The 52,619-nt window shown below is 42.2% G+C and overlaps 4 protein-coding genes across 8 annotated transcripts; 1 reads left to right on the top strand and 3 right to left on the bottom strand.

Moving 5' to 3' along the window:
- Positions 1-536: 536 nt before the first annotated feature.
- lhfpl5a (LHFPL tetraspan subfamily member 5a) lies at positions 537-2,884 on the top strand. Its single transcript, XM_030090816.1, has 3 exons — positions 537-939; positions 2,341-2,577; positions 2,664-2,884. Exons 1-3 carry the CDS (start codon positions 537-539, stop codon positions 2,672-2,674), a joined length of 651 nt encoding a protein of 216 aa, XP_029946676.1. The 3' UTR covers positions 2,675-2,884.
- A 1,324-nt stretch (positions 2,885-4,208) lies between these two features.
- Positions 4,209-26,060, bottom strand: srpk1b (SRSF protein kinase 1b). 4 transcript variants are annotated; one of them, XM_030092668.1, is made up of 16 exons: positions 26,055-26,060; positions 21,506-21,604; positions 12,075-12,202; positions 11,013-11,121; positions 9,727-9,814; positions 9,555-9,642; positions 8,655-8,761; positions 8,338-8,503; positions 7,724-7,749; positions 7,409-7,634; positions 6,896-7,303; positions 6,192-6,286; positions 5,620-5,727; positions 5,227-5,296; positions 4,885-4,977; positions 4,209-4,575 (listed from the first exon to the last, which is right to left on the bottom strand). In XM_030092668.1, exons 2-16 carry the CDS (start codon positions 21,574-21,576, stop codon positions 4,391-4,393), a joined length of 1,968 nt encoding a protein of 655 aa, XP_029948528.1. In that variant the 5' UTR covers positions 21,577-21,604; positions 26,055-26,060; the 3' UTR covers positions 4,209-4,390. The 4 variants fall into 4 exon arrangements, with proteins under 4 accessions (XP_029948528.1, XP_029948525.1, XP_029948526.1 ...); XM_030092665.1 differs by having other exon boundaries at positions 9,555-9,814; XM_030092666.1 differs by lacking the exons at positions 21,506-21,604; positions 26,055-26,060 and adding exons at positions 23,698-23,752; positions 24,358-24,397 and having other exon boundaries at positions 9,555-9,814.
- Positions 26,061-26,515: 455 nt separating this feature from the next.
- mapk14b (mitogen-activated protein kinase 14b) lies at positions 26,516-46,328 on the bottom strand. 2 transcript variants are annotated; one of them, XM_030092671.1, is made up of 12 exons: positions 45,861-46,328; positions 39,244-39,373; positions 36,554-36,612; positions 35,339-35,450; positions 34,644-34,673; positions 34,322-34,369; positions 34,079-34,193; positions 33,048-33,119; positions 31,256-31,335; positions 30,125-30,203; positions 28,789-28,962; positions 26,516-28,677 (listed from the first exon to the last, which is right to left on the bottom strand). In XM_030092671.1, exons 1-12 carry the CDS (start codon positions 45,977-45,979, stop codon positions 28,610-28,612), a joined length of 1,086 nt encoding a protein of 361 aa, XP_029948531.1. In that variant the 5' UTR covers positions 45,980-46,328; the 3' UTR covers positions 26,516-28,609. The 2 variants fall into 2 exon arrangements, with proteins under 2 accessions (XP_029948531.1, XP_029948529.1); XM_030092669.1 differs by lacking the exon at positions 31,256-31,335 and adding an exon at positions 30,680-30,759 and having other exon boundaries at positions 45,861-46,326.
- Positions 46,329-48,039: 1,711 nt separating this feature from the next.
- tmem167b (transmembrane protein 167B) lies at positions 48,040-51,960 on the bottom strand. The gene is made up of 3 exons (XM_030092674.1): positions 51,796-51,960; positions 50,544-50,675; positions 48,040-49,719 (listed from the first exon to the last, which is right to left on the bottom strand). Exons 1-3 carry the CDS (start codon positions 51,803-51,805, stop codon positions 49,637-49,639), a joined length of 225 nt encoding a protein of 74 aa, XP_029948534.1. The 5' UTR covers positions 51,806-51,960; the 3' UTR covers positions 48,040-49,636.
- Between the last annotated feature and the right edge of the window lie 659 nt (positions 51,961-52,619).

Genomic DNA, 52,619 nt, shown 5'->3' with positions numbered 1-52,619 from the left:
CACACCTACAAGCATATGGAATCAGCTCAGTGATCAGTCAGGAGAGGACTGAATACTTTCAGCACAGTAAATAAAGATCTGATCCAAAGATCTGAGAACCTCCTCCTCCTTCACTGAAATTTAGTAAAGAACAGGCAGTAATCGGATTGAGTGACTGTTGCTCAGCTTTCACTGCCACTCTGGTCCCCGGATCATTTAACCATGAATGATTCATGAAGTGTCGACCACAGTCTGGTCCAGAGAGGAAACCCTGCTCACACAGAGGAGACAAGGAGCCATCTACACATCACACACTTCCAGCTCCCCCCCAAAAAAAACCCCTAAACTCCAAACAGTGTCCTCTGGCTGGGTCCTCCACCTGTGGAGCAGGTTCATTGGAGCTCTTCCACACAGGTGTGTCTCACTGGATTGCATCCGCTCATGAGGATATTAACGGGATTGATACTTCTTTCGACGTGTTCGGAGATCTTCTCCCCATTCCATCCCTGTTTGACCATACTTGAGGAGATATTGGCGCGCCTCCCCCTCCTCTCGCCATGCTCCCCGCGCAGGAAGCTGCCAGGATCTACCACACCAACTACGTGCGTAACGCGCGTGCCGTGGGCGTGCTGTGGACCGTCTTCACCATCACCTTCGCCGTGATCACCGTGGTGGTCTTCATCCAGCCCTACTGGATCGGGGACAGCGTCAACACGCCGCAGGCCGGGTACTTCGGCCTCTTCCACTACTGCATCGGGAACGCGCTCACCTCGGAGCTCACGTGCAAAGGGAGCGCGCTGGACTTCGGCTCCATCCCGTCCGGCGCCTTCAAGACGGCCATGTTCTTCGTGGGGATCTCCATGCTGCTGGTGGTGGGCAGCATCGTGTGCTTCAGCCTCTTCTTCTTCTGCAACGCGGGCAGCGTCTACAAGATATGCGCCTGGATGCAGCTGGCCTCCAGTGAGCCGCAGCGCCACGTGCTTTGTGTCTGTAGTTCGAATACCGTAATTAGATCCACTAAAGTCAGAGAAGTTCTACAAGTGGTGTAATACTGTGGAGCTACCACCATGGTATTGAAAAGGTCCTCACATGTACAGTATAATGTGAACATGGTAAACCCAATTTATCCCTCAGCTCCTAATTGTCCACTCAAAACACAATTTATTGAATCCCTTGGGGGGGGGGGTGTCCGATCAGTCTGAGAAATATTCGAAGGACCAAATCTACAATGGAATTTACAGCTCTAAATTCGAAGATATTCCTCTGGCGGACACTCAGACAGAAGTGAAACATGATTCTGTGTTTGAAACGTGAAGCAGCATGTGAACAGATGCAAGTGAAAGGGCCAGCCTGTGAAGAAAGCACTAATGAGATGAACCTGGAGGTGTGTTGTTACACTTCCTCCTCCTCAGACCTCTTACACCTGCTGCTGGCACATGCATGCTCATTTAAGGTATTATTGTCTAATTTAAGAGGTGAACCATAGTGAAAGCCTTTTCTATAAATAATGCTAATGGGTTCAAACTTGGCCTCAACTGAGGTATTGAGCAAGTGTAATCTAATTTGAAGATGGATTGTTTGCAGAAACGGCCTACCTGAAAGCACTTTAGTTATTTTTGATATATTGTAGTCTAAATTTCACTAAATTAGAGGGCTACTTTGAGATGAATTGAGATGAAGAAGGTTTCAGAGGTGGGACGACACAGGGCCAGCTGTCTGTCTGCAGGCAGTGAGAGAACAAGTTCTACTCTCTGCAGATGAGATAGGGCGAGTTGCTTGGCAACTCCAGGTGTGTGTGTGTGTGTGTGTGTGTGTGTGTGTGTGTGTGTGTGTGTGTGTGTGTTTAATTTCTCTGGTGGCTTCCTTGTTATTTGAGAACTAGAAATAGAAGATATTGATATTGGAATATTGCTCCTCACCGGCAATTTTTTTCTCTCTGTTTTATCATCCAAAAGCAAAATATGATTAAAACATCCACGTTTTCTCACCGGAATATGTTCAATATGTAGTTTGTAATATTTTCTGAAATAATAAACTAAAAATAATAGCAGCGCCACAGTACAGGAGTGTATTGAATTAAACATGCCGATAAGACAGTTCTACAGTACTTTGTACCTCAGTGAGTCACATTATCACTATTCAACAAAATAGTTCTGTTTTTAGGCAACAATTAACTGTTTAAACCAGGAGGGAGCAACAGTGGCTTATTACTGCCACCCAGTGCATTAAATTGACGTTACTTCGACCTCAGTTAACATCTAAGAATTTTATTTGTCTGCCCAGCTGCGGATCAGGTCTCTGTTTGACATAAAAAGCACGAGTCCATAACGGATCGTCACCCTGAGCCTCCCTGTCTCTCAGGTACCTGCATGGTGATCGGCTGCATGATCTATCCTGACGGCTGGGACTCGGACGAGGTGAAGCGCATGTGTGGCCAGCGGACTGACAAATACACCCTGGGCAACTGCACGGTGCGCTGGGCCTACATCCTGGCCATCATCAGCATCATGGACTCGCTCATCCTCTCCTTCGTGGCCTTCAGCCTGGGCAGCCGGCAGGACAAGCTGCTGCCCGAGGACTTCCAGGTGGAGGAGAAAGGTACCAGGATGAAGGGATGGTGAGAAGTAGAACAGACGATACTGAAAAATCTGCCCCTCAGTCATGTTTTTGCTCTCTTTCAACAGATAATGCCTGAATTACTGGAGAATGTCAGAGTGAGACTCTTCACAATGGGTGTGGCTGACTGGAGAGGATTGAAGCTGAAAACAACTTCCAAGATTGTCTCTGGCAGTCGAGAGAGAAAAGATCACCTCGTCCTCAAAACAGAGGCTTTGCTGACCACAGCTCAACACTATCAGCAGTGAAAACTTTTTTACATAAACACTCATTGTAATTCTCAGTAAAATCTTCCTAATAGCTCATGAGATGGTGCTTTATTTTCTCAATCTTTTGACCGTCATTCAGATGGTTTGTTCGAATTCATTTCTTCAACATGTCTTTGAAGCAGCATTGTTGAGTGGAAGTGGTATCAGGCATTTCACTCATTTAAAAAAAACTCAAGGGTCAAGCCTCCATAATATAAACACAGTTTGTAATATAAGTGACCTGGAATTTTGTATTTTTATCCAAACTAATACTTTCACACAAATCTAACTCCTTGGTGAGATGTACAGCTGGTTTTCCTGAAAGATGAGCAGGAGCTTCAATGACTTGGCAGGCACAGATTTTGAAAAAGGTTTTTTATTGCCTAAAGAAGAAGAACCCAATGAAGAGGGGACACATGGACAGAAGTGACTTTGTAGAAAAACAAGCGACAAGGCTTCAACATGACTCAAAGCATTTTTACAATATTAGTACAATCCATCATCCTCAAACCAACACCTGAATGCACTTGAAACAATTAGCTTTCATTTTTCTGGAACTCCAGTGACCATAAGTCAAACCAAATCAAGTGGAAAAGGGGAATTTGTCAAAACACCAGACTGGAGGATGGGAAACGGCACAAAGTTCTTGCTGCAGAGGGAGCGATTAAAAGCAGACTGTTTGATGCACGGTGCTGCAGACCCGATGTGGCTCCACACCAGATGTTTGCCAACTTGTACAAGCCTCCCCACAAAAAAAGAGGAAAAAAAAAACAGTTCATATTCGTCCAAAACAAACCAAGCCAAACCCTCATAACATTGTTTGGCTTTAGGATTTTTGGTGAATCGCTTCTTGTTGCAGTTACAACAGGCGATGAAAACCTTTTTAACCTGCATACAAATATAGAAAAAGGGGTTTTACAAGGAGGGGGTGATGCAGCATGCCAGTGCTTCGAGGGTTAAAAGCCACTATTTCATTCTATTTAGCAATATGCACTTATTTATTCTGAGCACTTTGCACGGGATTTGAAGCCAAAGGGTGATAAAGCTGGAACAGCTAACAGGACGACTGGGACTGATTTGGCTCGTCAGTGACAGCAGTGTGCAGCTTTAATGGTGATCTTTAGGTTTCTTATGGCATCCTTCCTTCTAAATTTGTACAAAAGTTTTATTTTTTTCCACCTTTGGAATCTAAAAGTTTATCATCTAGCAATGAAATATAGAGAATTGTGTGCAGTTTTTGTCAGAAAAATTGGTAAGTTCTAAGCAGTCAGTACAAAAAAAAAAACAAAAAAAAACAGCCATCAATACAGGAAGAGAACGTGAAGCTCCTTCTACAGCATGTGTGATCCGGCAGCAGCTTGTCTCTTTCTCGTGTGGGGGTCGGTCTGTGGGAGCCACGTCATGAGGGAGCAGGCACGATGCGGTCGCAGGCTGTTGCAGACATGAATTTATACTTTTTTTTTTTTTTTTAAATCCCAAAACCTTAAGAATCTAATCAGTCCTTTTCATGATGCTGGGGGGGGGCAACAGTGTGCAACGCGTGGCCTCTAGGACGTGAGCCACGGGTGCGACAGGCACTGGGCCGCGGTGGCTCTCCTCTCAGGCACCAGGTCCAGCATGGGCAGCAGGAAGCTGCTGAAGGTGTGAGCCTCCTCTTTGGACCACTCGTACTTCTCCACCAGGACGTCGAACAAGCCCCACGGCTTCAGCTTGGTGATGTGCCGCAGGTCGCCTGAAAACAGAAAACACATTCAGGTTATATCTCATGACAGAGCTGTGACGCACTGGATTTATATGACGTTACGCTGCAGGGGTGTTTCTGGTGGGCTTAAATCCACTGCACCGTGTCTGAACTTGAAATAGCTGCACTGAATTCAATTTGCATGTCTTGTCCTCAGACCGAGCAGATGGCTGCTCCCTTGAGCCGTCAGGTGTTCGGCCCAGAATAGCAACTTCTGCACCAAATACCTGGATGTGTTTTAAGGAGAAAAGGCAAGTCGAGCTGCAGCAGGCGGCTGGTGGCGGGCGTTCGTGTGTTTACCTTTCTTGGTGAAAAATTCCTTGGAGTATTTGCCTGCCAAGATCAGCTTCCGAGGAACTTTTCCCAGCAGCTCGATGATTAGTGCTATGTGATCTACGGGGAGGCAGAGAAATGCAAACACAGATGGAGGAGCAGTACGAGCTTCAGTATAATGACAACTCAGGAAATGGGGAATAAAAACAATTCACGGGAATAAATTAAAATCAGATCGTCAGTGGGACGGCAACCAGTAGGCGTCTGATACAACTTCAAATCCCTGATATCAAATCCACAGGCGAGAGGGAATGGAATAAACGTGAAACTGAGCTAGTTCTGTAACTTCATGACAAGGGTGACGCTGACCTTCGTCTCTGGAGTAGTCTTCTCCAGAATGGGGTTCAAACAAATAATCTCCAGTTGCAAGCTCGAAGGCCTGAGGAAACACACACACACACACAAATGGGGGGGGAAAAAAAAAAAAAAAAAAGGAAAATCAACAAACGATAACTGTTATGTCAGTTATTTCCACAGTGAAGGCAGATAAATGAAAAAGTAAATTTGAAGGACGATAAATACGGACCCTTCGTCCAGAGGACAGATAATACATGGCAGACTTTCATGACTTTTCATAACATTTCTATTTAAAATATTTCTTTATCATATTAAAAAGCTTCACCTGCTTCTGGTATAAAGTATAAATAATTAAGTATAATTAAGTGCATGTGGTCTCTCGTAGGTGTGCTGTGTGTGTTTTACCATGCAGGCTGTGCTCCAGATGTCTGCTGGTGTGCTGTAGCCCGCTCCGACGATCACCTCAAGGGAGCGATACTGCCGCGTCTGGATGTCGTCTGTGAAATGTTTATGCTGAAAACACAGGGCAGTGTAAGGGACAAATTCCTGCCAAAATATCCACATTAGATCCACGCACGTGCATCGTACTTTCTCTGCAGTATCACGCCCTGCGAGGAGAAAGTCTGCGGTGAGCGTGCACAGAATGTGAAGGAGGACACTGCTGTCTCTGCTCAGGAGCCGCTGGTCTTTCTGGGAGTGAGCCAATCCTCACTGTATCATCACATTTGGTTGTTCTAAGCTCTTTTGATTGGCTGTTACCTGTGGAATTAATGGCTGTGGATCTAATTAAGAGAACTTCTCTTCTCTTTTCAGGGCATCATATCAGGCAATCGGGGAAATAAAAACAATATATTTTGTGCGTGGCTGATTGAGCTATTCTCGCCTCATATTTGTGGCCGTGGATCTCATTTGGCAGAGGTTTACAGTCATTTAATTTCCCCTGAAGCAATTAAAAAAACAACAAGGTGAGAACTCACCACCCAGCAGGCATTGCCGAGGTCAGCAATCTTAACCTGCAGCTTGTCGGCGTTGAACGGCTCCAGTGGGTTGATCAATAAACTGCCTGATGGTTCTGTTCAAGAGCGGGAAAAAAAGAGACATCTGAGGATCTGAAGCTAAAAACGTCTTCAACCTGATTGTTACTGATGGGCAGGACTTGAAACATTATGAATTAGTTTAACCATCATGACCTCTGTTCCGCTGTTCAGCCCGCACACAAGCAGCACTTGAATACCCTGTACTGTACTGTATATCCTTCCAGTGTCATTGACGCATGTGCTGCATTAACATTCACGCGATGTACAGCTCGACATGCAGGAGGCCAAATGTCTGCCTTTGCTGCATGAGCAGAAAATAAATAACCTGTTCAATAGCATGGCCAGATAATTGCTCTCCATCTACTTGTGTCACTTTCATACAGTGATATTCTTGGAAAATGTCGGCAAACAAACCCCAAAACACTATGAATGAAACCAGGTACTGGAGTGCTATTGTGAACTCAGGGCTACAAGACAAATAAAAATCTCCAAGCCACTGCAGCAAAAAAGAAAAATCCTGAGAAATTAGAGATCAATCTGTTGAGTGTCTTTTTAGATCTAAATCAGAACTATTCACTTGGCATAAATTTCATACGCTAAACTCAATCATAAGGGAATCAAGGCGGGTTTCTTCCTCGACTAACCACTCTGGCTGTCCTCTCCACCGTCCTCTGGCCTGATGTCCCCTCGAGTGTCCTCGTCGTCCCTCTTCCCCTCCTCTTTGTCTCCGTCCTGCAGCTCCACGGTGACACAGTCTGGGCCGAGGGAGTCGGCGGGCTGCTGCGAGCCGGCGTCCGCCTCCTCGTGCGAGCCGTTGCAGGTCTGCTGCTCCTCTTGGTTGCGTAACGTGTCGGCGGGCTCCGGTCGGTTGGCGTTCTGTTGGTCCTCTTGTTCCTCTGTGGACTGCTTGGTCACTTGCTCCTCGGGACTGGTCTCGCTCTCTGGCGTTGAGATGCGGCCGTTACAGTTGACCTCCATCTTGTTCTCCTCGGTGGTTTCCTCTCGCTCCACACCGAGGTCTGCAGACTGGGGCTGCTCGTCAGGAGTCAGGTCTAAAGCAGAAAGAGACCAAAGGCGTTTGTCCTCCTTTAAACTTGCGCATCTGCTCATCTTAGCTGTCAAACACCACATATTTACCTAAATTTAACCAGACTCACCTGTGTTTGCAGTATTAGCAATATCTTGCAAAGTGGCAGACGTGGGGAGGGTGGCTGAGGAACTCGTCTCCTCTGTTGTCTCCGTCGTCTCCTCCTCGTCCTCCTCTTCTCCGCCGTCGGGCGCTGCTCCTTCCTCCATCTCCTGGATCCTCTTCTCCAGCAGCTCAGCCTGCTTCTTTTGCTTCTTTTTCATCTTCTTCTTCTTGTTTTTTGACATTTTGCCCATCTAGGAATACAAAAACAGGAGGATTTTTAAGATTTGATGCTACCGGAGGCTGATTTCTTTTTTTTAAGCTTCTCTTAAAAACAACTTACTGGTTTGGGTGCCGGAGCTGTGCTCACTGTGGAAAACAGGAAAATGGGATGATTATATTGTGGAACGACACATGGCACATCCACCGCCTCTCTATAATTAGGATTGTGATTGGGTGGCAGAGTTGATTCACACAGCGTTGCGCCAAGAGTGTCTCTGCAGCAGCGGCAGCCGCTCAGTGGGAGTCACACACTCCACTAAACAAGCCAGTGATAACTGTAACCCACCCAGTGGTGAGTCATAGCATCAGAAAGCTAAGCGGCGCTCTTTTAATAGAAACATCTGCATGGTTTAAATCCAAAGTTCAAAGTTTCTCAAAACTGCCATTACACCACAGAGCAGGGATTGGTTTTAGAATAAACTCTTGTGAGCGAAAATGACTGTATCTTGGATAAAACTCATCTTAAACGCATTACCTGTTTCATTAGTGACTCATGCTGCTTTTATTGATGACTCAGAATAAAAGTGAACCGCTGAATAAATAAAAGTTAGTCGTATCACTGTGATGCATCGGAGACTTGCTGCTGAATCTAAACCTTGTGGTTGTCAGCAACACTTCTGTCAAGCCGCAGAACTTGTTTACGTGGGAGCAGAGAAAAGAGAGAAAGGTTGTGACCTGCAGAACCCGAGGGAGGCGCCGCGCCCGTCTTCTGCCACTGCGTGGCTTCGGCGGCCATCTTCTTTATGTACGGCTCGTTGACGGTGAGCAGGATGTTTTCTGGTTTGATGTCCGTGTGGATGATCTTACACTTGGTGTGGAGGTAGTCTAAACCCTGCAGGACCTGGAGGGGGCAACCGGAAAGACGTTCAACGAGATGCAGCGAGCCTGCGCTGGAATATGACGACTCTAGCTTCTGTCTCTGGAGGACAGAGGCGATTACATTTACTGCTTTGTGTTTAACTGACAATGATGCTTCTGCTTTCGTGCCGTACCTGCCGGATGATACTTTTTACACATGGTTGGGGAAGACCTTGATAATTCGACTTAATGATCCATTTCAGCAGGTGGTAGCCCAGTACCTCAAACACCATACACACATCTGAGGAGGGGGTTAAGGACCTACAACTTTCTCCAGCAAAAGTAGCTCAAAAAACTACAAAAAAAAAGGCCAAATTCTGCATATGATTCCAGCAGATTGTATTGCTGGACAGCTGACATTAGCAGTAGTTTGACAGACACTTCTGTCAATCTGAATGAATGGAGGAGGTTTGGGCAGACCGCCTGATCACACAGCTGCGGAGCGGACGGCGTGGGCGAAGGAAGGGACGGAGCGAGTGTCACTTTGTGTCTCGAAATGCGACACAAAGCACAACGGCGCGCTGGACGTCGGAGGAACATCTGCGAGCCACAAGCAGGCTTGTTTAAATGTGAGAGGTGTAATGACCCGGCCGCATTATCGAGCGTGCCACTCACTCAAACTGTCACTGCCGTCTGCAGTCAAACTCTTCATCGACGCTGAAGTCTGGCTGAAATGTGCTTATCTTTAGACGTGACCTTCAAGCACGATAAGACACGGACGAGCTGTATAAATATCCCGCACCGAGCGTCTCACCCTCGGCATTCTGAACCGGCCTGCCGTGGTTGTGAGGCTCAGAGTGGAATCGTTCTGATCGAGCAATGGAACGGAGACGGCGGAAGTGGGGAAGCGAAAACGAAGGCGTGCAAAGCAATTAAGACGCTGTTGTGTCACTGCTGCTTTTCTTCAGGAAAATGGAGCAGCAGTAAAACGTACACAAAGCAACCTGTCAGCACAGTCGCAATACTAGTGAGACTGCAACGCTTTAACACTTATTGTGACTTTTTTTAAATATCTCTTTCTCTGCAGAGGATACGCGTCCCGTTCGTGCCGGAGATTTTGAAGTCGTCGAGCAACTGCACCACCCTCTCTCTGCTGGGGTCACTGGGGTCCGTGTTCCTCACCTGGAAAACACACAGCAGAGGAGAGATGTGAGGAGTGCAGCTGACCAGACAACAAGCCTGAGCGACAACAGATATGAGCCTTACAGATTTGAGCAGCTTTATCTCATCCAGAGCCGTCTCGGTGTAATGCTCAGCACTTTTCACAACCTTCATGGCCACAAAGCGCTTCTCCCTGGAAGTGAGAAGCAGATCCATGGGACATTCATTGGAACGGGACAGACAGAGCTTTGCTATGATGATCATATCACTCATGACGGAGCCCCAAAACGTGTCTGACTAGAACAAAAAGGCAGTAACCCTAAATCTGACTCACATAGTGCCAGTAGATAAATTCTAAAGAGACCCATCTTGACGTCATAAAATAGCAGTTACCGAAATAATGATCTTAGTGATGTCTAGTTATAGCAGGAACAGAACAGAAGATGTACAAAGTAATGCAATCAAATTATATTTTGGGTAACTGATTACTTTTTATTCAAGCATGTAAGTTATCCTTAACATTTAAGAATAATATCTTAAAAGGACATCCACTATTTCAGACAATATTCAGACCTTTGATTAGTTTTGTATCAAACAGATTCAATATTTTGACCGAGGAATAGATAATGCCATTCCATGAGGTCTGAAAGGAGGACAGATTTCCATCATTCTTGCAGTTGGTCCACATCAGCCATCGAGCAGAACAGACTGCAGGAGGTGACTTGACGCTGTGAGCTTTTTGCAGTGTCATATCTCACTGGCACAGATAATAAATCATAATCAAATGCAGAGCCCAGATCAGTTTGCAGTGATTTTTCACAGTCACGACTGAGGAAAGCCTCATAAACTGCAGCTGCTCCCTGTGAACTCAAGCTCGTGCCTCGAGGAAGCTGATATAACCAGCGATCATCTGTCACCTTTAAGCTTGAAATAAACTTTGCTGCACGTTGTACTCCCTTACTTTTTTGGGTTTGAAATGTTCTGTTCAGATAGAGATCATCTGGTTTACACATGACCGATCGAGGGTCTGGGTCCGGGGTTTGCCCAAATAAACATGAAGAGGGGGATGCTTTTTAGTACCTCTGCATAACAACACCTGCTACCAATACAATATTGGATAATCTTAAAAACATCTCAATCAAAGATCACTACTTGTGCCCACTGTGGAATGTCATCTACTCAAACCATAAACAATGCGCATCCCAGCTGCTGTTTATCATTCCGACACTGTTTTGTCCTTTTCCGTCTGAGTAAGCATCGCAGCATTAATAAAGCACCCCCCCCTCCTCTCTGCATCATAATGGCAGCTGTGTCCCGGTGAGATCTGCTCGTGACCTCCGCAAATCAGTGCGTCTCAGTAACACGTCTCACAGTTGGTGAGCGGAGCTTACTGGATGTCCCAGGCCAGCCACACGGTGGAGAAGTGCCCCCAGCCCAGCTTTCGGATCACATGGTACCTTCCGTTGAACAAATCGCCAATCTTCACATGGTGATAGCCACCTGACCAAAGACAAACAATTCAATTATTGTGCGACTGTCATTTGACGAAGAATCATTAAAAAACATTGGTATTTCTTGAGCCACACAGAAAATTTGCTACAATTCAGGCGTCTGTCTCTACAAATGAGAAAAGAGCTGCTCTGATTTTTTTTTTATTTCAATACTAAGATAAAAGTGAAACAAATGAAATGAGTAAGGTGTCATTATTGAGGCTGTTGATATGTGAATAAGTAATAATGCTGAATATTGTGGTACTGATGTGTTAATATCTTAGTGCCTTGAGATTTATTATTCCAAATAACAGTGCTCTTTCTCTGTCAGACAACTAATAGTTTAATTAGTTAATCGGACAAGTTATTCCAGTCACTGTGATTGATGACACTTTTCACTCATATTTTAAGTTCCGTCACACAGAATTTACAGTGGATGCAAACATAATTTATTACAATTTAGATTTTCACAGTACATATCTGCGATATACTGAGCCGCCCAAAGTCTATTCTTTACTGCTCAACCCCTTTATTGCTATGCTGTTACTGCGTACAAGATTCAGCCTGCATATTTCTCATAAAGCACACTCGCAACACAAGGCACTTCTCGATAGGAGTGGGTGCTGTGAGGCAAAAATCCGACACGCAACATTATTGGTTTCTTCTACACAGCTCAACCCACGATACGCCAAACATCATGCCCACTGCTGGGTGGAGAGGATAACACTGAACATCTCTTCATCATGAGATCTGTCAGAAGGTTGGAAATATGAGGCAGAAGTGAACATTTTGTCCTGAAAGTACATTTCAACAGCATTTCAGGAAAAATCGTGAAACCTTCACAATAAGACTCAGAAACAACTTTCTCTCTCAGGAACCAAACTTCTTATGTACAACTGAAAATACAATTGACCCACTCTGCAGCGTGATAATTTCCCTTCTGACGTCTGGAGAAAGATGTACCTCTGCAGTAGTCGTTGGGATCCTCCTGCTCGTCGTCGTCCGAGCCCAGGATCTCCTCATCCTGCTCTGGGAGCGGCGAGTCCGCCTGGCCCGGCTGAGGACCACCTCCACGGCCATGAGGCTCCGGTCTGAGAGGGCAAAAAACAAAAAGACATCACAAAATGTTAAAAAAGAAATGAAGGTGAGAGACAGGAGACGAAATGACAGGGTGAATATAAATAGAGAAATACAGAGAGAGGAAATGCTGACAGTGGCTAACTGGATGAAAGATGTCAGACTGGCTCACAGAGAGTGATAAGAGTTCACAGACCACTTTTATCCAAAAGCACTTAGATAATAAAAAGAAAAAAAGGTATTTTTGAGTACAAGGATATTGAGACATATTTCAGAAATATATCTGTGAGGAGACGAGTTAGCATTTAGGTCAGCAAAATAAAAAAAAAATATAAAAAATAAGGCAAAAACTTTAATCAAAAAAGTAAAGACAGTAACGGCGTTCTCCGCCTGTCATATCTAAACTGACATGAGAGCTCAGAGAAGTCAGGGCAGGACAATGTGACTGCCTGTCCTTCACCATCAGTCACTGAAGCAGGATTATGCTCATGAGATGTCAAAATTAAATGCTAGAATAAACAAACCGCTGAACATGTCCAGGACAAATGAGCTAAAGTGAAATGTTTTTGCTCGCAGGGATTGCAAAGTGTAGAACACAAAAACATAATTATCATGAGGGAAAATAAGGTTTCTGTCAGTTTTGAAGGAAAGTGTGACGCAGTTCCCTTTTCCAGTTTGCTCATGGGTTTAGTTCTATTCACGCTCACATTGGTAGTCCAAGCATCACACACAAAAAGAAACAAACAAATCCACTGCTGGAACGTGAAGTTTCTGTAATGCTGCGTGTTGAGCTGAATGCAGTGCAGTGTATGCTGGAATACTGTGATAGCAAAGAGCCTGAAGACCAAACACCAGGATGTGACAGCTGTAAAGCTGCCTGGGTGTCGTGTCTGGTCTGTTAAAGAACTCTTTAGTTTGTGCTGCATTCTCACTCCAGTCAGAATTATTTTGGAAAATGCAGTTTCGTACATTTGTGAGCACAGCTCACCACACCGCCTTTTTTAAGTGTCTCCTCTTGACTGTGTACACTTCCACTACAGTTCATTTTACATGACAAGAAAGAATGTATCTTTAGTTGCAGTTTAACCAAAAAAGAAAAGCAACGTGCAACATAAAGGGTCTGTATTTGTTTACCGACTGTCAGGCTCTATAGAGGTCGAGCTCCGCCTCAACAAGTCCGACAAGAAAAACAAGAAAGTCTAGATTATTAGTCACGACCCAAGAATCAGCACCTGAGGTACACAAATGAAAAGAAAATGCGTTTCAAATTCTACATTGATATTTCTCATCGGAGTGATTAAATTAGTATAAAAATGACACAAACATCCCGCAGAGCTTCTTCCTCCAATGTGTTCACTTTCACAGAGCTCACGGTCCACCCAGCATGAAAAACGGACTTTCACCGGGTACATGCATCTCTTCAGAGTACGTTAGTCGCGTGTATCGTGAAAGACTGAGCTGGTATTAATGAAAGAAACTTGCTGTTACGGTGTGTTGTCATTTAGCTACACAATAAATGCTGATTGCAAGCAGGGAGGAGGTAAGACAAGTGATTTTCCCCTCACGCTGGACGACAGCCAAAGCATCACCACAAAACCAGACACTATTAAACCAAGATGCTCCTTCGACCAGCGGCTAATATCATTAAACATTGATCGTATTGTTGAATAACAAATGTCGATTCAAAGATGCTTAAATGACCTGGTTGTGTTGTGCGAATCTGTACATGGTGGATAAAATATTAAAAACAAATCCCCTGGTTTCTTGTATGAGAAACATCTTGAGCGATATTAGGAGCGATATTTGTTTCCAAGAAACAACCACACAGAAGATTTAAAATGAAAATCAAGAAAGATTTGAACACTAACACAGTCACTCAGCTCGTAAAGCCAAATATAACAACATGAAGGATTTGTAAATGTTGTTTTGGTCGAATTAATGGGGCCTGCACCACTAATAGCGTCTTGGATAAACTCAGGAAAAGGTGATTTGTCATTGTGAACTTCTTCTCAGTGCTATCCAAGGTGCTGAAAGATGAGACCAATCTATCCCACTGGACCACCGAGAAACATGTTACTAAATAGTAATGCGGACCAAAGCAAATCCCTATTTCACTTAAAAAGCGACCACAATGAAGCAGCGACAAGCATAATTTGCAGCAGTTTCATCAACGTTCAGGCAGCAGCTGTGCAGGACAGATGAGTCATCGCGAAGCCCCTTCACTCACCAAAGAATCAGAAAATCCAAACACACTTGACAACGGTAAGAAAAATGATCCAGGTTTTGAATATTTTCCCTTAGCGTGGGTATTATCCTCCGTACTCGGCTCCCTCCAGGTCTGACAGGTTAACTGCTGATTGCTTATTGTATATTGGGTGAACTCCGTCTCTGTCTGTTAAGCCTCGTATCAAGTGTTGGTTAGAAAATGAATGGATATAGTTGCAGGCAAGGTAAAACTGTTTTTTTTTTTAAGTCTCCTCAGTTAAACCACAACTTCGTATAAGACAGCATTTGTCTTGTACTTAAGTATTCACAGTATTCCAAAGACTTATGACTGTTCTTTGCATGCAGTGCATGATAATTTCTTTTTCTTTCTTCCAGCTATTTTAAGTCAAATGAAACATGCAAATCAAACAAATCTAAAATTCATATCTTAAGTGAAGGCATCAAATCAGGCTACTTTTCATGCTTTATCAGTCCTGTGTGCTTCACAGATGAACTCTGCGCTTTCGCTTACATTACTGAGTCAAAGAGAAAACGCTGGGTGGTGCTGAGAAGGATTTGAAGCTAATTAAAGTAAGTCACATATCTCTTAAGCTTTGAAAGAGTCTGGAGCAGCTGCGTTTATCCCGAGCACTCGCAAGAAAAATGCGAACTGGGAAATGTCACAGCCTGTATAAATGGATCTGTTCATGAAAGTAAACAGAAGAAAGTGTGATTGCACTGGCTGAGGGTTTGTTATTTTCATCTGCATGCAATTCATTTTAAAAACCTTCAGGATTAGCAAAAACCTAATCAGTTCATTGGCTTACGTCGAAGCGGCACGACCACTCCAGACGCGTCTCAGCGAAAGCACGTCCGTAAAGATGTGTCACGTTTTGCTTTCTAATGACCTGAGCTGTTCGTTGCTGCTGCTGTGGGCTCTGGAAGCCAATTTGAGTAAAAGTTAGAGGTGCAAAGATCTTTTAATAACTGTGTTTTCCTTATGTAACGATGCTACATGGATCCAGCTTCAGATTAAAAATGGGAGAATAATGAAACAGTAGGTTTCACATTCTATTTGCATGTAACCCACGTACACAACAATGTCAACAGATCTGCAACGATCCAAATATCTAAACTCACACCACTGGCTGCTGATGCATCAGTCTGGCTCACGTGTGTAGGAGGCATCCTCGCAGAAAAAGAAGCCGAGACAAAAAAGACTTTGATCACTATTTATTCTGCTTCTGTTGCACATATTCATCCATCTGCTGTGAGATTTCCTCCTGAAAAGGTGTCACTGAAGTGGGCATAAGCACTTTTTTTCCCCCCCTACATTTGGTCAGTCTGCATCCAAACAGTGGACGCAAATGCAGTTCTTTTTTCTTTTCTTGCTTGAAAATACAAAAGTCACTGCGAGTTCACAGCAACTAAAATATTTCTGCCCCAATTTCTCAAGGGTTTAGCTTATTTAATTGCCTGATCTGCATCTACCAAAGTTAGCAGTTACTGTATTTTATGACAACTGCTGCAAAAGCAGTAAAGTGAGTTTAAACAAAAATGAAGAGAGAAAAAAAAAATCTAAGACGCTGGTTATTAAAGATGTGCTTGCAATACTCGTGAAACTGCTCATACTCTGTACAAGCAGTTTCATGAAGAAGTGCTTCTTTTTCCCCAGCAGCATGCTTTGTGCCAGCTCTATAACTTCTGAATGGCACATTGTGAGGAGAACGTAAACAAGCTGATTCTTTATGGTTTACATGAGAAAGATGGTGCATGCTGGCCTGGAATGCAATCACGCCATCATGGTCAACAGTTTGTTCGCTCAAAAGATGATGTGTTGAAGATGATGGAGAAACGGACAGTTGATTTCAGGACGAGGTCTTGCACTAAAAATAGACGCCGACAACAGAATGAGGGGCGGAAAGGGGGGCAAAAGACAGGTAGAGGTCAGAGGACAACGACCGCAAGAAGAATTAAAGAGAACAAAACAGGGAAGGTAAGACTTGAAAACAACACTTCTGATCCAAATACAGCAGTCAATCACGCATTTTACGATTGTGCATGTGAGTTTTTTTTCCCCCCTCGCTGCGTCAGTGTGACACAGAGACAGTTTAAATGCGCTACGATCGCACGAAACACCTGGACCTTTTCTCAACGTGGCCAGCAACCGTCTGTGGCCGTTAGCACACACGTACACATCCCGCTCTTACCTGCAGGATGCACGGATGCCCATGGGACGTGACGTCGGAAGAAGGACCGGACAAAAAAGAGTGCAGATTGTTAAAAAAAAAAAAAAAAGGAATAGAGAAAAAAAAAGGTTCTCACTCCATCTGCAAGAAGGACTGATAAAATTCAAACAGGATCAAACTGTCTGCAGAATGAGCAGAATGGAGAGTGTGAAAAGTGTAGCGGAGAAGGAGAGAGAGCAGTTTTTCTGAAAAGCAGATGAAAATGAGGAATGGAGCTGCCCGACAAAAAGACAAGACAGAGAGAAGAGAGGATGAACACAGATGAGGAGGAATGTGGAGGATCTGCTGCAGATGGAGTCCTGGAGCGCAGGGCACCACTGCACACTCGCTGACTTTTCTCTCCCACATCCACTGCCTCTCTCTCCCTCTCTCTCCCTCCCTCGCTCTTCCTCCCTCTCACTCGCTCTCTCCCCGTCTGACCGAGAACTCTCCTTGGCTGTCGTCAGCCTCTGGCCCGGCCCCTTCACTGACAGCTGAGAGATGATTGGGTGTTACAGACCAGCACTGCATTGCAGGTGAGGGACGACATCAGCCCCCCCCCCCCCACCTCGCATCACCCCCCCTCCTCATTTGACCAAAACAACACCATTCTTCGTTCCCGTCTCTCTCTGTGTCCATCATTATCACTGCCAAATCATCTGCCAGCAATCCTGGAAATGTTCACTCATGTTTTGTTGCTCTGAAGCAGCAGCAGCACTGCTCTCACATCACATCCCAGCCTCTCTGAGGTTTGCCCTTCAAACAGAACCAGGTTTTTTATTGTGCATTTTTTCAATAATCCCCTATTAAGTAAGTCATTCAATTAATCATGAATTCTGAAATTGAACTGATTCCATTACGTGTGTTTTGTTGCTGGTTCTAAATACTTTATCAACCTTAACATTTAAAAAAAAAAAAAAAAAAGGCAACAGAATTGTGTTCTGTGAATTGTGTGAACCCACACCCTGAAGTTGACAGGCACACAATACAAAAGGCCCAAATGTTTGACCAACCCCTTACAGGAATTTCTCTCACATCTCTCAAGACTTCATGCATAAAGTGACAGATGAAACATTTTAATCGGGCCTCGGCGCTTCAGTTTGTTATGGACGAAGACAATGTCCCGAACTCATCTTTTCAGATATTTTTCCCCGTCAGTAATTTTGCAATCACTTTACGTTTTACACACAGAGTTTAGTGCAGCTTTGATAAATAATGAGCCACACGATGTGTTTAATGCATCCTCATTTGGAGTCAACATGTGGATGAAGTGCTGAATTAACCTTTCTACACACTCTGTACACTCAGGAGACATGTTTTCAATTTTCTCATATGAGTCTACTGTTCAGTTTGATACACAGTTAAAAGAAAGCTGTCACTACCAAATGTGGCTGGCACCAATATCGCTGCAGCATGTTTGTAAGACACAATAATTAAGCCATTTGTTTAATCATATGATGACATTCATGGACGCGTTTGACAGTAAGATGACACAAAACATTAGGAGCAAATATGTAAATAGACTAAAATTCAAACTGAACAGCTGAACCTGGTGTACAGGTGCAAACAGGTACACTAAGTAGTTCATAAATAATAAGAGTAATAATGCAGCAGTTTCTTCATGATCTGCAGAAACCTTCACCCAGTCAGTCCACCAAAAAGTGACTATCAGCAAAATAGTGCAGGCGGTGCTCTGCATATTCATCACAGATTTTGAATACTTAAAGAGGATGTTTAGGAGATTGTCAAGGGCAAAGCTCAGAAAATCTCCTTACAAGAGCAGGGTTGAAATACTCAAACCTTTAGTCCTTGGTGGATGAAAAGTTACGGGCACCACTGTGACCAGTGTTTCAAGATCAGACCGTTCCTGATCCTGAAAAGCGAAAGCCTGCCCAGCTCAATGAAAACCAAGCCCAAAACCCTCCCTTAGGAAGTAATATTAAAACCATAAAATGATCACACGCAGGATGAATAACATGCTATAAGCACACAAAGCATCATGACTGTAATAAAACTATTTTTCAAAGTAAACTGATAGCAATGAGATGGCGCAGCAGTTTGGTACACCGTGTCAGTTTTTGCCATCTAATAAAATTCTGTTAGCCCTTCCAGTCCAGCAAAACTGGTTGAGGCAGATTATGGACGGCGGTTTGATCCACCATCGCTTTTCATGTGTCAACATAGCCTTCAGAAAGACAACGAACCCCAAGTTCCAAAGAATACTGTACCAGCACCTCGCATGGCAGCCCTCGTGGTATTCGTGCGTGGTTGACGCAGCAAAATGTGCCATACCAGAGAAATGTCCTAATCATTCATGAGGTTCAAATATAGGGTGAATTCACACTTCAAGTCAAGTTTGGTCAGGTTTAAGTGAACCCTGGTACAACTGCTGCATCAGTGCGGTTCATCCACTCCCCTTTCTGTCACTGGAAAAATCGGCAGTATGCTTGAAACTGTACTCTGTTGTGGTCCGATTACAGTGAGCTGGGAGTGTGAACTCAGCAGAGAGCTGTAAGAGGACCCAGCATCAGACGCAATCGATCACTGGAGAGCCGTGTATGTGGTTGTTTATTGTGACGGAGAACGTCTTGCTGCCGTTTGACTCCTTTGTACATTTTAGACGCCGTTTGTGATTTCTTAGCTGGTAAAAGGAAAGCAGAATCGCCCAACATGCACAGTCATGCATTTCATTCAACATACAACAGCACTGTTGGGGACGTCACATTACACAACAGGCGTCCAGGCGGGAGTTTCGTTTACATATTTTGGGATGACTTTAACATGTCAATAAGAACACGAAGCAAAAAAGTATTTTATTTTTTCAATTTATTGATTTACTTTTTAGCCTTTGGTCGGGATCAGAAAACTGCACCGCAAGTGTTAACACTCCCTATAACACAACACAAACTCTGCCGATATCAATGTGATTCCAGTCCTATCAAACGCTTTTGACCAATTTAATTGTGCTTTTTCTTTTATGCACCAACACCAAAAATTTGTCAGTGTATCTCTGCAAGTTCCTTTCAGTTCCGGCCACATGTGAATCTTACTGATGCACCAGAACTAACCAGTGTGTGAAATGTGGTGAACAACAGCAGCTGGATAACAGATGGAATCCATGAAACTGATGAAATCATTGTGGATGGAAGGCTTAAGATTAGAAATGCATTCATTCATATTCTGAAATCATTAGTAGTCTTGTTGTCTGCTGTGATCTCAATTTTGTGCCAGCCATAGTTAGAATTAGTCTAAAGGTTAAATGTTTTTTAACAAACTCAGCCAAAAACAGGAAATCCACACCCCAGATTTTGCAGTACCTGAGTGTTTCGACAAAACTGATCAGGATTCGCCCGACGCTTTTCTCACAAACTGAGAAAAGTCAAAAGGTTATCTGTCTTCATGACACAGGAAAAACTTGAAAATGGAGCAAAGGTCTGCAGGAGACGAGTCTTTCAAAAGGGAGGAGATCTAATTCAGAACCACAAAGGCTTAACATCACTGTCACTCCTGAGCAATAATCTGACATGATAGAGAGTGTCAGCATCTCCTGCTCTCTCCCGGTTGCTGTTCTTCCACCCGTCCGGCCCCATCAAATCTCTGGGGCAAAAATAAACAAGGGCACAGAGGAAGAAGGAAAAAAAAAAAAAAGCTCTTCTGGATGGAGTTTAGCCAGAAAGTTTGCCCTCCCTCCTCTCTTGCCTTCAAATAAAATCAATGCAAACTGCAAGAGCAGCAGAATGAAGCAGCAGTGGCAATAGGTAACGCTACTGAGGGGCTGAGGATGCAATACACCCAGTGGAAATGAGTGTGGGGCAGCATTTCTCTCACTTCTCGTGTGGTGCAGGGAGACAATGTTTTCTGACTACCTTAATTTACATTCACCTTTAATGTGCAGCGCTACGTGACAGGACTCCAGAAACTGCTCTGTAAACAGACACGGCCTGGTGCTTTCATCCCCATAGTTTAATGTAAAGCAAAGCTTCGCACTGGACTGCATGCCACGCAGAGAGAAACGCAGAGGAAGGGAGGGAGGCGAGAGAACGAGAGTACAATGCAGTTGTGTGTAACAGCAACCGTTACACCACTGCAGGTTTTCTAAGTTCTGAAAACAAATCTGGACGCGGAGCACAACTGAAAAGCCTTCATTTCCATAGCCTGAAGGGACCCACCGCCCCATTAGAATCAAGCCAACACAAACAGCTATTATACTTCTGCTACAGAGCAGACTGGGGAAAGGAGTAATGCATAACCTTCAGAATGAGGACAAAGAGCAAGAATCAGAGGGACTCGGAGCTGTCCTGGTCTGCAGATGATAAACGACTTGATGGGTTATGTAATGAACTGCAGCTATGGCTGGAAGAGAACGCAAAATACAGCTGAGAGCAACGAGCCGGACAAATAGTCAGCAATATGTGCTGCTGAGTATTGCTTCACTTTCTCCGGTGCAAAAGCAATGCTCAAATTGTATCTGAGCCACAAAAAAAAAACTAGAAAAAAAAACAAGTGGTTTCATGTCTGAAATGGTACCAAAAAAAAAAAAAATCTGTTAAAATTCCAAAAAATGAAGTATGGCATCAGATATTTCAAAAGCTGGAAGCCCAAATCCCCCTGGGACATCAGACATGTTCTCAGTTGCTTGTACAAACAAGTAAAATGCAGGAGCAGGTAGTCAGGTACTCGGCAGGACAACGGTTCGAATGTGCTCCTTAATGAAAAATTGATCTTTCCATCAATAAGTCAGTCCAGCTACGTGTACAAACATAAACACCAAAACAAAACAACACTGCCCCAAGTCATCAAACACTCCACAAGCACAGCAGGCTGAAGCCAAGTTTGATTTTCACATCTTGAGTTGCAACACAGAGGAACTGCAGCACTACTCACGTGCATGTTAGGCCACTGGCGAGCTTCACCACAGCTGTATTGATGGAGAAGATCCAGTCCAGGAGCCACATGACCGAGACAATACGAACTTTATGTTTTCTGACAGACTGAAACAACCGAAGACATTCGAATACTTGAAGGGAAAAAAAACCCCGGCAAAATCCCAAACCACTTGGACCTGGGGACAGGACTGTACTCCTCTCTCCTCTCTCCTCTCCTCCAACTCCTCAGCTGAACTGTGGCTGGGCTGTGTCCTGTCAGCACAGCAGCCACAACACAGCGACTGACACAAGAGAGTGGGAGGGAACGAGCACGATGGCTACAGGGGGGGGAAGAGAGAGCAAGTGCAAGAGAGCGAGAGTGAAGAGAGAACGAGAAAGAGAGAGACAGAAATGGATGTTTGGATATTTGCCAGTAGCTTGATGGTTATTGATAAAACAAATAATAATAAAATAATTCCTATGTGAAACCTGCTCTGCCTCAAAGTTTTTACATTGGCCAGTATGACTCTAATTTACACCTATATATCAGAAATCAGTTTATTCATTCTGAGTCAATATGTCGTGTCAAGGCTGTGCGCTTTCACGCCTTTCCAGCAAGGCAGCAGCAGCAGCGGCGATGGTGGCACAATACTGGTGAATACTGAAGCATCTCCAGTTAGCACTGTAAATGTATACCTTTACTAACACACACCACTGTTTACCACAAACAGAACACAAACATATTCTTTGCTGAAAACATATTGGCTCAGTAGCTTGTGACAAATGATGCTCTAATGGACTTAATAACATCTTTTGTGTGGTGTTATTACAATTTGTACAGTCTGAAAATAAATGCTGAACAAGAACCCAAGGGACTTTTGAAGAGAGAAGCTGAAGAAAACTAGTTCAGTCTATTTCACTACTGGAAGAAAAAAAAACAGCAATGAAACCGTTTTAGATCACTGCTGTAAAGACAAAAAAGTCCAGCTTTAAATGGTAAAACAGGACGTGATGGCTGTGGTTTTATTGTTTTACATTCCCCACCATCACATCAACATGAAATATTGTTGGCTAAGTTCGACAACAGTACAAAAGTGTGGAAAGATGAATAAATAGAATTCATACTGCACTCAGCAGGTATCCTAAAAGAAACTATACTGAAATTGCACATTGTAGATTGACTGTGAAGAATATTATAATTCTTTTGACACAACCATTAAATGATCCAAACACTGAGCCGCTCTTTGGGTTTGGCAGGTGACCGTAAAAGCCTGCCAGATGAAAATTATCAACAGATACTGAAAACAGTCATGAATCGAAGGCCTGCCCTCCACTCAACCTCAGACACACTGAGAGGAAATGCAGAGTTCACTACCATGCTTAGACTGGTGTGCTGTTACTGCTGGTAAAATAAAGACAGCAACTTCTAAATGGGGCTGTCGCACTTCTAAAAACAAATTCAGCTTGAAAGTATTTGAAGTCACCAGCAATTTGTTAAGATATATTTGAAGCGCACACCCCTGTCCCATTTTAATTTAGAACTGGAATAAAAAGGGACAGTCAATCTTCTTAATCCTATATGCATGACAGTAGCCTATAAAGCATCATTTTTACATGAACGTCATTTTTCAGATCATTTTGCATCGTGTCACACATCAGTGTGACACGATGCAAATCGAAAAGCACAACACTTGCACAGTTTTTTATGAACATGCACTGAGAACAGATTTTCTGGAGGTGTGATCTGGTTCAGAACCTTTTGTCTCTTCATGCAAACCCACACAGACTGCGTCACGTTGCGATCAGGACTCTTGCAGCCACAAGATCACCTCTGGGTAGGGTAGCTCTTTATCAAATTTCTTTGGGTTTTATTTTTGAGGTGGTTTCCCCTCTGCTGTAGGATAAATGTGAATCCAACAATGCAGATTGCTGCAGGCAATACAGGATGGATAAAAGCCATTATATTACACCTACTGCAACAAATTAAAACAAAAGCAAGCGATTAGAGAAGTTCTTGTTTCCATGTGTTATTGTCGAAGTGGTAAAACAATCAAATATGCTGTGAAACAGCTACTTTAACAACTATGTCTTAAATGATCAAACGATTAATCCGATTAGGTAAAATATCTCAAATTTCAGATGAAGTCAAAGCACTGTGTATTCACAGACACTTGTGACCAGAAAATGATCAGGTGTTGTTTTTCCACTTACTTTTTTCCAGGTTTTCTGGGCCTTGTCCTCTTTTTCCTTGCTTGCATCGCCAGAACTAAGAACACAGAGATCAGTGAAAGATCACACACACATTCATGGTCTTTCAGGGAAATGGGGACCTGGTGTGGCTCGGACTGCAAGGGGCCAGAAAGTTGTGCTTACAGCTTATAACATCAACAACAGAAAACGGCTGAGTTGCAGGGAAATAATAATTAAAAAACACAGCGAACAGGGTAACACATCCTGGCCTCCGGGATGCGTTACCGTGAAAGGAGGCACTTTTAGGTTAGCCGCTAACAGCAAAAACCTGCTTTCCACCGCGAACGCCTCACGTCTCTTCATCATCAGTGGCGACAAAGACAACACGAATAACATTTGGCTTCACGCAGTTGTTTAACCCTCTGAGTGAAAGTTTTAAGCACGCACTTTAAAAATAACCCGATGCTATCCGCTGGCTAGCGCTAGCATGCTGGTAACACACATACACACACCACGGAGCGCATGGTCCACTTTTACTTTTTTTTATCACCTCCTATGTGTTTTATCTAAACCACAAAGCCTTGCTGTCATCATAACAACTAACTGATATGACAGGAAAGCGTGTATGTGTGGCATGTGGGCCGTGTAAATAAAACATTTGGGTTGAGTTATCGTCGTTACCTTTTCTCTCCATGCTGGTTTACCAGTGGCTCAGGCTGCGTTCAAGGACTGTGGGAAACGTCGGAACTCCAAAGTGCGCGAAAACTGACGGTGAGTCTGGTTTAGATCAACGGAGTCCTGATGGCAGTGAAATATTGAAAATAACAATAACCGTTATCCATAGCGTCTAATATTGAAAGGGAAATTATTTTTCTGTTGATATAACGTTGAAAGTCAGTTCCGTTGGATTTTTAATACAGAATTGAACTAAAGCTAATTTTAGACGAATGAAGCGAATTCGGCTTCTATTGCTTTGAAATATTTCAATTATTTGTGCCTTCTTTTTTATTCAATTAAGCCCATGCTGCATTCGAAAAACTGGAGCTTTCGCTGTGGTATGTACTCTTTCTCCCTGTCAACTGAGTTAAATTGAAGTTATTTGACTTTTTCTAAATTATTATGACTGCTCATTTGCATCTGCTCTCATTTTGCCTGTATATATTGAATATTGCTTGCATTGCCCACTAAATTTCTGCGTGTGTTTCCCATTTAAGCAGAACTGACCCTTGTCAGAGCATCACTATATCTTTACAATCATGTTATCAAGTAATTTCAGTCCTCTCTAGTCATCATACCGATGTAATGAAAATAGGGCTGGCTTTGACTTTTTTTAAACACTGAAATAGCACATTTAAGGGCGTAAACCTCGTGTGACATTGATCTTCAGTTTTAAGCATTTAACTCAATGTTGTTGTTTGTTTGGTTTTAGTTGTTTTTTGGTTTGTTTTTTGGTTTTTCTGTGTTTACTGGTTGGAACCCATCGTTTGAAAAAGGCAACAGAAAACAATCCATGTCTTTCATATATTTATTGAATATTTTTCATTATTTTTTTTCCTGTAAGAATATCTCCTGACATCTTTGTTTATGAACATTTGTCTAATGTATCCTGTAACGCATGAAACATGGGTTTCCATCATTTTCAAAGTGAGGCAATATTTGTCACCTATAATAAACCCATTTTTCCCTTCCACATTTCAAATATTGAATATATGTAATATAAAATATACATGGAATCTTGATATGAGGGATAGGAAACCTTTCCTGGGTGAATCATGCCTTCACCTTTAATTAAAGGTGCCTTAAGGAGTTTGCACGTTTTATGCGAAACAGCGCCCCCTGCAGGCCTTGGGTGTAATGCAGCTTAGTGAAAAACTCGTCCCTGTGGCTCGCGTGCACGGAAGAGGGGGACTCCGTCTTCGCTCGTTTAGAAGCGCTCAAGTAAGATTTAAGTTTCTTTTACCTGATGGAGTCTGTGCTGGAGCTGTGGCAGTGCTAGAAGCCAGTCTTTTCTTACTTTCTGGAAGATCCTGCTTAGTTGTTGCTCACGAAGCATCTGGCGGAGTAATGGCGGACAAATCGAAACTCAAGGAGCCGGAGCACGCATTACGTCATTCCTTTCAAATTCTCCCCAAAAAAATGCTGGTGCCGGACCGGCACTGCAACTTTCAAGTGACAATTTAGCGCTGTTAGAGGTACTTGTAATGAGTATGTCAGGGCACATTGTACACATCATTAAAAATGTGTAACATATTTATGGTGGAAAATAAGTATTTTTAAGGTTGTAAAACTCCTTAATGCACCTTTAACAGCAAATGGCTCCAGCGCCTGACAGAAAGGACCAAGGATGGATTGATGAAATCTTGGTTCTGTCCTAAAACAGTTCCTCTAACCCTCCCCAGTGTGAGTCCGGGTTCAGAGGCCTTTGTATGTGGAATTTGCATGTTCTCTTTGTGTGTATCGATTTCCTCCCACAATCTAAACACATATGAGGCTGCAATTCACGGACTATAAATTCCTTAGGTGTGAATATGAGTGTGTGCCTCCAGCAATAATCAGCTGGGATGGACCTCTGCACCTTGTAAAGCATGTGCATAAGCCTGTGGATTGGAAGATAGCATATTGTGCATTATAGTATCTTTTATGCTGCACAGTTCAGAATTGTGATAATATCACCGATCCACTTCACTGATGAATTACACACACAAAAAATGAACATTCCCATTGTTTCACACACATATATCTACTGTCTGTCATCTGATGAAGGCATAAACTAAATTCGTGATCTCTGCTGCCCTCCAGTGGTGACATGCTGTAAAATCAAATTCAACACAGCAAGTAGTTGAGCTTTGAAAAATAGTAGCCTTTATTTTCTAACGGTGGTATTTACAGGTGGTGTGGCCTGCTGTTTGAGTTCATAATGAAGAAAATATGACCACATCTCAGGCAAAGCAAGCGTAACCCAGTATTTTACAGACACTGGGATATGAACGAGATGAATAGCCTAAAAATTATGCTTTTGTTAAAAAAAAAAATTAAAATAAAATAAGAGTTGTGAGGCATCAGCATTGCCCTTCAGCATCCAGTGAGTAAACGTACACTCGTTCCTGCAAACATGTGCCCTGCTCGGTTTTTCCAAAAAAGATGATACGGTTCTACTGCCGCTTGTAAAACAATCAATAGTACAGAATCACAGAGTAACATCAAATTCTGATTCAACGCACAAAGAAAAATATAATAGAAAAAACGACATTAAACAAGCAGTCGCACATGAAACTGCCATCAGATATTTACTTGACACAGCCAGAGCAACTGTAGATACAGCTGAATTGTGTTGTTTTGTGTTTTTTTAATGGTTCACATTGAAACGAAAAGATAATATGCTGATTTTTAAGAAATAGGGGGTCTATATTAAGTGGTTATTTTGGTCAATATAGATTTATAATTAGTTAATTTATTTTTTTTAATGATTATTTTTTTAGTAAACAGGCTCAGTTGGAGCACAGTACACCAGGTACCAGAGTAAAATAAATAGACTTTTAGAAATTGTTTAAATAAAACCAAGCTGTGAAAAATCAGTCGAGTTTGCTCAGTTGATTTTAGACTAAATGGTTATCCACCATATGCTCGTCCTCACCGTTGGCTCTAATGCACAAGCTGTAACTGCAGTCACGGTGGCTCGAGTGATGTGTGGGGCTAGTGACGATACAACTGGATTCTGATACAATAAACACTTCATAAATAATAAAAACAACCTTAAAATCTGACAAATATTCTCTTTTACATCGATATACAAACAATATAAGAAAAAAGACCATAAATAAGAGGGCACACTGGTGCCCCAAACATTCAATAAACATTAATAGTACTGTGGTTTCTAAATGCAATATGATTAAATTACATTGTCAGTTGATGTTGTGATGAGAAACATCAAGATTTTCACAAACTACCAAGCCCAATGTGGCTCCATCATGCGGTGGCGATACTGAAGGTTGGAGACTGTTTTCTCACACATTCATCAGAAAACAACAGGACAGAGTAGTGAAAAGGGGAAATAAGGGAGCAAAGGGGTGGAAAAAAAAAACATTCGCAAAAAGAAAACATAAGCAATTCTCTACAAACTTATCATTAAGTTAAAAAAGGAACACTTGAAGTATAGAAATCTAACAATCAGAAATGTGAATCGCTGAGTTTTCGATCTTCAGGTGAATATTTTACATATGTTAGCCTGTCCCATACACACCAGTCATAAATTACTTACAGTATCATTTTATAGGCTATTTCAGTATATGCTCCAATAATAAAAATCCATACTGCAGGAGGGGCCGGCCGAGCTGTACCACATAAGGTATCCGTCTGAAATACTTATATACAAATACTGTCTGCTGTCATATGTCTACACAGTTCTATGCATTAATAGAAACAACATGTGATTCAATGTGTGGAGGGTAGATAAGCTTCAGATACATCATAACTTCAAACTTCTCTAACTTCAACTGTTCAGCAATATTATTTACTACTAAATGTTAAACTCTATAAAACAGCAATGTCAGCAACTGAATTTCTCAAATTTGCCTGAAGATGCAAACATGTAATCTTCAGTAATGTGAATAAAACAAGGGGAACAATATAAAGACTCAATCTCTGAGGTAAAGACTAAAAAAATCTTTGCAGAATTAAGGTTTTGCCTCAGCGCTTTGGGATGCAAGGTAACAAAAAAAACCAGCGAAGTGGGGGACGGCGTGAACAGGATGTCGACTTTTTATCTTTTCTTTTCCCTGATATCGTCCCCCAGATGTGAATGATGGCAGGCACTTGAATGTCATGGTGGTTGTGCATGTGTGTGAGGAGAAGTGGTGGATAGTCACATGAGACCGATAGTTCTTAGAGAGAGTTTCTCAGAAATCAAAAATTGGATGAAAAGCGTGCTTCCTCCTCATGATTCCATCTCGTCTCCGTCGAACGAAGGCGGCACGAAGCTCAGCACCTCCTCGTAAGTTAAGCCTGTAAAACAACAACGTACTTATTGTTCGTGAGTGATCTCTTTCTTTACAAAAGACAGGATAGAAGTAGAGTGTAAAGTGAGTACGTTTCATCCACAAAAAGAAAACTCACTCTTCCATTCCTCAATTTCCAGTTCGCGGCTTTCAAAGCTCTGGTCGTACGGCTCCGCCTCAGGCTCGTCATCTGGATCGTGGTACTGGGCAAAGTAAGGGTGGGCCAGTGCCTCCGACGCCGTGATCCGCTTGTCTGTATCCAGCACCAACATTTTCTCCAGCAAGTCCACCGCTGCAACGAAACCACAACAAGATGAGGATGCTGACAGGGAAAGTTAGAGGAACAGAGGGTAGATGCTACCTTTTAAAGATCGATCCTTTGTTTAATTTAGACCTGATATATGAACAGGGTGAGACGGTGAACGAAGCAACAGCCGTGTGTCTTCCTGAGCAAAAACATCATAACGTGGCTGCCCAACTCGTCTTAAAAACAGGCTTAATATGGGGAAAGGGGAATTTCCCAAAGGGATTAATTAAGTATGGCTATTATTGATAAAAGGCTACCAAAATAATTTTTTTTATAATGTTTTTAATGGTTCACCTATGTAGTAGTGAGTAGTGTGAGAGTGAATGGTTGGTGGTGGTCGGAGGGGCCGATGGCGCAGACTGGCAGCCTCGCTTCCGTCAGTCTGCTCCCGGGCAGCTGTGGCTACAGTAGTAGCTTACCACCACCCAGTATGGTGTGAATGGGTGAATGTGATATTGCAGTGTAAAGCGCTTTGGTCTCTGCTAATGCAGATGAAAAAGCGCTATATAAGTGTAGTCCATTTACCAATGTATATGATACATCCATGACATTTTCTGCTTCGACCTTAAACACTTCACTTTCGACTACTTTCAGTTATTGTAAATATCAGCGCTCACTTCTGGGGTCGCCACAACTGATTGCGTCAACCAGTGTTTGCTTTGGTGCAAGCTTCTATGCTGACGCCCTCCCTGAGACAGTGAAGTTAAGCCTGAGCAAGGTGACTGATCTGTGAGGCAGCTGGATTCAGTAAACCAACTCACGCACAAGCTTGCCTCCATAACCTTCCAGTAAACAGTTCCCCAACAAGACAATATGTGAAATAAAAGTGCTAGTTTCATCTATTTAATGTGCAACATTTACTATTTATCACAATACAAATAGGCTCACTGTAACCAAAGTAATCTTATAAGCAATCTGTGTTCAACACTTGATAATAGAGTAAGAGTTGCATGTCAGACAGAGGAAATTATTAGCAATGGAAATATCACACCTGAACAAACAGAATCAGGTTATCACAATGTGGTTTTCCTTGTAAACCACATCAAAACAAAGCAGATGAAAGGTGTGTTGAAAGAAGATGGATATTAAGAGCAATGTCTTTTTGAGACCACTAGAGGGTCACAGTGAGCCGGGAGTCGAGACTTACCAAGAGGGTTGGCGCCCAGAAACACATCCGCAAAGTTCCTCTTTGGCATGTGAGAAAGCGAGTTGATGTAGTTCCTCGCCTGTTCGGAGGAAAATATTTTTAAGAACATCCTTAAGGCTGCTGATAATCCAACATAGTCTGATAAAATTCACAGAAACAACAAGCATGTTTGAGGAAAAGCCCAGTTTAGCCGTACGTCCTGCAGTGATCAAGCCTCTTCAACACATAAAACACATGCATTACACAGACTGTGCCCAGATGTGCATAATCAGAACGTGTTACTGATGCAACAGAAAGCTCCTCAGAAGGAACAGACTGCAGTGGAAAGCACCCTGAAAGCCTCGCTCTGAAAAAGCATGGTGAGTCAAAGTGGAAACAGGGAATATGTGGAGAGAAGTCAGCAGAAAGGAGTCAACAGAAAGTGTTTTTTTGAAGATCACGTCTGCTGGTATTTCCCTGTGAACAGGAATGTGGGTACTGGCGACTGGACAGCTGTGGCTTTGTGTTGCTTCCCGCGGGAGGAGGAAGAGTCGGGGCGAAGGGAACGTGTCTCACCTCGTGGCTGGGCATCCTGCTTATGAGGGAGGCCGGGGGCGTCCCCGTCAGGCGCATTATCTGCTGCAGCTGGTTTATATCTTTAGCTTCCAAGTCAAGGGGCATCGTAACATGAAGGTCAGCACGTCAAATAACACGGACGGTTTGGAGAATTTAAGTATGGAGGGGTGGGGGGTGGGGTGGGGGGGAACAGGGTGAGGATGAAGTGGATCTGAGTGGGAAGAAAACAGTTTCTGAGCTTTTGCTTTAAAACAACCGCCTTAGTGTTGAGCGCAATCCAATAAAATAATGTCTCCCTGGTAAATACAGGGATCAGCAGGACTTTAAAAGTCGAAAAACATGCTAGAAAAAAAGTGAAAGCCAAAGCCATGTGCTCAAGTGCAAATGAAGCAGTTAGGAGAATACACCTTTCAGAGCGACAGCAACGGGCGAGGTCAGGAAGTGACAGCATCAACACACACAAAAAAAAAAGGAGTAGATGGCACCACGCTGCTAAAAACAGGCAGTGCAAAAAAACACACACACAAAAAAAACAAAACAAAAAAACAAAGTAGGTTGGATGGTTTTGACACTCACAGACTCGGAAGAAATTTTCATAGCGAGCTCTGGCCCTGGGGTCCCGACGAGATACAAAATACGGCCCAACTGATCAATGTCTTCCACACTCACATGAAGGAAAACAGAAAGGGATGGAGGGTGTTGGATGAGGGGAGGGGAAGGGAGGGGAGGGGAGGGGGGCACAACAGTCTCAGCTTCCATCTACAGCTAAAAACACAAAGTCTGCCAGGGCATGACAGCTAAAACACACACACACACACACACACACACAGGACAGACAGTGGATGGAAAAATAAATTAAAAATCACACAAAATACTGTAAAACATTTTGATGCTTCAGCCACACTTTAAAACATGTGAAGTTCATTCAATGGGATGTAAACGGTGCAAAGCAAAATGCAAAAAACCAAATGATGTAGCAAAACTGTCACAGAACAAAAAAAACATTACTCTTTAACAGCCCGGCAGCATTTGGACATGCAGTTTAAAATAAGCATAAACTGTAAAAACATTTCTACCTCAAAGGTATGAATATAAGTTTGGCTTTTTTTTTCCCCTGATAATGGGTCTGAAAAAGTCCCATATTTAGGTCAACTCCCAGTGTTATGCCAAGTTCTGCGTAACAATGTAGGGCTGGCCTCAGAAAAAAACCAAAAAAAAATTCTTGCGTGTGATCAGCAGACACCTGGCAGAGCCAGCTTTAAAAAGCTGCATCTCAATTTACTTTCAACCTTTTTGTCAAGCTTCAAAAACAGCTTCAATGATGGTTAAATTCTACCATTTACATCGGCTCAGTAAGAGAACCTGCAAGATTTTAAAAAGCTACAACCACAACCATTATTTTCAATGCTAAATTTTAAATTTGAAGAGAAATCTGAAGTCATCGTCACACCCTAAAGACTTCAGATCGTCGACACCCACAAATGAAGACATAACCAGCTTCACAGTGGAGTCATTGTTATTGTCGCTGTATTGTACTAACCAGACTAATTTCTACAAACAAGAAATACCAGAAATAGAACCAAACAGCAATCCAGAGGGCTTGCTCACAGCTTTCCGACAGTTTGAACCTGATCAATCACACAAATATCCAACACTCTTCAATCATTCAATTTAAAAAAAAAAAAAAAAAAAGTGCACAAATGTGCTTTATAAGAGAGCTCAGTTAACTACTAAACTAAAAGGAGCCAGAACAGAAAGAAAAGTGATTCTGATTAAGTGGACAAGCGCACACATGCGCTCATGCACACGCACAGTCAATCACACACAAACAATGAGTGGGTTGATTATTTTAGGCAGGAATCAAAAACACATTCCACCAGAACTGTGTCAACTGCTTTACATGACTAATATCCAAGTGGTGTTTGCAAATTGCTATATTAGAAGTATGTCCGTGTGTGTCCGTGTGTGTGTGTGTCTCTCTCTCTCTTCCTGTGTGAAGTTGTGCCGTGGGAGGGAAACAGTACGGTGTACTGTATCATGGAGAAGCAGCGGAGAGGAAAGTGGGCAGTGCTGAGTCATCCTCCAGAGGGGACTTTAATTCCGTGTGTGAATCACACATGTACACACTCGCAGGCTTCCTTCACAGCTCTGGCGATGAGCCCACAAAATTCAATACTCAGCAGTACTTTTGTAGTCAGCCTGAAGTAGAAAGGTGTGTTTTTGTGTGTGCATGTTTGCAAAGCAAACAGTGGGAAACAAATTCCTCTGAAACTGCATGCAGGCTTCTTTAAAGCAACCACAGGTTTACAAGGATGATCCCTCTATATCTACCGGAGAGCAACGTATTGGGACAGAGGTGGAAGGATACGGTCTGTTCCAGGGAAGAGCGTCCGTCCTGTAAGTAGTTCAGCCATGATGCAGCCCACCGACCAGATATCCACTATTACAGGAAAGAGTTGAAACAGAGAATCATGTGTTACAGCATGATACAAATTCAAGCTTTGTTATAGATTAGTGCAGATACACCAGTAATAATGCTGCATTCATTTCCAAGAGAAATCATAAATGACTCGTAAATGAGCTGAGATTTAATACTGTGTTTGTTAAACTGTACTCTGAATGCAAGCAAAGTTCATCTATACAACACATGGGAAAGCTGAACTTCCTTTTAGAACTGGTGTGCAGACGTAAGGAGCAGAGACACATTTGGAATATAGTTTCTCAAAATATGAGCCTCTGAGTCTATCAATGACACCAACATGTAAAAGCCTCACAGCAAGCCCTTTTAATTGAGAGACTACCGTATTAAAGAGTATCTCCAACAAGAAAAACATTTCATATTAAGATTTTCTCTAAAAAAAAAAAAAAAACTACAATTTGAAAGAAAGTCATTTAAAAATGATCAGAAAATGAAAAATCAGATTTCAGGAGGGTTTAAAAACTACCTGAAAGAAATAGGTCAATATGAATTTATTACGTCATTTCTATAAACATCAGCTATGTAAATCACGAGGAAAGCAGAAGCAAAATGACATTCAACAAATGTCTTGTTTTGGATGCTTTGCGATCCTCCGTTTGAAAAAGAGAAGCTGAAAAGCTGTCCTAGTTTCTCTAAAATGGTCATCATTTGCCACAGAAGAAAACATCACAGTCATGATGGAAAACATATTTTTGTTCTTATATCAATCTAAGCTAACAAATAAATAAAAAAAACCCTGTTGCTGTTTTCATTATTGTTCAAACACTTTGTCAGATTGAAAGCAGAGTGTTGTGATTGCTGTTGCACTTCAAACACATTGGAGCAAGCTATTTTAGCACCAGCTTAATCTTGTGAAACTGCACATGATGTAATGTTGCATTTAGTTGTGTTTGTGCTTGATGGTCTGTGTGCACAGTTACCCGTCATGTTGTAGTGCATCCAGTTGAGCATGATCTCGGGGGCGCGGTACCACCGGGTGGCTACGTATCCCGTCATCTCGTCGTCTGTGTGCCGCGCCAAGCCGAAGTCCAGGATCTAAACCATGAGGAAGGAGTTTGTGTGGATAAAAAGTTCATAAGAGCTGAAGGTGTATTGACGGACGATGTTCGGTTGTATTCGGTTGTAAACTATGAGCATCGAAATCGACCGAACAGGGTTCTCACCTTAAGCTCGCAGTCTTCATTTACTGCCAAATTACTAGGCTTCAAGTCCTGAGCGAGAAAAGAAAGCAGGAGTCAAGACACAAATAGAAAATATAACTAGAAATCTTGTTTGCATTGTGCACTCAAAGTTGCTTTTTAACCCTTATTCCAACTAAAAACATTCTCGAGTCACTAATCTGATCTTTATCATTAGGTTCTTCCAGTAATATAAAGCATCTCAACATGCCGATACAAAAGAAAACGTTATAACTCTTTGGCCAAGAGAAATCAGTTATATGTAGAAATCAGATTTATTTACGCATCGAGAAAGACAATAACTTACTCTGTGAATGATATCTGCAGAGTGGATGTACTGTCGAGGGGAAAAAGAATGTTCATCAAACAGGACAGAAAATCTGCTGCAGCATTTGGAAATGTTTAAATCTATTAATTACAACAACAAAGACCAACAAACACAGATTTGAACGTCAATACACAGTCAATAAGCCTCGAGGAAGCACAAAGTGTTTTCTTTAAACATGTAATTATAATAACAAAGTACAAGTACGACCCGAAGCAGGACAGTTTTATCACTGTTTACAGTGTAACTGAAGTCTGAAGGGACGCCGGGATTGAATTTCATTGATTTATTTTTATTGACAGCTGAACTTTAACTCAGTAACACAGTCAGCTGAACAGAGCTGATAACACTTCCCTTTAACTACGGGTAAAGAAACATTTCATTCTACTTATGACCACCGCAGCTGAAATTAAAAACAAACATGTGCTTCATCTGCACTAAGACAACTTTAAAGGGTCAGTCTTTTTTTTCCCTCTTAAATAGTTTTTTAATGTTTTCAACATCATAAACGTAGTGGCATGGGCTGCACTGAATCATCTCCTCAAAATCTATTTTTCAATTTAAATATTTGTTATTTTTCTTCAAACAAGGAAAGGTAACTTCACCCGCTTCCAGAGTGAGTCTATTAAAGCAGCCTGATGGCAAATCGCATCCGTCTGAGCAACAAGTCGCGTTACCTTTAGGCCTCTGAGGATCTGGTAGATTAGAAACTGGACGTGGTCGTCGGTCAGCTTCTGACACTTCACAATGTTGTTGAGGTCTGCGCCCATCAAATGCGTCACCAAGTACCTACGAATCACACAGGCCATCAGATGCCGTGTTCAAGAAAGCAGAAAGGCCCCTCTGTGTTCTCTCAGGATTTTACAGCTCACTCGTGCGTGCGCTTGCTGTTTGCTTTTCTGTTATTAGGCATTGTGTCAGCGTGAGCTAATCATGAAAGGTTTTTTTTTTTTAATTAAAATCATTCATCATATACTGAATTAACCTCATTACCTGAATCAATAAAGCTGTGTGCACTGCCATTATGAGCAAACTTGCCTGCACTGAGGGAAGGATGAAGGTTTCTATTGAACCGATTCAGTTAGATCAAGCACTAAAAGTACACCAAGTAGTGAGAAAAGAAAAAGAAGAGGAAAATATATGAATATTTCTCTCGTTGCTGTTTGACAGTGGACTGTGGCCAGTGGTGGCTGTAGCGTGCACGCACAGCCTTATTCATGGTATATCTGCTGGATCTCACCAGCTGCGGGCTGGCTGGAGGGCGGCAAGCACGCCTCTAATTTTATGCTTCTCGATGGCTGCTTTTATTTTGTTTCTGTGCTCGTCTCTGTTTACGTGAAGGAGAAGCATCACATGCTCGAATCGTGCACAACCGCAGCCTGCTCACACGCGTGTGTGTGTGTGTGTGTGTGTGTGTGTGTGTGTGTGTGTGTGTGTGTAGGCAGATCTCACATTTTCACAAATGTGCAACATGTTGATGACGCGCCGACATGCAGTGAATTCGAGGGCGCTGATTGAGTATTTGGTGCACACGCACACACACACACACACACAGTACCCCAAGAGACTGCCAGATGGCTGTTACCATGGAGACTAGCTGTAATGTGCCCAAGTCCACGTGTTCACCCTACTTTCCCCTTTGCCATGACTCCCCGCACACTGGACATGCATTTAGTTGTTGAGCTGTGTTTGTTATGCATATTCAACTCTCCTTAGGCCCTTAATCTTGTAATCACGTGCTTCCCTGAATAGCTTCATTGTGATAGAATTAAAACCATAGAAACAGACAGAACGGGGCAGAGAAATCAAGTGAAGATGAAAACAAAAGCAAAACTGAACACAAAAAAAACAGAACAAAAAAAAAAAAAAGAATGAATGAGAGAGAAACTTACACATCGTTGAACTCATCCAAGCTCGTCGCTGGTGTGAAAACATCTAACAGACCAATAACCTGAAGGAAGGGAGAAAAAAGGCATTAGAAATTAGAAATCTGTTTACTGAACCTGTTGAAGTTTTCTGGTTTCACTATATGTGCCATCATGCATGCTTTAACCACAATACCACTGATGGTCCTGATAACTGCAACACACTGACGATCAAGTGTTTGACCCTTGTGTAGAATTACAGTGCAAGACCTTGATAATCCGCTGTTCTGAAAATGCAACGTTTAAATCAATTTCGTGAAACAAACAGGTCACCTTTGCTTCTCTCTTTTGTCTTAGACGCTTTTCCTATTAGATCTCGGACTGCATATCAGGTCACTGTGGCCATTTGTTTTAGTTATGAGGTCCTGTCATCACATAAATGACACTAATAACGGTAAGAAGTACAATGTCAGAGGAAGCAGCAGATGCCATTTAGAAAATATATTGTGCATCACACTAACTAGGTGGGAGAGTAACGGGGGAGATAAAGGCAACACACAAGAGTGTATTTAAGCTGAACCTTTACATTCAAGACATTTGCACGGGCAGTACAGTGTGAAGTTAGACTAAGGTAAAACCAAATGGGTTTAGGCAGAATTTCAGAAGAGGGAGAACATAAACATGACATTTTCCGGGAACTTATAAGAGAAAGTAGTCTGTGCGTGCTGCCGAGGATGCAGGCACACTGGCAGACAGCTATGCAGAGTGCCACCCCTGCCCCCGCCCCCCAGGGAGACACAGAGGTGGATAGGTATTGTGAAAACAGTGGAGCAGCCCACCCACACAGGGCCCGAGCCTCCGTCTGATTGGTGGGCCAAAGCCACAACAAACTGCTGATTGGTGCACCGCAGGCTTTCCAAAATCCAAACCCAGGGAGTCTCCTGGCAACAGCGTGAGCAAAACACAGAATCCCGCTCTGCGTAAATCAAAAAAGGTGGATAATAAAACACTGATGATTCCTGAAGGAAGAAGAAAAAAAAAAACCAGCACAGCCTTGCAACATTTTTTCCCTTCAGAGATAAAAACTGAACCAAGCAACAGCATGTTCAGACTCAGATAAAATAGAACCGATTCTGTGATGCGAAAGAAGACATTTATAGACGACGCCAACATCTCGCACACAACACAGTGATATGGTCGCTGATTCTCCGTAATCCTAAATAATCATCCTTTCATGGAATCTTGTTTTTCCAGTGAATGAAGCGATGTTTGTTTCTTTCACCAGTCGTGCCACTGGACTGCTTAAGACTGCTTAAAAACACTCAAGCTGTTCCAGCACTAAAAGTAGGGCTTGGAAAGAAAACCAGACTGGAAAATGCAATGCTGTGCAAAGACTGAGCCGAACGTGCAGGAACTGAATCACAAGCATGTTTAATTTATGTCCGTGAGCTTTCATAAGAACGTCATAAAGACAGTCTGGATTATTTTCAATCCGTATTGGCAACTATTTCACTGTGATTTCATATAGATTCCTTTAAACTGACCAAAACAATTAAAAAACCATATTCCTGTATGGCAGCCTCTGATTAAATAAATCTTCAGTGATTATTTGTAAAGCTTTTTAAATACATTGCATTTTAAACAGCTACATCTGCAGGCCTTGCATAGCAACAAATTCTCCACTTGTTAACTTCATGTAACATTCTGACAACCTACGACGTGTTTTTCAAAGAAAATAACAATGAAATATTGTTCGCAGTCAATCAAAACAATTGATTTCAATCACGGAAAGTTTGGGGGTTTTCTTCTTTGAGAGTTGAACGTTAAGTTTCACTTTTCCATTTTTTGGTTGCTGCTGACTGATGCAACAACTCCATTCTTCTATGAAGACCTTATCTATTCACTGCGGAAACTAAACACAAAGAAATCTCATTATGATGCAGATTTTATTTATAATCTAACCCACAATACTCCAGATGACTAGTTCCTACTTATCAGCCCATCATCTGAATTTCACCTTAAGATAGAATCACAAGCATGACAGAAAACAAAAAAAACAGACTGTGCCTGTTGGGTCAGAGTGTCAGTTGGATGTAGTCATATCACACAGGAACCCGAAGCCGTGTTTGTGTTTTACGTACGGGCAAGTGTCTGCATGCAAAGTAGCTGCAAGGAAACATGCATGAGCTAAAACAAAGAAACAATGTCAGTGATTGTGGGAGTCGAGTTAAAGCGAAGAAGCGGAAAAAAAAAAGTTTGGAAAAAAAACTCGAAGACGTGACTTGAAAAGCGTTACAGCACCGGGAGGACAAAAACGAGGAGATGTTGTCAGCAAATGTAAACCTGTTTGGTGACTCCTTCTTCAGCAAGGAGCAAAACATAACAAGCTTTGATTACTTGCAGGGAAAAAAAAAAAAAAACCTCTGAGCACGACATGACACCAGCCACGCTCGGAGCCCGAGGCCGCTGAGCTCAAGAGCTGTTTTCTCGCCGTCAGATAAGAAAATAAATGAAGAAGTCACTGTGCTTTTTAACATGTTGCCATTCCATCACCCCTGCTTTTGTGGCAGGGGCAAGAAGGGGTTTTCCTGCCTGATACTGAGTCACATTCCCATCTGGTTTGCTTTCTTTTTCTCCAGTAAACAAAAAGGAAATAGAAACCATTACCGTTTCAATATCACACTCATAGTGAATGCGGAGGCGAGGAGCTGACTTACGTTCTCGTGCTTCATGTGTTTGAGCAGCCGCAGCTCTCTGTAGGTTCTCTTCGCATGGATGATGGACTGAAAGGGTCTGGACAACTTCTTCACCGCTACCTTCAGGCCTGTCTTCACATCGTACGCCGAGCTGCAGAAACAAGACAAAAGGAAAACAGAAAGTCAGTGCATCGGGTTGCCAAAGACCGTCACATCGACGCGTAAACATTCTTGCTGAATTTAACTGACAATGAGATGCTTCTCCAGACTGTGTAGGTGGCCATAACCCAGTAAACCAACAATTACATAAGGCACAGCTCTTGGTTTCACTTCTTATTATACTCTGCAGCAAGAGCTGGTACGGGCAACACAACTGAAGATGTTGACATATATCTGCTGCACGCCATACAACTTTCCGTGGTGTGAAAATCGACCACTTATTTACTGCCTTCACGACTAATCAACACCACAAATCATGCAAGTCGCGATCTGTGGATTCACATCATGGATATTTACATGTTACAGGGCAGGAAAAACACGAGTGTAGCTCATCACGACCCAGTATCATACGGATAGTACGTCTGCAGAAGTCATCCATTCCTGCCTGAGTCAGAGAACGCAAAAGATCATGCACTGAAAATTCTTCATGCCAGAAATATGAGGCACAAGATAAACACAGGACTGTGCTAAAGTTTAAAGAAGTAGCAATATAATGCGACTCATTCATCACGCAAGAGCAGCATGAAGGTATCCTATTAGCTCCAACTTCTTTCTTGGAAGGACGAAGAACACCAAACACACAGCCTGTGTTCATTAAGGACTACCTTCAGCCTGAAGGAGAACAGGGGGTCCTGGATTTGATCATGTGGCCCCCAAAGACCCCCTGATCTTGACAGAACTGAGTCCGATTGGGTTGACATGAAGAGGCAGAAGGATTTGAACCGCAAAACATGTACGGAAAATATGTGCACTGCTATTCAAGATGCTTTAAAAGCAACCTGAAGGCAAGTTCCTTCAAATTCTCTGCGGTGGTCACATCAAATAGCAATCTCTCTCCTGCTAATTCACTCACAATGCTTGCAATTTGCATTAAATGATTGAAGTCTACTATTACTAAGTCCTGTACGTCTGGCTCAGTCTGTCCCTATGGTATAAATAGTAACTAGTCATTTTAGCATAAAGGTTGAGAGCGCTGCAGCGCAGCACATTTCCATTAGTTCCATTCAGCAGACGCCTTGTAAACTCTGCTGGAGTCGTGCACGCACACGAGTGTACACGTGTTTCCCCTGGTGCTCATTCAGCCTTTGATTCACTGTTTCTCTCATTTCTTTGTAGTGATGGAGCAAAAAAAAAAAAAAAAGCACCGTCATTGTCTAGTGAGGCAAAGAAATGACGTACAAGAGAGAAGAAACAAAAGGCGGAGCAGCAAAATATCGAAGAATGAGAGGTGCTCTACTTGTGTCAGAGAGGCACACACGACAGGGCCTTGCCTCTCTGTCTGTTGCTGTATTTCCTGTATCTGTGAGGGAACATCGCCCACTTATAATAAACCACATTCCTTCCTGGTCAATCACTCCAGCTACACACTGAGGACTGCTTCAAAACTGGTCAGAAAATAATTTTTAAACACAAACATATATGCATATATATGTACATATATAAATACAGTTGGCATTTCTTTCCTCTGCAGTTCAGAGGAGGACCTGCTGCTGGGAATGAAACTCATTTATAAATAGAGGCCAAACAATTACACCACCTGAACTACTGATCCAGTCCTGAGCTGCACTGTGGCCTTACAGTTACGAGTTCAGAGTTAAGGCCGTGTCAACACTGCTGTTCACAGGAGGAGATGAAACCACTTTCCTCTGGGCGCACTATCAATTCAATCCACATGCACATCCACTGCACCCCCCCTTACATGTGACTGGTAATTTAACATTATGCTTGAATTCACAATGCCACCAATAAGAACATTTTTCCTAGACTGACTAAACTGTGACCATGAGCGCCAAACATCCATAATAAGAACATTAAGATAAGCAGCGTGCTTTTTCCAGTAAGTCAGAGATTATCTCCCACACCCAATGTACTTGATGTTCGAGACTTGCAGATCAACTATTATGTGTGTCACTCCAGAGGGGAAGCCCGGACTCAGTCCACAGCAAGCATAAGATTGAAATGAAAAAACACAGACTCACACACCAGGTATTTAAAACTGCTGCTTATCTGTAAGGCAAACAAGATGAGACTGAGCATACAGCATCCAATTAGTGTGTAATAAATGGAACTGCAATAAGCTATGGCCATAAAATCGGGGCTGTAAAAGTAGCAACGCTGTGAGGGGGAAAAAAATGGACGGTCAGTATGTTCACTGACAGACGTGTGTGCATTGCAGCAGCTTTGTTGGGTAAGACTGGACGGGGCAGTGATTAGGTTATTCCCTACTTTCACAAATACTGTCCAAGCATGTGATTGAGCCTGACATAGAAATTTTACTGAGGCGTTATCTTGCTCTTTCGAAGGTGCATTTTCTTATTCTGAAGTTAATTTGTTTCTTTTTTCTAAATTAACATACAAAACAATGCATTTCTCTCATGTTCATAAACAATCAACTAAGACATTCACTTCTCCACAAGTTTATCAACTAAGCTAATAATTTGTCCTGTCTAACTCAATTACTCAACAATGATTTAGCATTAGGAAGTGTTCAACAACCATGTACGTGCTCAAACAATATTTTTCTTGATCATCTTTACAAAGAAAGTGTCTTTAAACAAACACAATCACTGCAAAGGCAAATCATTTTAATGTGTTCCTGTAACCTGGTTACATAATTTTAAGAATGGAACTAGCCCCTCAAAAGCCAGTAAAATCACTGATGAAAAGCAGGAAAGCTTTTGAATGCTAGATGTGCGGCAGTCATACAATCGGTTTCACATTCCTGGCCACTGCAGAGCTTTGCTGTGGCTCTGGACAAATTGCCACATCTCACTGCGAGTGCATCACAACGCCGTCAATGTAGCACTACTCACAAAGCCTTGTGCTCACTCCGACTTAATTCAATTTATGCCAGATAAACATCAACAAAAGATACCGAAGACAGTAGGATAAAAGTGTTAGTGTTGTGATTTACTCATTAAGCTACATGAGAACAACTGTGTTCCTAATGGCGAGTGAACCTTGGTCTAATGTTCCCACCGCACAAATTGTAATCTCAGACAAGATTTCCGTACTTCATTTCATAATAACCATCAGTCATGGACTTATAACAGAACATGAGATGGCAGTGATTACCCAATCGGCCCTGCTCATAAAGATTAAAGTAAACAACTCAACTAACCCTCCCACATCACCGTTCACTAACAAGAAACTCTGCTCAAGGATCTGGAAGTTTTATACACCGTTTGTTTTTGTTTTCTTATGTAAGCAGAGAAGAAAACACTGTGTCATTTCCTTCAATTCAGTGAGAATTGGGATGAGCTACACTGAGTTAACCTGCTTTGCACCTATTTTATAACATGTTCACTTACATAGATTACATTGCATTATAAAACAGTAACACAAATGCAGTGAATATCACGAGTGTGTGAAAAGTGCTACATTCCCTTACTTTACAGCTGACTGAATCACTGGTGCGTCCCATGTTCTCAGCTGATAAGATGTACCTTTAGCCGTGTTTAGGGGATTTCAAGTCCAATCCATAACACCACACCAAAATGAAAGGTTACAATTTTCTGACATCAGAAGTTAACTCCGTCATAAACCTCACATGAGCAGACGTGGGCACGAAAGTCGTAAAATTACCGGCTTCAGAAGCCAGCTAAGAGGTTAAGTTGTCCTGAGGTTAAAACCAGGTGTGTCATAAGAACTTGCCAGAATGAGCAATATCATGAGTTCTTATATTTTTCCGCAAATTATCGAACCCATGCTGGCAGAGTACAGAGGCTGCTGTAAGATGGACGGACAATTTAGAAGCATTCAAATCTGAGGTGGAGAAACACATGGACATGTATGGAATCAGACAAATGACACATCACACATATCTCCAGAAATAAAGAAAAAAAAAGTTATTTTACATCAAATTTATTTAAATACAGTGGAGCATGATGGAGAGAAATGACTTAATTGCTATCAAAACCTTGCATATTGAAATTGTATTTTGAGACGTTTTCCACTATTTCCCCTTTCCTCGAATGAAAATTGCAAAATGAGCCGCATCGTGGCGACAGCTGGGAAACCTAAACTCGATAACATGAAATACAGTCAATTCAGAGCAGAGCCAGCAGGAAACAGAACCTGGACCTCCTCCAAGTCTGACGGTTTAAAATAGAGCAAAGGTCAGCAATTAGAAGACAATAATAATTTTTCTTGTACTTAATGTGGTTTACATATAAGTTAGAGGCGGATGATCAAAACCCACACATAACATGCTTTGCAAATTGAACTGAACCGCCGGGGAGCAACGCCACGGCGGCAACAACAAAGACTTGGCTGGCTTGGTGACTGGGAGCATGTGTCCAGCTGACCAACAGCCGTGACATGCTGGAGTGAGTCTTATGAGGTTATTTTTATTTTTCAGATACCTTCTGAAGGGTTATGAGGAACACTGCTGTTTGGCCCTGTCTCACTGCAGGGCTTACTGGAAGCTACAGCACTCAAAGGAGTTTTTGATGTCTTCAGGAGGAAAGCTGCCGGTTCTTCACTCTGACAGGAGATGCGGTCAGATACTGAGAAATCGCCCAGACAGTAACTTGAAGAGAAGCCGAAGACAGAAAATGATGGTGCTGTCAATTTCTGTGCCAACCACGGACGACCAACACCAGATATTAAGCGATCAGTCAGAGTTAGGAGGCAATGAAAGCATCTTTATTTCAATTTTGTGCCTTCTCTTTGGTTCAAAACAATTACATATTAGCATAAATTACACCAGGATCTACCATATTTTTTTTATATATAACTGGCAATATGCTCAGTATCAAAGCTAGACTAACCCTCTGCAATGCTAAATCGGTTATCAAACATGGATGGCTGCATATTTAATGCACAATTTAAAGTGTAAAGGTTTGGAACATAGAACTTTGTTTAGTCCAATCAAACCTGGACTTTAAACTGCATGTAAATGCGAGTTGTACTAAGATGCACAGGTCAACAGGAAATTGCTTATGAAAAGAATGAATACATGTGCATATATAATGTTTCCTGGGCCCAGTCAAAGTAAAGGGAGGATAAAACCGTTCTTTTCTGTTGTAACTATGTCAGTATGACTTGAACACATGCTTGCATAAATCAAAAGAACAGTTTCATAAAGAGATCTCCTCCTGTAAATAATAATGCTTCTCATGCGTGACCATTGGGACAAAATTATGTCATGGTTTGTGCATTTGCTGCATGTAATAAAAAGCATACAGTTTGATAGGCTGGATCTACTTTTTGCAATGCAAGAAGTGGTGCACAGATGACAGAGAGTAAGTCATGACTCAGAGTTAAAAGGATAAAAACCGCCTCATTACATCTTTAGCCACATTTGTAGGCCTGGCTTTATTAGAAATCAATGTGAATCACAAAATAGTCTGACATAAAGCACCCTTCCATGAATATAATGCAGATACTTGTGTTTTCGATTTGGTAAAACTGGTTCCACCCTCAGCATCAGGGACTAAATGATTTCATGGTCAGCATAACAGTTACCACTAATAACAAAATTGCACATATTCAAACGCTTAAGGTGTTAAAAGTCGGGTCAAAGCGACCTGCACGGTCCTGTAATGATGGCGGGACAGCATCGGTGACTGCGTGATGACTGTAAGTGGTCCCACTTGAGGCCACTGCCTAACCTCGGGACTGTGAGTCATGTGTGTGTACCACAACGGGAGAAAGGATGACATCATTCTGGAGTCATCATCATCGTCGGGTGGGCTCCCGTAGAAAGCGTGCACGAGGGGGCCCTACTTTCCGAAAAACCACGTGACCTTCTGGTACTCTGCAGGCTGCACCCAACTGGAAAATGCATAATGTATTGCTTGTGTAAAGTGCCAGGGTGTGTGCATGCAAGGATACAATACTATTCTGCCAGAAAGCGATTGTTGGGATTTTTTTTGTTTGTTTTTGTTTTGTTTTGTTTCTGTAGACGCCTGGATAAATTGAGCGTTTATCGTCACGGGCACAGATCAGATGAGGAGGCAGACCCTTCCATCAGATGATGCAAGCATGGACATGTCTCTGATCGGGTTTCTTCAAAACGACTAAAACTGCAGCTCCAATGCACATTTAGTTCAACTCCACCCCGCAGCTATTCACAGCGGCTTACAGGTGTTTACGGGACAGAAAGAAAAAAAAAAGTAAGGAGGCGTATAGAAATATGCGCACACAGAAAAAAAAAACAAGAATAATCCCCACCCGCCGAAAATATGCGAGCCACTCCGGAGAGTGCACACGGTGTGGCATCGCAGCCCGAGTGCGAACGCGTAAACAAAAGGCACAACTAAAGCTGCCATGTCTTCCGCTGGCACCCCGTGCACGCCGCTAAGCAGCCCGGGGTTTAGGCAGCCCCGCCGGGCCTCTGTGGGTGGTGAAACCCCGTCTGTCCGTTGTGCAATCGCGCTTATGCGCTCTCGATACTTCTGCAACAAACTACTCACCACACGGATCCGTAAGCACCGGAGCCGACGGGGGACAAGTTCTGGTACCGCTCCGGGACCTCCCACACGGTCTTGTTGAGCTCCTGCCGGTAGAAAGTGGGTCTCTCCTTCTGCGACATTCCTGCGGATTCACCAGCCCCGCAGCGACAAAACAAGCCAGCGGAAACTTCTGCTGCTCCCTCCGCTCTGCTCTGCTCTCCTCCCTGTGAGGCACGACGCGGTGCGCCGCCGCTTCGCACGAAAACTTAACCAGTGAGACCCGGGCAGCAACACGCGCTCGCCTTCAGCAGCTCGAGTCGTGCAGACGTGCAAAAAAAAAAAAAAAGAAAGGAAGAAAGCGAGAAAATCCCCTCCTGTCCGTGCAGGTCGGGGCGCCTGGAGACAACTTCCCGTCCGCAGCTCGCGGTGCCTGTCTGCCTGGGTCAGGAAGCGCGCTCTCGCTCGCACTGGATTCTTCGTTCGCCCTCTACTGTTCTCGCTGTATCGCTCCGTGAGCTGGATCCTGGCGCGAGGAAACGTGCACGTGCACGTTTTGTCGTCACAGCGCGCTCCCGGTTGCTCGGCGCTTTCACGCGAGAATTGCGTAGCTATTGGGAAATCACGGGATTTCCCCGCAGGATGGATGGAGGATGGACCAGGCGGTGGGACAAGTTTTTCTTTTCTTTAATCAAACACGCTGGACATTTTACAAAAAGAGAGAAAACAAACTGCTTTTTTATAGATTCCACACATGAACTCAAAGTTTTTTGGCCTTCTTTACTTTTGCAGTATCAGCGTATTATTCATAAATGTATATTTATGAATGTAACAGTTTGCTAAAATACCAAGATTTCAACCTTGGGTTTTTTTCATTGTCATCTCTGTTAGTATTGACAAAGAAACAAAAAGAAACATGCTCATAAACCTACAGAAAATTTGCATCAAGTTTGTCACCTTGCAACAAAAAGGTTCAGGATGAACTGAAGAAAATGACAAATTAGAATCAATACTGGCTCCAAGCTTTTTCATGAAAAACTTACACAGGGTAAATTTTGTGTAACATTTTAGAGAACTTAGGGAAATCTCTTTGATTTTGTTGGTAATCAAATGTTTGAAGGGCAAAAACCAAACTTTTGGCCAAGGAATATTTTTATGCAGAGAATCCTAATTTGTAAGAACATATGGGTTTGTACTAAGCTCACTCTGAAACAACGAATAGATTTCTTAATTATCATTGTTACTAGCAGATCAGTTAATTCACTTAATGAATGTGTTTCTGCAGGCCTCCCTTTTTAGAATAAGCCATGGTGGATCATGGTTAGTTTTTCAAGTGAAGAAGTGCAGAACAGCAAGTACTGTAAGTGGAGAAGATTTCACAATTCTGTGCTACAATTATTCTTAAATGTAAGTAAAATTACTGTCATTAGAGAATATCCTAGTAATAGTGTAACATATACTACTATATAATATACAATAATCTATGTATATTTACTTTTTCATAATGCAGTCCTGAAACCAACAGTAAAGTAAGTAGAAGAAAATATGATAATTGATCTGGTAAATTGATGTAAATGCTATGCAGATATTAGCATAAAGCTATTGGCTGCAAGCATGAACATGCAAATGTTTTGAATGAGATATGAGAAAGAGATGTGTGTTCTGTTACAGTCACATCTGCATATTAAGCAATTCTTCCAGAACAGGGGTGCAGAGTTCTGGAGCCTCTTCCACCTGAAACTGGACAAAAGGCATTATACTCTCAGGACAGGATCTCCAGTGGATCACAGTGTGAGGCACACAATGATCCCTGCACACACACTCAAGTCAGTGAAGAGCCACCAATTTACCCAATACTGACACTTTACAACCGTGGGTGAAGGTGGATTCCCTAGAAAACCTTGTGCACAGATGAAGAACGTGCAAACGCACTACTTTGGACCCCTTTCAGCTACTGTTCCCCACATTAATAGTTTGGCTGGTTCTCATAGGCAATAGTAAGTTCATCAGTTTTAAAGGATTGCAGCAAAGGTGACACAGAGCCTCATATGTGCTTAATGCAGAATGTGTTTGGTTTATCATTTTTGGCTGATCATCATCAGCAACCCAAAAAAATATACATGAAAATCTCCAAAGAAATTTGAGTACACATTTACAGATAATCTGACTTCTGATTCCTTGAAGAAAACAAACAGAGACATTATATGATCAACATTTTACTCAAAATTGCATTGTGCCCCCCTCCAAAACAACCTTGTAATAACAATTAATTGGCGAAAAGTAAAATCGGGTCAACAGTAATAAACTAAAATGGCATGGAAAACTCCATCTCTATTTGGCAATGCTTTTACGAGTACATCCTCAGGCAGAATTGATACAGCAGTCTAATATCCAAAAATGATGATATGCTGACGACGTCCCACTTCTGTCTGTGACACTATTTTGTAACAGGACCTTTTTGTGAACCGTAATCTAATCTGTGCCATTAACACACGTTCAGCATCGAGAACAGGGGTCTGCAACCTTTAAAAATAAAAGAGCCATTTCTGTCACTTCCCACCAAAAATAAAATTGTTCTGGAGCCACTCAATGGAAAAATAAAATCACACATCTTATAAAATGATTTTTGTAGTTTTGCTCAATATCCATTCATGACAATTCAGAAGCATAAATTGGAATTATTTTGGCTGTTTTAGCCTGGCCATTTGATTTAGGTAGTTTGGTTGTTTTTGCCATATCAACTTTTCACAATATTTAAGTCATGTCAGCCATTTTTACTATTTGACCTATTTTTGCTCCATTCAACGGTTTCAAATATTTTAGCTACTTTTTTGTTTTGATAATCTTCCAACTATTTTTTTTTTTTACCTGGTTTTTAGCAATTTCAGTAGTGTGTAGTCTTTTTCTAAACCGCAATATGAACAGTTTTAGCCTTTTAAGCCAGGAGTAATTTTGAGAATGTGCCAGATATGCAGATAAAATTTCAAAGAATAATAGGCTGACATCTGTTCTACATCTAATTTTCAGAAAGTTTAGAGAGCCAATGCAGAGGAACTAAAAAGCCACATGTGGCTCTCGAGCCGCAGGTTGCAGAACCCTGATCGAGCATATTAACTGAATGCTAAATTACATACATCACACGCCTGTGCAAAATGTGTATTTCAAACTTAAAAAAAAAAGAAGTTTAACAGATGTTAACAAAAGATAAGGGATCCATAAAAGCAAAACATTGTGTACACGAGGACATCTTTATATATTAGCTTTGTTTTGTCCCTCCACCACTGACAAGAGTGATTTTAGAAACCAGCGTAGCAGGAAGAGAGGAAGATTGGTCATTTTCAGGTTGATCACACGGAACCTCTAGCAAATCTCTATTGGTTTTATTTCTTTCAAATATATACAGCTAGGATAAGTTGTATACAGGAACAAGGTATAATGTGCACACACTGCCCTTCAATCTGCTGCATCCTTCAGTATAAATAATCATATGGTGCGGATGACAACAATAAACAAGGTTACCCGACGACAGAATGATAGTATGTGAACCGGCAGGCTCCCCCTCCCCTCTGTAATAACCATGGAACAGATTGACGGCGCCCTTCATGTCTGTAGTGCACACATATTATTGAGGAAGGAGTTATTTTCCCAGAAGGGGCAGCACTGGCTTGACTTTCACAGGGGTCCACAGGCCCAGTGGGGAGTCATCCATCATAATAATCCATGAGGTGTCAACGAGTGACCACAGAGATGAGTCCATCCCCCCTCGCATCCGTCCAGTCCTTTCCACACCTGTCCGACTATCATTTTAGAAAGATGATGTAGAAGGCCATGATCAAGCAGGACGCTGCTACAGCGATGTGAAGCCTCGTCCCAATTATCGCCGCTGAGGAGAGAAAGACGCAATGAGTGAGGGAAATTGCCAGGCACTTATAAACAGAGGAAGTACAAGAGAGAGGAGCGCTGCAAATAGATGTCTATCATCTGAGTGTGATGTGTGCTGATGAGTAATTCTCCAAACAGACCAGGAAATTACAGTCTGGTAAAATTAAAACAGTGTAGCAGGAAAATTCATATCCCCGAGTACACAGAGAAGCCCGAGGCCAAAAAAAGAGGAGCACTCTCGCTGAACAGGTGTTTAACTCAGTGAATTAATTAGCAGAAATACGAGACTATCTCCATCTATTTGTAATTAGTAAGATGGTTACGTCCTCAACACCTGCAATTTAATAATCTGAAACTGTGGGTGTAAAACAGACAACTTAGTATTTCAACAGGCATAAAGTAATCAAAATTTCATTGAAGAATATTAAGAAATTGCACTTATGAGTCTGCAGGTTGTTGCCGCACCACATAATGAGTGTTTTTAATATTACAGGTAATGAATACCTGATAAGTTGAAGTACTCCAAAACGCCAATGGAAAGGCCCAGCAAAATGTTACAGAAAAGCTGCCATCTTTTAATTCATGACGGGCTATTTTGATGTCACTGCACTTTGCAAGTTTCTGATTTGATGCAGTTCATTTGAAATCACTCAGCCAAACTGAGCTATTATCTTAGTAAAATGTCCATTACATTGTGACAAACACAAACATATGAAGATGAGACACAATAGCTGCTTAACATTGATTCTGGCATCTACCCCACACTTACATGTGTGCATCAATCAAAGCTGTACGATGGAGGATCAGCGTTAACTCTTTATTTACCTTTGTAGAAGACGCCCCACACTCCTTTCTTCTCTGACAGCAGCCAGCTGTTGAGACGAGGCACCTTTTTGAGGTACGCACACGTGCAGATGAACAGCAGCCCGAACACGAGGATGCCATCGAAAGAGTACACTGTGAAAAGGAGAACGGAGCCATCATTGTCTGCTGTCTGGGGCTAGTACCAGTTACATATAAACATTCACCAAGGATTTATATGTTTATCTGACAACTTTATATGTCAATGTAGTTTTTAGTTTAGATTGGGAGAAGACTGTTCATTTGTAAGTTTCAAACTTGACTGACTGGCCCAAAATTAGATGCACAGGCATGCCAGCATTCAGGAATAACAAGAACATATCTCTGTACATATTTTAATGCGTGAGAGACTTGAAAAGAAAAAAATGGAATGCACCAGCAAGAGTTCGAGACATGGGAAAGTCAGGTATGTAATGTGAGAGCGAAAACTTGACTGAAATTAAATTGGATTCAGAGAATCGAGACAGTTCCCATACAGAGGCATGTTTTTTAGAATAGCTTCACTGATGAGCTTTGAGAAGAAAAACAGACATCAGAGATAACTCAGGCCTATGTCTTACTTTCACACATGAAAGTAATTCAAAAGCCCTGCTGTATTTGTTTCAACTTCCACTTGAATAAAGAAATTAATGTGAACCCATTCAACTAAGGAATAATATGCAATTTTAAATATTGCAGCCCATATTTATTTTACTGTTTATGTTACTGTTTGCACTACGTTCCAAACAGAAGAATGCAAGTTCGGTTTATACAACCATAATAGACTGATACTGTCTTCTTAAATATGCAGGATCTGATTATAGAACTTTCAAGCACAGGCGACAACAACCACATAAGACAATACGTTTGGACGTTCCCACATCAGCAGAGAAGGATTAAATAAACGTGGGAAATTACAGAACTTCAACTTTTGTCACCTGTAGTCTCCCTGGATAAACTGACTTTTAGCATTAGCCGCTGACAGATCAATCAAAGCCAGCTAACAAAGTGGCTGACAGTCTGACAAAGATACAAAAAGTTTTCGACCTTGCCTAACAGTACAGGTACAGGTTTAACAAAAGTGTGACATGACAGCGCCAGAGTGACAGAGAGTGTAGTTTTGTTGCTAACAGAGAGGCAGAGCAGCCCTGGGCCACGTCTACAGCTAAGCTAGCCTCCACTAGCAGCCAAACTTACAGGCTCCGCTTCAGCCGCTCCAATAACGCAGTAAACCTACCATTTGTCATATTCGCAGTTTGCTTTGTGACGATGGTAAACGAATGTTTGTTGCTCTGAATCAGCAGTCCATCCTCCGCTTGAAAGAGGAGATGTTTGTTAATGTAGCTCTCTGCGATTCACTCGGTTGACATTTCCGTTTCCCTGGATCACAGTCTTCTTCTACGTTTTAATGATCCCTTTGATTTTACAGCATTACCGCCCTCTGCTGGACACAGAGGTCTACAGCATTACACCTGCAATACAATAACAACATACAGTGTGGATGCATTTTGATGTTTGTGGCAACATAATAAAACAAAAAAATATTTGAGCTGTGGGTATAAAAGAAAACCTTAATAAAATAAAATAAATTGTGTTAAAATAATTTTTGGTCTGAGTTTCGATGGTTGCACTTTGAATTGCAGAGACTCTTAAAATATAATATCTTGTGCCATTATTGAGTAAATCATTATACTCGAAGTAATTGAAGCATGTGGTTAATCATAAGGGAAATTGCTATCCTGACATTTTTCCAATGACAGTCTTGACAAAGAGTCTAATCCTCAGTACGAACGGATGAGCTCAGCCCAGTCGGCTCCAATGTGGCACTTTTTGTATCATATCATATAGTCATCTCTGGTTCAGTGTCAGATTTACCAAAATTGTTGTGCTAAACTATTGTATTTCATAATGATCATTTTTAACAGAATTTGTGATACATGGACAACAAAAGACTTTTACCTTGCTTTAAACCATCTGCAGGCTGATCACTTCAACTTTATGATGCACTGAGTGTATTTTTAGAGAACAAATCTTCATCATGTTGTACATTAACTATCTTAT

This window comes from Salarias fasciatus, chromosome 5 (genome assembly GCF_902148845.1).
Source record: "Salarias fasciatus chromosome 5, fSalaFa1.1, whole genome shotgun sequence".
NCBI lineage: Eukaryota > Metazoa > Chordata > Actinopteri > Blenniiformes > Blenniidae > Salarias > Salarias fasciatus.
This window is presented reverse-complemented; position numbering and strand designations above follow the sequence as displayed.

Bases quoted from the DNA above. Each gene is read 5' to 3' on its own strand.
- lhfpl5a (XM_030090816.1), top strand. From the start codon at position 537: ATGCTCCCCGCGCAGGAAGCTGCCAGGATCTACCACACCAACTACGTG. The intron at 940-2,340 runs GTGAGCCGCAGC...CCTGTCTCTCAG, and splicing joins CTGGATGCAGCTGGCCTCCA to GTACCTGCATGGTGATCGGC.
- srpk1b (XM_030092665.1), bottom strand. From the start codon at position 21,576: ATGTGGCTCCTGGACTGGATCTTCTCCATCAATACAGCTGTGGTGAAG. The intron at 7,750-8,337 runs GTCACAACCTTT...TGTTTTCCACAG, and splicing joins GCCTCCCTCGGGTTCTGCAG to TGAGCACAGCTCCGGCACCC. The intron at 6,287-6,895 runs GTTAGTCGAGGA...GCTCTTGAACAG, and splicing joins TGGAGAGGACAGCCAGAGTG to AACCATCAGGCAGTTTATTG.
- mapk14b (XM_030092671.1), bottom strand. From the start codon at position 45,979: ATGTCGCAGAAGGAGAGACCCACTTTCTACCGGCAGGAGCTCAACAAG. The intron at 28,963-30,124 runs GTAAGTCTCGAC...GTTTCGTTGCAG, and splicing joins TCTGGGCGCCAACCCTCTTG to CGGTGGACTTGCTGGAGAAA. The intron at 28,678-28,788 runs GTGAGTTTTCTT...GTTGTTTTACAG, and splicing joins GGAAATTGAGGAATGGAAGA to GCTTAACTTACGAGGAGGTG.
- tmem167b (XM_030092674.1), bottom strand. The intron at 49,720-50,543 runs GTAAATAAAGAG...TTCTCTCCTCAG, and splicing joins GTGGGGCGTCTTCTACAAAG to CGGCGATAATTGGGACGAGG.